Source organism: Vigna unguiculata, chromosome 11 (genome assembly GCF_037176805.1).
Source record: "Vigna unguiculata cultivar grain cowpea cultivar isolate G323 ecotype 2 chromosome 11, ASM3717680v1, whole genome shotgun sequence".
Classification (NCBI taxonomy): Eukaryota; Viridiplantae; Streptophyta; class Magnoliopsida; order Fabales; family Fabaceae; genus Vigna; species Vigna unguiculata.
The window spans coordinates 1690469-1741554 of record NC_140802.1 but is presented as its reverse complement, the minus strand read 5'-3'; the positions used below and the strand labels follow the sequence as shown (position 1 = coordinate 1741554).

The 51086-nt window shown below is 31.0% G+C and overlaps 5 protein-coding genes across 7 annotated transcripts; 2 read left to right on the top strand and 3 right to left on the bottom strand.

Moving 5' to 3' along the window:
* Positions 1-201: 201 nt before the first annotated feature.
* Positions 202-2187, top strand: LOC114169434 (uncharacterized). Its single transcript, XM_028054577.2, has 2 exons — positions 202-956; positions 1322-2187. The coding sequence occupies exons 1-2, from the start codon at positions 357-359 to the stop codon at positions 2042-2044; spliced, it is 1323 nt and encodes a 440-aa protein (XP_027910378.2). The 5' UTR covers positions 202-356; the 3' UTR covers positions 2045-2187.
* Positions 2188-2366: 179 nt separating this feature from the next.
* Positions 2367-17339, bottom strand: LOC114169433 (structural maintenance of chromosomes protein 2-1-like). The gene is made up of 20 exons (XM_028054576.2): positions 16829-17339; positions 11147-11827; positions 10869-11012; positions 10488-10778; positions 10208-10393; positions 9964-10128; positions 9812-9871; positions 9519-9581; positions 9271-9362; positions 8946-9042; positions 6876-6992; positions 6513-6731; positions 5437-5577; positions 5194-5361; positions 4932-5116; positions 4730-4823; positions 4565-4653; positions 3981-4206; positions 3115-3189; positions 2367-2796 (listed from the first exon to the last, which is right to left on the bottom strand). Exons 1-20 carry the CDS (start codon positions 17144-17146, stop codon positions 2677-2679), a joined length of 3531 nt encoding a protein of 1176 aa, XP_027910377.2. The 5' UTR covers positions 17147-17339; the 3' UTR covers positions 2367-2676.
* Positions 17340-21718: 4379 nt separating this feature from the next.
* On the top strand, positions 21719-27510 carry CCD1 (carotenoid cleavage dioxygenase 1). Its single transcript, XM_028056104.2, has 14 exons — positions 21719-22072; positions 23059-23129; positions 23366-23380; positions 23856-23967; positions 24064-24163; positions 24540-24602; positions 24852-24962; positions 25044-25228; positions 25342-25480; positions 25693-25810; positions 25902-26003; positions 26197-26448; positions 26842-26953; positions 27374-27510. Exons 1-14 carry the CDS (start codon positions 21851-21853, stop codon positions 27401-27403), a joined length of 1632 nt encoding a protein of 543 aa, XP_027911905.2. The 5' UTR covers positions 21719-21850; the 3' UTR covers positions 27404-27510.
* A 1492-nt stretch (positions 27511-29002) lies between these two features.
* Positions 29003-33502, bottom strand: LOC114168407 (nuclear transcription factor Y subunit A-9-like). 3 transcript variants are annotated; one of them, XM_028053202.2, is made up of 8 exons: positions 33304-33455; positions 32947-33031; positions 32560-32721; positions 31930-32036; positions 31676-31744; positions 30502-30666; positions 29970-30356; positions 29003-29370 (listed from the first exon to the last, which is right to left on the bottom strand). In XM_028053202.2, exons 3-7 carry the CDS (start codon positions 32702-32704, stop codon positions 30000-30002), a joined length of 843 nt encoding a protein of 280 aa, XP_027909003.2. In that variant the 5' UTR covers positions 32705-32721; positions 32947-33031; positions 33304-33455; the 3' UTR covers positions 29003-29370; positions 29970-29999. The 3 variants fall into 3 exon arrangements, with proteins under 3 accessions (XP_027909003.2, XP_027909002.2, XP_085524753.1); XM_028053201.2 differs by lacking the exon at positions 32947-33031 and having other exon boundaries at positions 33304-33502; XM_085668627.1 differs by lacking the exon at positions 32947-33031 and having other exon boundaries at positions 29975-30356; positions 33304-33502.
* A 4527-nt stretch (positions 33503-38029) lies between these two features.
* Positions 38030-45378, bottom strand: LOC114168279 (folate-sensitive fragile site protein). The gene is made up of 11 exons (XM_028053032.2): positions 45205-45378; positions 45029-45096; positions 43647-43728; positions 42974-43057; positions 42290-42329; positions 41586-41631; positions 40232-40290; positions 39246-39313; positions 38995-39078; positions 38846-38910; positions 38030-38369 (listed from the first exon to the last, which is right to left on the bottom strand). The coding sequence occupies exons 1-11, from the start codon at positions 45258-45260 to the stop codon at positions 38272-38274; spliced, it is 750 nt and encodes a 249-aa protein (XP_027908833.2). The 5' UTR covers positions 45261-45378; the 3' UTR covers positions 38030-38271.
* Positions 45379-51086: the final 5708 nt, after the last annotated feature.

The following is a 51086-nucleotide window of genomic DNA, read 5'->3' as shown; positions in this document are numbered from 1 at the left end:
TTTTAATATATAAAGAAATCAATATATTTTGTTTGAAGACAGTAAGAAAATATCACCAAAGAATTTGAAATATATGTGTTGTAAATTCTTATAAAATTAAATTAGGTTGTTGACTTTTCTTGCTAGCATAGTCTGTTTTTTAATACTAAATTATATAATTTTTGTATCACTTTCTAGGAAATTCGTTGGCACAACCTAGCCCTGCAAACATTGCTTTGAAGTAATTAAGACTCTGGTTCTTAGAAACTTCATGTTCAAGTGTATAATCATGTGTGTATAAGTAAACTCTTCTTCCTCTAGTGTTTCCAAATACATGTATTATCCAATCAAAGATTCAAAAGATCAATTTCACAAAAATGAGCAATGTTGAAGGAAATGATACACTGAATACTCTTTATGAGGTTTCATTGAGAGGTAGTGTTTCTGAGTTAGAAACTCTTATTGGAAGAGACCCTCTTCTCCTTCACAGAATTTCCTTAACATCATTCACTGAAACTCCTTTGCACATATCAGCTTTACTTGGCCACCTTGATTTCACAAACTCCCTTCTCACTCAAAAACCTCAACTTGCTCTTGAGACTGACCATTGCAGTCGCACCCCTCTTCATCTGGCTTCTGCAGAAGGCCATGTAGAGATTGTTCATGTTTTGCTGCAGACATGTGAAGATGCATGCTTGATGAGTGACCAAGATGGAAGAATCCCTCTTCATTATGCAGCTATGAGAGGAAGAACAGAGGTTGCAAGACAGTTGATTAGTGGAGCAAAGTCAGAATCTGTGATGGTGTTTGATGGATCAGGAAAAACTGTGTTTCACCTTTGTGTTGAGCACAATCACTTGGAGACCTTGAAGACACTGGTGCAAGTTGGAAATGTCAGAGAGGATTTTCTGAACTCTGGAGACTTTCATCATGGAAATACCATTCTCCATTTGGCTGTTATGTTCAAGCAGATTGAGGTATGTTATTCCCCTTTTCTTTTATCAGCTAAGTTATCTGAGTTTTATAATTCATCAGGGTTTTTTATTTGGCCCTTTGTCTTCAAATTTCCATCATTTGTTCCTTTAAATATAATACTTGTTTTCAAGGTTTGGAACACCATTTTAAGTTATCATTTGAATGATTAAAGAAGTGAAACTAGTCTCACTACATTGAAATTCAACTCATGTTTAACAAAGATGACATGAACATGGTAAGATTTGCATGGAAAATAGTCCCTAAAGCAATAATGGAATAGTTGTCTTGCCTTTACTTGATTTGATTTTTCATCACACTGCATAATCTTATGTAATAAACTTAATTAATGTTCGGTGTATGTTCTTAGAGTGTAAGGTACTTGCTCTCAATATCCAAAATAAAAGAAGAAGCAAATATTCAAAACAAGATGGGTTACACTGCTTTGGACATGTTAGATCAGGTTCCAAAAGACATGAGAAGTCTTCAAATAAAACTAATGCTGGTGGATGCTGGATTCAAGAACAATGAAAATAACCAAGTACATCATCCACCATCTGCATCAATCATAGATGTTCCTTCATCAAGAACACAGAATCCAAATGAAAAGTTTTGGAGTAACTCTTTGAAGCGTGTGAACAAGCTCTTACAGCTTAAGAGTGGTAGGTTGGAAGAAATGAGAGGGATGTTGAGTTTGGTGTCTACAATGATCTCAACCGTGACCTTTGGTGTTGTGATGAATCCACCAGGTGGTGATTTAAGTATACACCCGTTGTTACAAATGCAATATCGAGAAATGTTCGCAAGTTTCTTAACGATGAACACTATCTCTTTCATTGCATCACTTGGTGTCACTCTCTTACTTATAAGTGGAGTTCCCTTAAGGAATGAAGTCACAATGGGGCTCTTATCAGTAGGCACAGGTGTCTGTCTAACATTTCTTGTGCTTACTTATATATATGCTGTGCCTTTGAACAAAAATCTGCATTTTGGGGAAACATTTTCTGTGTTGTTTTCTTGGCTTGGACTTGTTGGGGCAATAGTTGTGTTTACCATAATTCGTGTAATTTCTAAGCTAGCGAAAGTTTTGTAGCATGGAACTAAAGGTGGTTGAAACCTTGTCTAGAACATATTGTTTACAGTTTCTCTCTCCTTTGTTTCTATTTTTGTTCTGTTTCTACCTTTAAGAAATATTTAACACTTTGAAGAATCATAAATATAGTTTTTTTTTCTTCATTTTTCTACTTTCAGTCTGGTCCAATTCATTAAGAGGAAAAAAAAAATCAGAAAACAATAAACAATTTTATAATTAAAAAAAGAAACGTATAAATAAAGTGATCTCCATGCCAAAACCCAACTCATTAATTTCTGTATACTTCCTCTCTTGCAAAAAATTAGATCAAGATTCAAACACATCCATGTTACCCCAATCTTCATTGTTAAATAGTTAATTACATCAGGAGTATCATTAGTTATTTATATTTAAATCACATCTAGACCCTACTCTGATGATCAAATTACATAAGCATTTAAATTACATGTATTACCTACATTTCTGCTTGCACTGAAGATGAACATGAGTACAACACTTATAACAGATGAAGCAAATACATCATTTGCTTACACTGATGTTCAAATTACATAAACACTTAAATTACATATACTACCTACATTTCTGCTTTCCTGTAGATGAACACAAGACTTGTAACAGATGAAGCAAATACATCATTTGCTTTGTTTAGAAGCAACTGTTCGCTGAACAGTTGAAACACCATCTACAAATTTTGTCCGGAAAAGAACATTTGCGTTATTGAACATGCCTTCCTTCAAGGAAACCACAATAAACTGCAAGTACAAATAACCAAAAGAAATGAGGTCAGTGGAAATGAGGAAATAGCTGGAGCATTGAAAATAGTCACGAGTTGTAACAGCTGAAATATTTTCAATTGTTTTTAGTAAAAAAAAGCCTTCTGAAACTAGATGAACTTTATAACATATCATTCATGAAAAATAAAGAAGTTGACAACCAAAAATTCACATGATCAAACATGTTCTCTTAATAATTTTTGTAACCTGAAATAAGAGATTCTTGGCAATTATATTTTGAATTCGAAAGCCAAAATTGCAAGACATCACACGACAATATCAACAATTTTACTCTACCTGAGAGTGTGGAAAGTGAGCCTTTATCATTCTCCCTATGTTTTGTGTGTGGCTCAAATCAAGAGCTGCATCAACCTGCAAGAATTAAACAAGAAACATTTGGCCCAACCACAATCATTGCTTGAATTGTATAAAAAAGACAGTTCCCGGTGTAAATGGTAGAGAAATAAGATAATGCGTTTTAATGCATAGAACATAACTAGTACACAGATAATCATCCCGTTCACTCCACTATATGGTCTCAATTATACATTTTTCGATAATGGATTTATCTGTAGTAATCTTACTGTAAGGTTTGGCTTGAGAGGAGTGCTATAATACGATAATATACAAAATTATCCAATCATACCTTCTGATTTTTTTAAGAATTAGCTCTCCTATTTCGTCCTTTTCTCTTGACATCAGTTACCATGTTTTCTGATCGTATCACAATACATTTTCCTAATTACTTGGGATTATGATTAGTAAAGTAAAGGTTAGTGCTCTAGGATGGCATCTCTGAGGTTGACATATTACTGTAAGTTCCAACTGGAACAACATTATCACGGGGAAGGATCAATAGCACTGAATTTTATAGCAAAATACAAACATTAAACAAACATTTTTTTAGTTAAATATATAGGCATGCACAAAATGCATAAAGGAAAAATTGAAAAATAAACAGTTTGTTCGGGATAAGTTATGTGCCAAGCATGCATCAACAACTCAGATCCTAAGGTTTTTTGTAGGACCCCATCAGTGTATATAGAGGCGAACTTATATGATTTCAGTATTTCACTGTAATGAATTCAATGCAGTCTATTTGTAAGTACTTTAACAAATAAGATAACTGGCATTCCACAAAAAAATTACAAAGAAAAACATACCTCGTCAAGGATGTAAAGTGGAGCAGGTTTGAACAGAAGTAGTGCCAGAATCAGAGAAAGTGCAAGCAGTGATCGCTGACCTCCACTTAATTCAGACAACGACTGCTTCCACACACTTCCAAATGCAACACGAACCTCAAGACCGTCAAGGAAGCTGCCTCCTTCTGGAGGTTCTAGCTTAGCCATTGTTCCCGGTAATAGTGTAGAAAAGATAGACCCAAAGTCCCTGGATGAAAAGAATAGAAACGTGATACTCAACCAGTGTATTAAATGGATCATTTTTTTGTGAAACCCATTCTGTTTTTAACAGATTAGATTACATTTATTTCCTTAGGGATATGACTTTCTTTTATATGGCACCGAAGTTGGATTACAGCTTTACTTAGTCTCCGTCCTGTGATCCTATTTTTAATGCGAGTAATGAAAATATCACTGTCCAAAAAATTCTATACTGGATTGACCTCTTGGCTATTTGATCACAACGGATCTGACATCATGTTAACTCACTCAACTATCAAAAAGCTAATATATACAACAAACATAAATAGAGTGGCTCAAATTATACTAAACAATTAATAACTCACTTATTTACTTTGACCCAGGTAACATTTAGTGTCTCCTTCTTCTTCTCATCTAGCTCTTCGATCACCTTCTTGATTTTGGACTTGTCATTCTAGGCCAGAAAAGAAAAGAAGAATAAGCACTTACACAAGAAAGTTAAAAAATTGTGAAAATAGTTTAAAATTCACCTCAATAATATTTTTTTTGGACATCAAATCATTGTACTCGTCCTCTGCCTTCTCAAACATAGCCATCACTTTCTTGTTTACCCTTTTCTCAAGCCTTAAGTATGCAAAACAATAAAATACAAAAGTGTTACTACAATAAATTAGGACACATAATTTTAGTAAGCACATTAGTCAATAATAATAGAGTTTCAAAGCATCAGACCCAGATTGCTCAGCCTGAAGCTTTTCAAGCTGTTCCCTTGATTTACTTGGATCACAGGAAGAAAAATCATAATCTGTCCCACTTCTACCAAACAATTGTTTTTCAGAAGCAATCCAAGCATGCTTCTCAATTAATTTATCTACTCTGACAGAGCAGTCTTTCTGTTCCATCTCCATTCGTTTTACCTGGAATAATAGAATAAAGAGATGATTTTTAAGCACTCAATTTCAAGTGTTACAGGCAAGAGTTGTTAAAATGTTACCTCATTTTCCATCCTCTTCCTCTCTAGATTACTCTCAGTAATTTTATGTTCAAGCTTTTGTTGCTCTTTAATGATAGCACTGATTTCCTTATCACGTTCTTTCATTTTCAGGCGAACTGATTTCAGCTCTGATTGAACTTGATCCAGATTATCCCGTGCAGCAACAACCTATAGCACATAGGGTTGAGAACACAATCGTGCACTACAGAAAGAGATCTAATAAACATAAATACAAATACTTACTTTGGATTTTTGCTCTTCTACATCGGAGGCAAGATTGCTTATTAGTGTTCCCAATGATTCTAACTGATTCTGCAAGGATGCTTGCTCCTGGATAACAGCTTCCATTTCCATTACAAGTCTCTCCTTTTCACTATCATGCCCCTAAAAACCAGAAAGCAACCAATTAACTTTTAAACTGTAATGATTATTTATGGTGCATTTGGTAAGAAAGAATTAGAGGGGGAGGAGACGGAAATTAGTTGGTGTTTGGGAGGGGAGAAATATGTTGTAAATAACTGTAGAAATTGTAGGATTAGTTGCACTATTTCTGACCCAGTTCCATTTATTTATTTCTCTCTCCCCTTGTCTCTTTTCCATTTCTCTTCAACTAAACGCATTTAACTTTCACTTTATTTTCATCTATTTATACTCATATTTTTTTATTTCTATCATCAGTATTTCTTTCTTCTATGCCAATATTACTTGGTTAAACTATTTATGTAGGTTATCATTAATTCTGAGCGCTGAATTTTTTGAAAATGTATCCGCGTTTTTTCTTCAACAAGCTACAAACCGCATTCCCCATCTAAACTTAAGATCGGACACATGATTTCTTTCATTGTAGCTACTAGCTGATTCCACAATCTATATCAATATTGCCCAAGATACTATTTTATTCATTCAAAATTTGTTCAGGCAGATGGGCGTACATCAGGCCAAAAACGCATAGAAGTTCTAGAAATTCGTTTATGGTACTTTCAACAATTATTGAAGGCAGCATTGTCAAATAAGGGAACACATGCAAGCCAATAGAAAAGCATTCTCAAGCGAACGGAATAAGAATGAAAACTACTTTCAGTAAGTGTTAAATATTGGCTCATGAAAAGCTCCATTACATCTACGTTATACTGAAATATCCAGCAGACCATCACAAGAAACCCAACCTTTTGTCCCAACATGATTTTGACTCATTCTAACAACAGGAGTTTTACAGGTACTAACTATTTTGACCCCTCATCCTAGGGTTTTGTCTTTATTGAGTTGTACTAAATCAGTTAAAGGAATCATATGATTTAAAAAATAATTTTCAAACATACCTTCAGATCTTTTAAAGATGACTGCATTTGAGATTTTATAGATTTTATCTTTTTCTCCAATCCTTTTAGTCTACTTTCTCTGTTTTTGTCATGGTCTTTTATTGAATTCTCAAGAGATGAAACAGTTTTGACGCAGTCCTCATACAAAAGTTGCTTGTCATTGATTGTCGATTTTGCTTCATTTAGCTCCTGCTCAATCTTCTTCACCAATTCTCCAAGCTACAAAGAAAAATGAGAAGGTGATTAGGGGTGAAAAGGAGCAGACAAAAGGGGTGAATAACACAGAAAAATATAACTAAAATTACATGGAACTGCAATGTTTGTTCATAGATCAATTTTTGAGAAAGAAAAAGAAATAAAAACCTTATGATGCTCATTTTGCTCAGCTCTGCTCTGAAACAGTGTAAGGTCGTACGACTTCAGTTCTAATTGTGCTTTGAGATCTAAAAATTTTTTCTGAAGCGGAAGAAGCTTTGAGATCTGGATATCATGATAAAAGACAAACCAAAGATTTATGAGATTAAAATTACGTGAAAAATCTGAAAAAATGATCTCATACAAAAAAATGGGCTTAGAAAAATGACTAAGCTTCAAGATTATCAAAAGTAATAAATACCAGAAACAAATGCGTGCTAAAAACTATGAAGTCAAAAGAAAATCATATTGTGTTCAGATCCATTCATAAACGCACCACGTATTTTGCTTTCTAACTCTTTAAACATGGTCAAAATACTCCTAATAAGGCTTGGGGAACCATCCTCCCACGATGTAACTTTTGAGGTTATCTTGGATCAATTCCATTTCTAACAGATGCTAAGCAGAAACGATGTCAGACGAACTAGCATGTATTCTTATCCCCACTAAAATCCTTTTTCCTCTCACCACACCATTTCTCATATGAGCAATGAAGCTCCCAATCCAAAAATATTCGAAGCACGGACATAGCTCTTCGATGACATATCCGACATCAACATGTGTCAAACACTTTGCCGAAGAGTTGAATTAGAGAGAAAAAATTGTGACTTCCAAGAAGGTCCAACACAGCATTAAAAGTGGAAAAGTCCGAAACTTGTTCTGTAAGTTTCTATTTCTCCTTTAAACAAACGAAGTGTCTATTTCTCTTTACCTTGTATTGAGTTTCCACTTTTTTTTTTTAAATTTGCTTTTAGATGAACCTGAGCTACAGAGTGTCTTTTTCAATAATGATGATCAATAAGAGGAGGAATGTTTTAAATGAATTAGATTCTCTTTTAACTTTTTGGATTTCAGATGAATGGATTACATCCTTTTTTGTACTAAGCAACAATATGTTCAGATTGTTATATTTGAGTAACTTTTGTATACATGATTTTGAATATAAAAATCTCCACTGTGGATTTAAATAATTATTGATGATGCATGCAGATTATAGGTATTTAAGTGCCCGTGTCATGTCTGTGTTTCATAGCTTAAAATTCTTCCATTTCTTGAAATTTTCTTCATGTTGAAATTGAAACTTTACTTATTACGAAACTTTATAATTGAAAGCTCTCTAAAGAGCTATTTTCTCTTTTCCCATAGCCCACAAACTTTCGATTCCACTGGATAATATTATTGTATTGGCCCATTTTTAAGTCCACCAATTCTCCTGGTGTTGGCTTGCTGATCTATTTTAGAAAGTCAAAGTTCCCAACAACATGAAATCTCTTAGTTGGACCACCGTACATAACAAAACTAATAAACAATATCTAGCAAATACCCACAATAATACCCTAGAAAATAGTTTCATGTTTGTGTTTTATGCTCTTCTGGTTGTGAAAAAATTAACAATTTATTTTGTATATTCAACCCTAGCTAGATACTTTTAGTTCAGACGTTTATGAAGTCTTGAGGAAAACTGAATCTCTAAAGAGAGCAAGTTATCATATGCTTTAAGGCCAAATAAGGCCAAAACCTAAAATACCCTTTCTTTTGAATAAAACAATGTTGTACTTTTTTGAGGTCCTGACCTAGTACTAGTAACCATTTTAGAAGTGATTTTAATAGACATATGGTGAATTTAATTAATTAATGCCTTGTTTTTTCGTATTTTCTTTCTAAAGGAGGATTTGTTTCACCCCTGCTTCTTTATTTGTATTTTTCTCTACTCTGGTGATTTTTCTAAGAAAAAATAAACATGATAATGCATACTATCATTATATAGAGAATCTTCACTACCCACCATTAATTATAACAAATAGGCGGCTTTCAATGCAACAAAAGGGAAACCTACCTGCATCTTTACTTCAAGTAATTGACCCCCTACCCAAATAAATTATAGGCTAATCATTCCTATATTTAAACTTGCAAATGCAGTAGCAGAAAAATAAAACAAATATAAAAATACAATGTAAAATCGCATATGTTTTCAAAGTTTCCATATAATTCTGGAAAAAGAAGGTCTTCGGAGTCTACCTTTGCCTCGATCTCTGACAACCTTCTTTGATGCACTGAGAGTTTTGACTCAGCCTCAGCCAAAGCATGAAGTCGTCCCAACAAATCACCACTTCCCCTGTTACAACAAACCCGTTACAAAATGTACAGAAGTATACTGAATTGCTTAAAATGACATCAGATACAAACATTGAATAACTAAGTGGCTGCATCAACTACTAGAAACATAACTCCTTTAAAGTAAAGTATATAAACTCTTTAACGTTGTAAAAAACTCTATTCTATTATGCTTTACTGATCAGTGTATTGGACAGAAAACAATGTGTATTCTGGTATAGGACCATACTTCCTGCTTCCACCAGTCAGAAGACCCCTTGGTTGAAATATATCTCCTTCAAGAGTGACACTTGTTGTGTAAATGTCCCTATTAAATGCCACCTATTAGACATCCAACAAAAAAAAGAAAGGGAATAAGACTTAGATGATCATGTGGCAGATTAGAAGAGTATGATTGTAAAAGGCATAATATCAATACACATCATAAATCTAATGCCAATTGTAACTGAACATTAAAAAAGGTCCATCACTCGTTACCTCCTTTGCAGCATCAATGGTTTTGCAAACAAAGGTTGAACCAAATACATATTCCATTGCACTCTAGCAACAAACATAAAATTAAGTTAGAAAATATGTAGTTTAAAAAAATGAATCAAAACCGGAGCACCAAAATTTCCTGATCACTGATCAAGACAACCGACAAGATAATATGCAAAAACAAAAATAGAGAACATTATTAGAAACTTCAAGTGGTATGAAAAATGCTCAGTAACGATGTAGTGGGTACCACAGCATGATTAAAAAAATAAATTGCAATTCAAGAAGCAAACCTTTAATTCTTCTTCATAACCAACCAAAGAAAGGGCTACTTCAGCATTCCCCTTGCCCACCTTAAATGGAAGTGGAAAATTTCTTCAGCTTCTACTGACGAAAAGTTAAGTACATAAAGTAATTTAAAAAGTAAAAAGTTCCAGTGACCAACCAGTCTAACAGCAGCTTGTTGAACTCTTGAGGGAACGGGATGGGATTGTATTTTGTTCAGAGGTATAATTGTCACTCTTCTTCTAAGATTTCCATTTTGTAGTAGCTGCTTTCCAGTATTTTCTGTGTCAACAACAACATTATACAACTTTCCACCAGCTGTAACCTGAAAATGGTAAAAATTCAGGGCTTAACCTAAGAATTTTCATTCATAAATTTAGGTACAAGTTATCACGATATCCAACCTCTAGGGCAGTCATTGTGGAACTATCCTTTACTTTGATGAGTTTTGCAACAACACCTTTCACCTTTGACCTCTCAAAGTTCTTGACAGGATCACGGTAAGTAAATTCAACATTGGCCAGGTAAGCTGAAAGATTGCGTATCTCATCCTTCCACTTTTGCACACAGTCCATCTCAATCGTACGCTCCTGTAAGTTATTTTACAAGAGCATTTACTTAAACAAGACTTGTATAAACATTTTTAAATTGGAAAGAAACTAGCAGAAGATCAACCAATCTAACCTTTTGTAAATCCTCCATCTCACCCTCTTTATATGAAAGAGACTCCAACTCAGTTCTTATATTCTCCACATCTTTTTGTCTGGAGTTGAGCTCTCTTACGACAGCATTAGCTTCTTCACGTTTTGACTTTAATTGATTTGTTTTTTCCTTCAGTTCCTTTTCACAATGGCTAATCTTGGCTTTCAGTTGTTTCAATTCAGTCTCAGCACTCCCGACTGCTACCTTTGCATCCCTTAGTTGATCCTCCAAGCACTTCTCCTCATTACCACTGCTTTTGCCGGCTAAAACACCCTGTCAAAATTCGAGCAACAGCATAAAATAAGCACCAAAAGAAATCCCACTGATAGACATCACAGAACCAGACAACTTTAAACCAGTTACCTGGTATTCTTTTTCATGCTCCTCTAGACTCTTTGTAAGCTCGTCAACTGTATTTTTCAGACCTGATGCCCCCTCTTCAGCCTTTTTAACAGCAGACGCCTTGTCGTCTACAGATTGCTTCAGCTCTTCAATGTTTTTAACAATCTTAAAACCCAAACGATTCAAAAACCAAATATTAGCTTCTCAAAATAGAAATAACTCAAAACATTAGTAGCAAAGAATTGGCAACAAAATCTTCAAATTGAGCAAACAGTGAATTTAGAACAGCACTGACATACATTTGCTCTGTTGGCTTCTTCACTCCTCAAAGAGTCTTCTTTGTTATTTAATACAGACGTTTCCCTCACAAGATTCTGGGAAAGCGCATCTACCTTCTCTGAGAGAGATTTCATTTCTCCACCCATGCTAGCTTCCTTTTCAGCAGACAACTGAGCTATTTTGGCCTCCATTTCCTTCAGTTCCACCTGATTTGTTTTGACACCAGCATCAATCTCAGCTATCTTGCCTTTCACTTCTTCCACCTCCAAAGCAGCATTGTCTTTAATCCTCTCCGCTTGAACATAATCATAAGCAATACAGAACCTTCTCAGCCTATCTAAGTCTGCATTGCCATTAGCCCATTGCATGTACTGTGTCTTTTCTTTCCTTAACTTCTCTAGAGCAGGCAGTATTTCTTGATCAAGAAGATTGTTAATCTCGTCAACCTTACTCTGCTTCTTCTCAAGTGTTTTTAGAGCAGCCTCTTTCTTTGTCTCGTACATTCTCGTCCCTGCAGCTTCCTCAAGCATAGACAATATCTCTGGCGGTTTCATATTCAAAACCTTAGTGATCCGCCCTTGCATTATAAGGAAATGTGGATTATTAACATTTAGCTGCACTGAATGAAAAAGGTTCTGAACTTGACTAGGCTGTGCAAGCTTCCCATTGATCAAATATTTGTTCCTTCCCCCGACAACAATCTGCATTGTACCCCAATACATAACACAATAAACAAAACGATAATGCATACAGTTAATCATTGGTAGTTAAAATTTCCTTTTAAAATGGAATGGCCTCTCAACCCAAGAACAAAACAAAACAACTTCAAACTTAAAAGGTAAACGCAGTGAATCAATCGAAGAAGCTTCTAAACTTAAAATCCCCCCAAAACAAGATTAATTTTCCATTTTAAATTATAATTTAATCTTTTTATGGTATTAAACATAAGTTAAATACTATTTCAATAAAAAATTGTTAAGTTGGTCGTACATAACTAAAGCCATCACTATCATAAGAAAAAAAAAAGAAAAATCAAACTATTAAACTGAACCCATAATTCTATCTCGCCAAATAACATAATGATATGTTTGCATAAGAAACAAAAAAAAAAAGAAACGCAGATATTGATACATTCTCATTTTTATTAATTTAGCTAAAGATAAAATTAATAAAAAGGAGAGAAAATTTTATCCTTAGCAACAAAAATTCAATTATTTACTTCCATTCTATTTTCGCATCATTTCAATTGTCAAAATTCCCTCCATCCCCTCACTTTTCTTCCTCTCAAGCAAACAAAGTCTCTAAAAATGGAATTAAGCATAAAACATGAGATAAATAAACCTAAAATGTAGAGACAACTAAAAAAATATGAATTGGAGTTGATGGATTTCAAAAATTAGTACGGGGCCCTATATTCTAACCAATGTTGTGGAAACCAGTCCAGAATCAATGATCATTTGGTCATCTATTAACCGGTTTACATTAAAGAAGATTATATATAATTTGATAAATCTATTATAACGTTAAAAATATTTATCATAATAAAGAACTAATATATGAAATAACAAAAGAAATTAACACAATATAATTCTACAATTCAAATTTTAAAACATCAACACCGTAAAGTACATAATATCCAAAATCAAATTCTTAACAACAATAAAAATTCTTCCAAAAAACAGTAGTGTATAAATAGTTAATATATCTAGGCAATCATTGTCACTTCTTAAGATTTTGATTACTTACTGAGTTGATTATTGATTTCGTGTAAAAAGGATGTGAAGATGCATAACAATTCAAAACGATCTTTCATAAGATAAACTCAAGTACATCTTGAAAATTCATCGACAAAAGTAACAAAATACCTAAAACCCAAAAGACGAATAGGTCCCCAAATATCAGAATGGATGATAGAAAAACTAGATTTACATTGTAATTGAGACATTTTAGGAAAGGCAGATCTAACATGTTTGTCTAGTTGACATGACTCACATTCTAAGGTTTGGAAACCACTAAGTTCAAGACACATTTATTTTAACTTGGACAGATGAGGGTGACCAAGCCGATCATGTAACATTGGCAGACATGTAGTATTTCTTGGTTTCAGGAGAGTAACACCGATGCCATTTTTGGAGTCAGGAATAGCCCAAGAAGACACATTTGAGAGCACGAGAAGAAAGCTTTTCGAGACCTGGAAACATGTCGTGAACAAAACATACACAACCAAAAACCCGAGGAGAAATGTGAAAGAGAGGGGTATCTGGAAACAAGATGGAGAAAGGGACTTTATGATTCAGAGATGCAAGTTGTTCATGTACTTAGAACTTGAGATGACTGTGTCAAGCTGTTGGACTTGAGGCATAGGTAGTTTCAGCCTGAGAGACATTGGCAGTTTTGGAGGAAAACCATGTAAAGAGTAACAGTTTTCCTGAGTGTGACACATCCTTTTGCAATACGTGCATTGAGAATGCTCGCGACCTTCACATTCACCTCCTCTAGGTCCACATCCTCCTCTTCTTTGAGTTACGGTCATAACAAATGGTTCTACTCGAATAGGAGATTCTAGAGTTTCATATGAAGCGTCGACTTCTAGAAACATCCGCAGGTCAACCATGACATGATCTCCTTCACGAATGAAGCACAATCAGTCGTGGAAGACCTACAAATGTTTCTAGAAGTCTACACTTCATGAAATGAAGAGGCTGGATAAATACTCTATGGTGATGATTCTTCGTGCCATTCATCCAGACTTCAATCACATGAAAGATCAACTTCCGACCTCTCATGAGGTCCCTTCCATGGACACCTTGATCCAACGCATGATTTGTTTCCCAAAAGTCCCAACATACGAAACTCTAGAATCTCCTGTTCGAGTAGAACTAACTGTTATGGCCGCAACTCGAAGAGGACGTGGACCTAGAGGAGGTGAATGTGGAGGTCGCGAGCATTCTCAATGCACGTATTGCAAAAGGATGTGTCACACTCAGGAAAACTGTTACTCTTTACATGGTTTTCCTCCAAAACTGCCAATGTCTCTCAGGCTGAAACTACCTATGTCTCAAGTTCAACAGCTTGACACAGTCATCTCAAGTTCTAAGTACATGAACAACTTGCATCTCTGAATCATAAAGTCCCTTTCTCCATCTTGTTTCCAGATACCCCTCTCTTTCACATTTCTCCTCGGGTTTTTGGTTGTGTATGTTTTGTTCACGACATGTTTCCAGGTCTCGAAAAGTTTTCTTCTCGTGCTCTCAAATGTGTCTTCTTGGGCTATTCCTGACTCCAAAAATGGCACCGGTGTTACTCTCTTGAAACCAAGAAATACTGCATGTCTGCCAATGTTACATGATCGGCTTGGTCACCCTCATCTGTCCAAGTTAAAATAAATGTGTCCTGAACTTAGTGGTTTTCAAACCTTAGAATGTGAGTCATGTCAACTAGACAAACATGTTAGATTTGCCTTTCCTAAAAGGTCTCAATTACAATGTAAATCTAGTTTTTCTATCATCCATTCCGATATTTGGGGACCTAGTTGTATTTCGTCTTTTGGGTTTTAGGTATTTTGTTACTTTTGTCGATGAATTTTCAAAATGTACTTGAGTTTACTTATGAAAGATCGTTTTGAATTGTCATGCATCTTCACATCCTTTTTACACGAAATCAAGAATCAATTCAGTAAGTAATCAAAATCTTAAGAAGGGACAATGATTGCCTAGATATACTAACTATTTATACACTACTGTTTTTTGGAAGAATTTTTATTGTTGTTAAGAATTTGATTTTGGATATTATGTACTTTACGGTGTTGATGTTTTAAAATTTGAATTGTAGAATTATATTGTGTTAATTTCTTTTGTTATTTCATATATTAGTTTGCTTGAAAGGGTTCAAGTCATATGCGACACACACCGTGGTTCCGGGCTTCGGCCCGTTCTTCAACGCCATCACCGGCTCAGTTCAGGAAAATCGAACGTATTGGAGGTTGCGACCGTCCTCAATGCACATATTGCAAAAGGATGGGTCACACTCAGGAAAACTGTTACTCCTTACATAGTTTTCCTTCCAAAACTGTCAATGTCTCTCAAGCTAAAACTACTGAGTCCAAGTTCATGTTCACTGAGGACGAGTATCAAGAGTACCTACGCCTCAAGTCCATCAGCTTGACACAGTCATCTCAAGTTCCAAGTACATCAACAGCTTGCATCTCTCAATCCATGGAAAGTCACAATTTATGGGTAATTGATCTCGGTGCTTCTGACCACATCTCTAGTAATACCTCCTTGTTCTCAACCATTTCATTTCAAGACAAACCTCATTTTATAACCCTGACAAATGGCTCTAAAACTTCCTCAAAGGGAGTCGGTTGAGTCATCTTGTCTCCCTCCTTAAATCTAAAATTTGTCTTTTTTGACCCTAATTGTCCCTTCAATTTAATTTCCTTAAGCCAGTTAACCAAAAATGTTAAATTGTTCAACAACCTTCGATAACAAATCTTTTGTCATACAGGAGTGTGGTTCAGGAATACAGATTGGAGAAGGATATGAAGCAGGAGGATTATATCATTTTGGATCTCGCTCGAGTGTCATGTGTTGCAGCCCCTAGTCCTAAAACATACACATAATGATTGTCTAGATATACTAACTATTTCTGCAAGTAGAACTTCAGAAATAAATTCAATATATATATATACACACACATACACACAATTTATAATCTATAATTTTATAGCAATAATTCTCTCCTCCCATTTTATATTTCTGTTTACATAAAAAATAGAAATAAATTATGTTAAAACTAACTCTACTCTGATTTTAAGAGCCTAACAAATTACTTATCATCCACTCACTATTTTTTTATGTGACAACCTTTATTAGTATTTTCTCTTTACGAAATCATTCACAATTTTTTATTTTTTATGCAACCATCTTTACTAAAAAAATAAATCTTTAAAGTATATAGAGGACAAAATATCAATTTCTCACTCTTTACCCAATATGTCCGAATTTCGTAACACCGAGTGTAACTTCCAAGCCATCATTATCCAAAAATAAATAAAAAGATTAAGAATTAAAATAGTTAACGTCTAAAAAAAATTATATTGACTTCCTCTATCCCTTTAATTAAAACACATAAATTCAGAAAAACAGCTACAAAACGTACAACTAAACCAAACACAGCAAACAAAGCCTACTATACTAGGGAAGGATTTTAGAAATTTCTAGTTAATTAATTGCTATAAAGATGAACTCATTTTCTCTTTACTTCCATCATCTCCTAATTTCAAATGTCAAAATCCCAAAAACAGCCTCAATGAGAGAGAAAAGCATCATAGGCAAATAAACCCAAAAGAAAGAGACCTATAAATACACCGGGTAAGCCCCGTCAGTGAGTGACTTGAGTAAATTACCAGAGAATTTGGTTCAAACTTAGTAGACTTCCTTGTACTCCCTCAAGACTTAAACATAAGCCAAAAGAATAGTATGCATAAGAGACTTCAACATAACCAAATCTATCTAATCTAAGCCTTATTTAATAGTATAATTCCTAAAACATACTTCATCTAACAGTAATTCTATTTCCAACGACTAGTTTTTATTCATAATGTGATACTTTACCCCAGAAAAAAAACATATGCTTTTTAACTGAAAACAGTGAAATTAAAACAAGAATTGGGAACAAGAAGAAGAAGAAAAAGTGGGAACCTGTCTTGTGACTGTTATCTCGTGATGGCCTTCGTACCCGAGAGGGCTTCGCGACCGGTCGGAGTTGTCGAAGACGATGGAGACGGTGGCTTTGGTGATTCCGGCCTGGCCCTGCTTGTAGACGAGTTCCTGGAGGTTGGAAGCCCTAACCTGCTGCAAATTGGTGATGCCAAGAACGAAGCAGATGGAATCGAGAATGTTCGATTTTCCTGAACCGTTCAAGCCGGTGATGGCGTTGAAGAACGGGTCGAAGCCCGGAACCACGGTGCGCGTCGCGTATGACTTGAACCCTTCCAAGCAAACCTCCTTGATGTGCATGGCGAAAAGGGTTCGCAAAACGAAACGCGAAACGGCGGCGTTCGGTTGAAGGAGGACGAGAGAGTGTGAAGAGAATGAAAATTTTGAATTGGAATAATAAAAATGAGTTCTTTTGGGGGATTTTGCTTTGCTTTCTCTGGTGGGGTGTTGAAGTTGAGAAAGGGAATCGCAAATCAAAGGCGGGAAAATTTAGGGAAATTCAAAATGAGGCTCCATCTCGCTATTCTAGGTTTTCTTAATTGCTGATGGTGATAATGAGATCAATTTAATTTTTATTTATTAATTAACAAATTTAAATTGTGGCAAATATTTATTTATTAATTATCAATTCAAATTTACTTTATAGTGATTATTTTTATATTCGTGTGTGAAATTAATGTTCTTAAATTATATATTTATATCATTCATTATCTCCAATTGGCTTATCTTTTTAAATTTCTCAATAAACCCTCTTTCAATTCTTTAATTTTCATATTTATGTTCATTTTTTTATGCATATTTAAAAACATCTTCATATTTTTATACTCCTTTGTTATATTCTCTTGACTTTTTCGGGATAGAATAGTTAGTTATTTTTGGTAAAGAAAAATATTAGATGGTGACTTTGGTGATTTAATAACCACTTCATCATGATTGATATGAGTAAAGATACTAAGATGGGTAAGGTCTCATAGAGAACGTTTAATATGAGTCTTCCAAAAAAATGTAGATCAACATTTTTTCCTAAGTGTCATTATGTTGCATGCAATTTTTTTTTTTGTGTGTGTTATAATTATTGAATTGTTTGAGATTAACTCGTAACGTTATTCTTTAAATTCGATTGGAGGTTAAAATATTATAATTACTGTAAAAGTGTTTTTGTATTCATTTCTCTTTTCAAATATATCACATTTTTTTTTAATATATTACAACAATAAGAGATGGTTATTTTAAGGACATGAATTCAAGAATAATGGTAGTTTGAATGATGACATTTCATTATTTTATTCATACGAAATTAAATCGTAAATATATTTTTTTCAATCGAGTTTTATTTATAACAATCATCGTCTTTCTATTATTTTTTTTCTAAACTTTTTAGTTATTTTCTTTTTAATCTGTAATTAAATATTTAGTAGAATAAGTTTATCTTTTGTCTTTTTTTTTAAGTCCTGATATAAAATGTGTTGCATGTGATGATAAAGGGGCTCAATGCAAATTTCTATTCGGTTACGATTATAATGGTGTATTCTAATAATTTAGGTAAAGCAACCTGTGTGGATAGACCATGTGGGAAGTATCTTTGAAGTATAGGAAAGTTTATCAAAGTAAAGGGAGGTAGTAATAATTTTATATGTGCTCATATATATTTTAACTTATGTATTGGGTTCAATTAAGATGATATTATTATTTCATTGGAAACCAATTTGTGATCAGTAATGCAGAGTGTTTGTAAAATCAATGGTATAAATTGACTTGTCAAAAAATTTATATTGTTTGAGTATAATGATGATATTGAATTGTGTACTTATTTGTTTGGGCCATTATTTTGGGGTTGTTCAAGTATTGTTGTCTTTGGGGCTAAATTGATTTGGCTAAAATTGTCATATTTTATATATTTGATGATTATTTTGAACTAAAATAAGGTGTTGTAATCATTGAATAAGGAACTAAAGTTACATAAATGTCAAATTGGACAACCTAAGTTAAATTGAGTTTAAATTTTGATACAATGTTGAACACATATTCATTGTGCCACTTGCAAAACTCAAACAAGGAGCTTTAGTGGTCTAAAGCTTCGAACGCAACTTTGGGACCGTCCCACACTCACTTAACATGCAACTCCAGAGGTTTAGTGCGTCGGTCGGTCCCCTAATCGCATTAAGCACCCCCTTCACAATGATCACCAGGGTATCTAGCACTAAGATCACCCTCTTTTGGGTTATGGGTAATATTGGTAAAATTTTTTATTTTTTATTTGTTAATCATTGGATTGTATTGGACTTTTGAAATATGGCTATTCATTTTGACTATAAGATGTCCATGGGTCGAGAAATATATTTTACAATTTTGATATACTTAATGAGAATATTGTAACTAAATATCATGTTAATGCAATAAAAATAAATGATGTGTTATTAATATTTCAATTGAAATATTTGATATGTGGTGAGTATGGATGGAAATACGATACATATACATGAGATGGATGAATTACACATGAAAAAAAAGGTATTTGGATGTTTGTGTGAAGTGTATTTGATGTCAATGTTCAAAGTGAAATTATCATGACTCAAATAAGTATTGAACTTAGAGAAAATATTTTTATAATTGTGGTCATGGGATGAATGATAATGGTTATTTTTATAATTTTTTGAATAAAATATATTTTATAACTTCATTTTTTTTTTTTAAGAATAAAAAGAGATGGACACACATGCGTAGCCATCTGTTTCTACTTTTCTATATAAAGATAAATTAAAACTGTATCCTAATAATAAATATAACCAAACTCAATCTTAACTATTTGATTTAATTATTATTGTTTTCAACTTATATTCATTTATTTCAGTTAAGCATCACATTAATAAAATTATACCTAGGTTCATTAGTTACTATATTAATCCAAATACACATATATAATAAACATAATTAGTGTAATTGATATAATTACGTGTTTTTTATCAAAGTACAACAAATCATAATCACATTTAATCGTTATATCAATACACACGTTGTATAATAAATATAGTAAATTACCTTAATTGTGCATACTATTATATAGTTACATCAATTAAAAACTCCTACAACATTTAATAAAACAAATTAAATCATACATTCAACAATACATTAATTATTTAATAATTACATCAATAACTTCAGATACAAATAAACAAGTTAGGAGATAAACATAAAACAAAAGTTTTTAAATGAATGATAATAATTTTATAAGAATAGTTTTGATTATTTCAAAAAATTTAACAAAAAAAAATCATGTTGTATCAATTTTTTAAAAATTGGATTAAATAGAAACTTTAAAATAAAAACTTTAAAAGAATGAAGGACTGTAATATTTTCTATGAAATCAAAATCAAAAGAATAATTAAATCTTAAAATACGTTTAATCGATCTACTTTTAAAGTAACTCAACATTTAAAACCATTACACGTTATTATTCTCAATTTCTTTAAGAGACATGGTTTTCTTTTTTTCATGATTGTTCACTTATTTATTTAAATTTACATGAAAACATTTTATACAAAAATTGTGTGTGGAGTTACTTTTAATACCATAAATTTTATATACGAGGTTATTCTCCTCGAGTGTATATTTTACTTTTATACATCTTAAGTTGTTTATTTTTCCACGTTATTTTCTTAGTAACCAATGACTTTAAATTATTTTCTTATATTTAAATATGTTAAATAATATGTGAAGTTTAAATAATATATATATATATATATATATATATATATATATATATTTGAAAGATTATATTTAAATTATTATGAAATAATTTTTGTTTGGATAAACTAAAATAACATAATAACAATGACACACGTTAATACATTAATGTTTGTGTTTATACCAGTATGTTTTATTCTTTTAGTATTTTTGTTTGTAGTTTCTTTTTTTTTTGTTTTGTTTTGATTTTCAAGTCTTATTGTCATATTTTTTTTATCGGAATTTGGACTAATAATCAAAATTAATGTTATATGGTTTTACTATCTTAGCAGTGAAATTTGCATTTATCTTTTATTTTAAATTTTTTAAATTTTGAGAAATTTTAATTCTTAATTTTTAAAAAATAATAAATATAATTATTTTAATTTAATAATATTAATTTTTGATGTGTTAAATAATGATTTATATTGACATTTGAAGATATAAACAATTAACTTCAAGAAATTTCATGTAATTGAATTAGAAGATTATATTTATTTATTTATAAAATTTAAAGATTCAAATATATAAAAAGTTATATTTACATTTAATTTTATAAACTAAAAATATATTTAACCCTTAAAATTAAATATATTATATAAGACTAACATAAACACAGGCGCGATAGCATGTGTGTACGCATTTTTTGAATTATATTAATAATTAATGATATTATAATGTTATTAAGTTAATAAACAATTAAAAGTATATTTATAAAAAATAAAGTGAAATGTATGGAAAAAATATAAAAAAATATCTGTTGATGAATAGTAGGAGAAGAAAGAACAAGGAAATAAATAAATAATTTTATAAAAATTTGTAAAAATAACCGTTAATTTTTAAATATTTAATAAATAATTAAATTGTAAAGGGTAAAGTTGAAATTATAAAATCTGGAAAAAAAAATCCTTTTATATATAATTATAGATTATAGATATAAGGATATTTTAAACTAAATATATCACTTATTAGTAATATTAATGGTTGAAATATTTTGTAATAATAATGGGAAAGTCTGAAAAGAGAAATGAGGATAAAATAAAATGTAAGATCTGTATTTGTCTCCCACACGATTCAGAATCATAGAGACTGTGATTGTGACAAAACGTGGCAATTGCTGGGCCAAACAAGGCACTAACAACAGTGAACCATTGGAAGATCAGCCACATCAGACCAAAGCCATCATTGAAATAGTGACACCTTCACTCACCAATTTCCACCAATTTCCACACCCTTTTGCGTAAAGCTCAAAGCTTTGTGTCAATTTGATCATTCTGTGAAATGGGGGATGATGGAAAGAAGAACGGTGGAGAGGGGGAGCTGGTGAAGGTGGAGCCAAAACCCAGCAATGGCTTCACCTCAAAAGTGATTGATTTGTTGGAGAAGCTGGTGGTGAAGTTCTTGTATGATTCTTCACTGCCCCATCACTACCTCACTGGTAATTTTGCTCCTGTCACTGAGACCCCTCCCACCAAGGACCTTCCTGTCAAAGGGCACCTCCCGGTTTGTACTTGTGCCTCTTGCTTTTTGTTGAATTTTTTATTTATTCAATTCAATTGAAGTGTGTTCATGCTGTATAGAGTGTTTGACAGTGTTTAGTGTTGTCCAATCATAGATTTTGTCATGTAGGGGAAGACTGTTGTTTATTGTTATTTGAAAAATCCATTTTTACTTTGACAGTGTGTGAAAATTAAACTTGTATTGTTGTATTGTTGTCCATCTGAGGAACATGTAGTGTTGTCATGTTTCTTGAACTTCTGGTAAATAGTTGACAAATGCGGTTTCAATTTTAGTCACACGCAGTCCAAAAAGCTTGAGAATGCAGCTGAAATCACAGTTCTGGATTGTTTTTTAAAGAGTCGGTGTTATTGTATTTCATTTTATCTGTTTTGGTGTTATGGCCTTTTATTTTCCTTCTGAATTTGAAGTAGAATACTTAGACAGGGAAATTAAAGAATCTGGATGAACAGAGAAGAGAGGAAAGAAAATGGAACAATTTTGGTTCTCTAACTTGGTGTGAAGTTCTTTAACAAACATCAAATCATGCCATGTTTTATACATCATTTTCAAAGTTGAATGTTGGTTGTTTTATTGATGCAGATCTCGTTATTGTAAGAATTACAGTATCTAGATTTTCCTAATCTTTTATCACCGTGGAAGTAGTCCATGTCCGTCTTTCTGGCAGTTATTTGGTTTTTTATAATTCACAAGTATAATGCTGCTTTATGCCTCTGTTAAAATGCAAGACCTTGTTGTGCTACTGGTCATGAAAAATGTGTGGTATATCTTTGGCTTTCTGATTAGTTTTTTGAAAAATGTGTGGTATATCTTTGGCTTTCTGATTAGTTTTTTGAAAAATGTTACCACGCTATTCAATGATATATAATCAAAATATTCTAATGTAATACACTCTTTCTCCAAAGGTCTAGAATCTAGAGCAAATATCTGGTCGTGCCACTCATTGTCTAATGTTTATAACTGTCTTTCAGGATTGCTTGAATGGGGAGTTTGTCAGAGTTGGACCTAATCCAAAGTTTTCTCCTGTTGCTGGATATCACTGGTAAAGTTTTATTTATTTGTATATTTTTGAACTCTATCTTATGGGTTATTGCACAAATCCTGGCAAAGATTCATTTTTTGATGTAGCTTACAAGTATATTGATTTTCTTTTACCCATATTTACTTATTATGCAAAAAGGTTTGGTCTTATTATTCAAAAATTAGTCTGTATTAAAAAATGCTGTTTTAAAGTGGAATTTGAGGCTTATACCGTGCTTTTTCTCACTGGTTTTGCAGGTTTGATGGAGATGGGTGTGTGCTTCTGTTCCTATATGCAATCATATATTTCTTTCAAGTTTATTTTAAATGAGTTGTTGTGTGAATATACTGGCCATATTTTCTGGATCTATTGGAATTTGGAATTCTTGGGGATATTGTTTAGCATCAAACTCCAATCAAAATCTCAACACTTTTTTTTTTTTTGCAGAATCCCTTTTTTACAAATGATTGAGTAAATGGACAAATTGAAACTATAGATACTGAACTGAACATAGAGTAAATGTATAAGGTCCACAATCTTAACTAAGCCTAAAAAATGTAGTATTCTAGATAACAAAGCACCTCATATACAAATTTCAGTTCAATTGTTTCTGAATCAAACACCAGTTCCAATTACACATTCACTTCTGATTTTCTTAAGTTTTGGGCAGCCAATTTATACAGCACAAAATTCATAGTTCTGGTGTCTATTCCTCTAATTTTTGATTCAAGTATCAATGAATTGCAGAATGATTCATGGTTTGCGCATCAAAGATGGAAAAGCTACATACGTTTCACGTTTTGTGAAAACTTCTCGTCTTAAACAAGAAGAATACTTTGGACGGGCCAAATTTATGAAGGTATAAAAAGAAAGTGAAAATTTTAGTAATCTTAGAATTTAGAAATAATTTCTTTTAGATCCCCTAGACAAACGTAGCTTCTTGTGTCACTTTCAGATTGGAGATCTCAAGGGTCTATTTGGACTTTTAATGGTTAACATACATATGCTGAGAACTAAATTGAAAGTGCTGGATCTTTCTTATGGAGGTGGAACAGGTAATTTGTGCTTTATGGTTCTTTTCAAATTTAAGGTCCCAGCAATTTCTTACATTCTGCAATTTCAAATTGAAATAGTACTTTGTGTGTCCCATTCCAAGATTCCACTCTCGTGGCATTGTGTTTGGGCTTCTTTTACATTGCATCGTACAATGCTCGTATAAATTTTGATAAATGCATCCATATACACATACACACTCGTACACATTTCATTACTAAATGATTGGAGAATGCACTACCTGGTACTTTGTTTCGCTGATTACCGATACACAATTTTGGTGAATTCTCGTGGTGGTTTTTGACTGGGAATATTAAGCTCTTGTGTATCACTGAAATTGTTGAAACTAACTTGTGTTCATATTCCAATTTCTACCAGCCAATACTGCTCTCGTCTATCACCACGGGAAGCTTCTAGCTCTCTCAGAAGCAGATAAACCCTGTAAGTACTATTTGTGTCTACTTTTTTCTTTTCATGAATGATATAAACTTGTTGATGATATCTGAAATGCATGGACTGTATAGAACAAAGGGAATGAAAAGATTCATCAAGGTATGATCTTAAGCGGCCAGGGTTCTTTCCTTTCTCATGGAGGAAGTAACTGCAGTCCAATTAGTGACTTGCTAGTTATAGTTGTTTTTACCTCTTCTAGTCTTCAGGACTGAAGTAGTTTCATTTTGAATTTTGCAGATGCTATTAAAGTTTTTGAAGATGGTGATTTGCAGACACTTGGAATGCTAGATTATGATAAAAGATTGGGTCACTCCTTCACTGCTCATCCAAAAGTTGACCCATTTACCGGTGAAGCCATCTTTAAATGAGTGATTAAATTGTCTGATTTAATGGAATATTTGTTCCAACAAATATATATTCTGTATGTAGGGGAGATGTTTACATTTGGCTATGCACATACACCACCGTATATCACATACAGAGTAATTTCAAAAGATGGTTATATGCATGATCCTGTACCCATAACAGTATCAGATCCCATCATGATGCATGACTTTGCCATCACAGAGAATTATGCAATATTCTTGGATCTTCCTCTGATTTTTAGGCCAAAGGTATTGCAGGTTTATCTGTTCTTATATTCTGGAAAAAAACATACATTTTGATTTTGTACATCAATTGGTGACAGTTAATGAATTTGACACTGTGGATTGAAACCCTTTTTCAGGAAATGGTGAAGAATAATACATTGATATTCTCATTTGATTCAACCAGGAAAGCCCGTTTTGGTGTGCTACCTCGGTATGCTAAGGATGAAAAGCTTATCAGATGGTTTGAGCTACCAAACTGCTTCATATTCCACAATGGTATGTTTGTTTATTTTGTTTCTCCTTTATATTATATGTTCCTTGATATTCCACAATGATACGTTAATACTATTTAGTGATATATCTTTGTACTAATTCAGTAGTAACATACTTAAAATGTTTGAATTCTAAACCAGGTTCAGTTTATGCTTTGAATTCTCTATTTCTACAGATTTCTCCGTAGTAAAATTTCATGTAATTTTTTTTTTCAGCCAATGCTTGGGAGGAGGAAGATGAAGTTGTTCTGATCACATGCCGCCTTCAGAATCCAAAGTTGGACAACGTCGGTGGGGCTGTCCAGGAAAAGCATGAAAATTTCTCAAATGAGCTGTAAAGGATTCATTCTTACATATAAGTTTTGGAGAAAAAAAGAGTTTGCTGCATAATTGTTCTTTATTCATGATAACTGAACTCTTTCCAGGTATGAAATGAGATTTAACATGAAAACTGGTGAAGCTTCTCAAAAGAAACTGTCAGCTCCTGCTGTAGATTTTCCCAGAGTCAATGAAAGCTACACTGGCAGGTAAGCTCATTCTCTCCATGTTGAGAAAATTTAGGGAAGTTAAAGTACTCACTAACTTGTGAACAAGTCTATCTCAATCATCTGTCAACTTGATAATTTTAATCCAAATAAGATCATATTAGACATCACTATGAACTTTGACATTTCAGTTATACTGATCCTCATGGTTTCATTTAATCTTTCATTTCATCAGGAAGCAGCGATATGTTTATGGTACCACATTAGACAACATTGCAAAAGTTACCGGAATCATCAAATTTGATTTGCATGCCGAACCAGATCATGGAAAAGAAAAGCTTGAAGTTGGAGGAAATGTTCAGGGTCTCTATGAGTTGGGACCAGGAAAGTTTGGCTCGGAAGCTGTTTATATCCCTCGTGTCCCTGGAACAGAGTCTGAAGAAGATGATGGATACTTGGTCTTGTTTGTACATGATGAAAATGCAGGGTAACCTTTCTCTACACACTTGAAGGAGTCACTTTTGTGAACTTATTTTTACAATTAAGCACCCTTTTGTCCATACTAATATACTAATTATAACTTCTAGTTCTTACACCTTTTTGGTTTGTGATCCTTGTGATATTCAAACCTTCCATTTTTCCTCTTTCTGCCACTGAAACACTTATCCTTACATATATAGGAAGAAGGAAGTAATTACAGAAAGATAGTGCTTTGGACTGATTATGCACATGCACACATATTGTATACCTTTACGTTTTACAAATTGAAATTGCCTTCTATAGTACTAAGATATGACATCCTCATGAAAATTGTCTATCAAGCTTCTGTAATTTGCATTACAATTGCTTACTAACAGAATTCAAATCACAAAAACTGCAGAAAATCATTTGTGCATGTCATTGATGCAAAAACAATGTCAGCAGATCCTGTTGCGGTTGTGGAATTGCCCAATAGAGTTCCATATGGTTTCCATGCCTTCTTTGTGACTGAGGTTTGTGTTGCCTTTCTTCTTCTCTTTCTTTCCTCCACATTACTCATAATGTTTATTAAGCAACCATTTTCTTCTGGGTCTATTCGGTAGAGAGGGAATGAAAAAATGGTGAATGAAATAGGTGAAAGTTAGAAGTGTTTGGTTGAAGAAAATTAGTAAAGAAATACACAAAAAATTATATATAGATGAATGAGAATCTGCAGGAAAGTAAAGTAAAAAATTGTTCCCTTTTTCCTTTCAACCATTCAACCAACACTGATAAAAATTCACTTTTTTTGTAAAGAAGTACCCAATAGTTCTTCATTTATTGCTTACCTTTTGTTGTGTTGAAAAATGCTTATACTGCAAAACATTACCCTCATTTCTTCTTCCACTTTAAGAGAATGCTACTGATTATTGTTATTGTTTCTTTTTGGGCAGGAACAATTGCAAGAACAAGCAAAACTGTGATAATGGTTGCAGCCTCACTTTGTTGTTCTGCTTCAATATTTGTATACATTTTGCTACAAATAACGGAATGTATTTTATAGTATCAAGGATCGGCTTTTTTACATGCATTTGGTTTGGTTCCAATATTTTTTTTCTTCGTTTTTTTTTTAATAAACATAAAATATTTTGTTTTTTTTTTCTTTTTAATGAATTTTCATGTATGATGAATAAATGAAAAATAGAGATGACAAAGTACTGTTACTCTTTAACATGAGTTTTATATAAAAGAAAATATCACAGCAAACCAATGTTTACAAAATTAATTTTAAGATTATAATATATTAAGCAATATTAAAAAATAACGGAATGTTTATATGATTATAATTTTATTAAAAATATTCAATTATTCACATTATTTTTGAAATGGCTCATGCCTAAAAAATTATCTGAAATTGAGCCATCCCAGTTTAACTTTTGTCCAATGAAATTTAACTTTTATAATTTTATATTAAACTTAAATTACCTTGAAATTGAGGCATCCCAAGTTACATTTCTATTTCATTTGATCCTCTTTAATTACCTTGAAAAACATAGTATCTTAAAATTTAAAAAATAACAGAAAAAATATTCTTTAAGAACAAGAGTAATACATAACTCATTTTAAACCTAAACAAAATGTAAATACACAATTTATGTTAAAAGCCTTAAACACTGTATAAATGGTTAGAGGGAATAGGCATTACAATTTTTCTAAAAAAAATAATAAGAATTGGTGTTGGCAATTTACATTGTAATACTCTTTTTTTTTTTAATTTTTCTCACATAAATTACATTTTTTTAATAATTTTTCCTCACAAACTACGTCAATAAGCAATTAAGTGAAATAAATATAATATATTTATTAAAAAAAGATGAAAATATTTCAATAAAACAACTTCATAAAAACTTATACATTTATTATTATTCTTAATCTATGTACACAAATCATGAATGATACACTTGGGACGAAAGTAATATAATTTAAACTCAATTTTTGATCGAATAACATTTTATTTTTATTTTTATTTCCCAAACCATGCTTTTCTATTTAAAGTTGATGACAACTTCTTTTCGAACCCATGCTTCTATTATATGCACCACTATTAACATTAAAATCCCCACTTCACCCCTCAATTTATACTTTTTTTAGAACTAAGTTTTGAATTACATAATTTAATATATTGACTTTTACATGTATGAAATCAATATTATATCTCATATTATATAATTCAGACTATTTATAAAAAATAATTTTCAAATTGTGCAAAAATATACTTCTGATCAAGTTGCACAAAATAAAAGTACTTTTTTTCTCTAAAAAAGTTGACTTCCTAATGTAATTTAGAATTATTTTTCAGATTACACAATACAATGTAGAAAATTGTTAAGCTAGAATCCAAATATTTCTAGATTACTTTATTTGATTTTTTTTATGCAATAAATCCCCTTTTTGATTGGATAATCCAAACTCCTGAAATAAATTACAACAACAAAAAGAAGTGGAACCACAAGGGGGTGACATCAATGGGGACAGTTTTGTCTTTTACACACCCCATGGAGGTGAAGGGAGAAAACCGGGGGTGCAAAACGAAATAGCCGAACCTGATTCCCATTCAGCACTTTAAGCATAACAATGTCAAAGAAAATATAGGACAAAACAGATCAAGTTTTTAAGGTTTTGTGCAGCATATATGTCTTAAATCACTTCACAGTTTAATCAACTGTCACATAGTTTGAAGCATAAAACAGTTCTGAAACCAAAGTGATTTTTTTCTTTTTCTTTGTCATCCCATTAACAAATGGAGATGCAAAGAGAAAACAAAAGCAAAGGGAGAGACCAAACAAGGAATAGAGTACACCATGACACTGGTCTCACCACTTAACTGAGCCAAGAATGATTTGCCTTCAACACAGCATCATAAGTTGGATGAGATTAAGCCCTTCTTCACCTGCAAAATATCAAACCTCGCATGAGACATCAGAAGAATTCAACAAACAAAACTTTTCTATAACCACTTTTGGGACTAAAAAAGATTGAAACCAGTTTCTCCATAAGCTAAAATTATCATGCATAAACTAATCTCGGTTAAAGACCAAAGTTTCAACTAAACCTGTCCCAAAACTTAGATGTTCAATTGAAATTCGTCTGTCTCAAACTTTAATATATTTTTAATATATTTTGGTCATAAACTTTAAAAATGAATAGATATAATTCTCTTAACCAAATATTATTATTTTTTTACGTGTTAAACGACATCTTTGCCTGACATTTAAGCTGGTATGTGTCAAGCAACCGACATATTTGCCTGACATTTAACCTAGTGTGTGTCAAACAACGTAAACAACTCAAATGTTAACATAAAAAGTCATTGGACATGTCAAAAAGTTTAGCACATTAGGTTAGAAAGACTATATCTATTCATTATTAACATTTCGGGACCAAACTATATCAAAATTTAAGACAGACAAATCTTAATTTTATGTCAAAGTTTAGAGACGGTAAACATATTTAACCCATATATATATTGTTTTATTTTTTTTCTGGTACCTAACTGTTGCTGTATGGCAGAGGGAAGTGCTATTTGAAAGCCCCAAGAGGGTCTCTCTCTTTACCAAAGTAGTCTCCTCCCTCCTTTTTTCCATTCACTTGTGAAAGGTATAGTGCTGTAAGACCATTTCCATTATGGTAACCATTGTTCAAACTCTGCACTCTGTGCATGTCCTGAACCATGTTTGATGAGCCTAGATTCTCATTGTTGGTGAGCCTATGCAGAGTGTTAAACGAGTTTGCTGACGGGTTTGCACCACTATTATTGCCTTTCTCAGAACTGACACTAGAACTCTTATTTTCAAGCTTCTTTGTGTTCAGAAATCGACCACCATTGCCTCTTGCCCTTCTCATGGCGTGTAGATGACGTGATTCATGCAGGTATGGCTGCAAGAAATGAATGAAACACCTATGAGGCCATTGAAAATGACCAATTCTACAACAATGGCAAGAACTTGAGATAAAACTATATGAATGAATACAGAACATTCACAAGCACCTTACCAGTAAATAAGTTGAATATGAAGCATACCTTTCTGTTTCTGATTACTTTCTTTTCGAGCTCGGCCTTAGCACGTGACTGTCTTCGCCGCAAAATACCATGATACTGCTTTGCATTGACATAAACAGGTTCCTCTTCCATTTCAAGTGGCAAAGGCATTCTAGCTTGATGCATTCCATACAATGGAGGGTTTATCTAGCAGCATACCAGTATCTGTTAGGACTAGCAATGAAGTAGCATTGCAATTACTTGGTTCAACAAGAATATTATTAGAAGTCTCAGGAAAAAGAGTGGAAGGAAAGGGAGGTTGAACTTAGATTTAGATGCAAAAGTGATGTTCTTTAATGGCACACAATCATGAAAAGATGTGCAAATAATTTGTTTATAAAAAGTTCATAACAAAGAGAAAATGAATTAGATTAAATTGCATGATCAATTTATAAAACCAATAGCTAATATAGGGTTAAATATGTTTCAGTTCCTAACCTTGGACACAAAATTAAAATTCGTCCTTATCCCAAACTTTGATACATTTTGGTTCTTAAACTTAAAAAACTAAATGAATATAGTCGATGTAACCTAAATGCGTCAACTTTTTTTGACGTGTTAAATGGTGTTCCAGGCTAGCATTTTAGCATTTTACACCATTTGGCACGTTTCAGCTTAAATGTTAGTTTAGAATATCGTTTAACACATTCCAACTTAAATGTCAGTCTAAAACACCGTTTAACACGTAAAAAAAAAGTTGACGTTGTTAGGTTAAAATGACTATATTCATTTACTTTTTAAATTTGAGAACAAAAATGTATCAAGGTTCACAATAAGACAAATTTCAATTTCTAAAAGCGTACTTAATCTAGTGATATATGATTACTTAAATACTTATAAACCATATTAAGAACAAAAGAAAAGAAAAACTACTTACAAGTGGTAATATCAATTCAACTACAGCTAGAGAGACACAAAATCATTAAAAAAATCCAAAAAAAAATATTCTTTTTACTGAAAAAATCCTTTTTTCTTTAACAAACCTAATAATGTTCTAAGTTATAAATAAGCTTGTTACGCAAAAATATAGGTGCACAAAATATCCACCCCCTTGACACCAAAAACATTAATAAACATGTTCACTTTTCACAGGAGCAAAGGATAAAATAGATGGGATTTTCTCAAATACTGTACAGAAAATTGCAGCTTATCATACCATAACTTGTTGGCCATAAGTTGTCAATATTTGACCATACTGTGCATCTGAATAAGGAGATGTTAAAACCTGCATCACATATTGAGGAAGCTTATAATCTTAACTTTTAAGCCCTTAAAGATGCAAAAGAAATTGCATAATATGTGAGAGATTAAGGAGCTATAAACTCAACTGTGAGTGAAAGGTTCATGCAGTGTGTGACAAAAGTTCTCTGTGCCTAACTATCTTACAAAAAGTAATTTTAAAGGCCTTACAACTGAGTGACCAACAAATTCTGTGTGAGGAGTGGGAGCAAGGTATTTGTCCATGGTAAATGAGATTGAAGTCAAGTCATGTTTGATGTTTTGGTACTCTTTACCACCTGATGCCAACAAGAAACTTATCAGTATAACACCAGTATAACACGTATTTGATATGTGTATCGAATATAACGTATTTGATATGTGTATCGGATATAAAAGGTATATGAAGGATATGTGTATCGGATATATCAGGTATCGGAATGATATGTGTATCGGATATAACAGGTATCGGAATGATATGTGTATAGGATATAACAGGTATCTGAATGATATGTTTATCGGATATAACAAGTATCTGAATGATATGTTTATCGGATATAACAAGTATTTGAATGATATGTGTAGTGCATCGGATATAACAGGTATAACATGTATCTAAATGATATGTGTAGTGCATCGGATATAGGTATGATATGTGTATCGGATATAGCAGGTATCTGAATGATATGTGTATCAGATATAGCAGGTATCTGAATGATATGTGTATTGAATAACATGTATCTGAATGATATGGAATATGTGTGAAATATATACACGGATATGTGACACAAATTGAAATTTAAATGCATCATAGAGAGGTACCAGTCTTATCAGTTCCAGGCAGTGAAGGAGAACCATTTAACTGAGCATCTGAAGATGATTTGGAGGCATTTTCCCCAACTGCGCGCCACCAAGGATGAAACTGGATCTGCTCACCGTAATCATCAGTGTCAGGTTTTCCTGGCATCTTAGAACAAATTTTCCCTGGAACCACACAAAGATACAACAAAATTCAAAAACCGTGGATGCACAAGAACACAATCAAATTGAAAAAAAACATGCCATAAAAGAAAAAAAGATACTCAGGATCAAATAAATCTCAATCTGTTAACTCCATTACAGAGCTGGAAAAGATTAATGATGTTGAGACTAAAGTGCATGCTGTGAAAATGAATCTATAACTGAATTGAAACAACTTTGAAGATTTACCCTCCTCTCAAAATCCAGAAAGACTTGAGCTTTATCAAGTTCTGTTGTTCTTGATTAGGGATTGTACCTAGCATGGAATCCTATACTGTAAAAGGAAAAACAAAAAGTAATGCTATTGACTACCCCTTTTCATTGAAAACTCAAAAATCAAAATTTCCTTCCCCATGGTTTCTTCCCAACCTAACACACGCTGAAAACAAAATTTTCCAAACATCAATCATGAAGAAAACGAAAACAAACAAACCAGCAAAACAGAGAAACACCCTCAGGAAAGTTGTTAAAGTCAACTTTGAATTAAAAAATAGAGATACTGTGACTTGAGAGAATAAAGGTTGGAACTTCAGAAGAAGAACTTACTATGAAAAGCTTCAGTTTTCAGAATCCGAATTGCATTAAGATGAGACCCATTCTCTCTTTTTTCTTTGTCTAAGTCTGCAACCTCATCAGAGACAATGGAGCATGATGCAGTGATGAAAATGAGAATTAACTTTTACGAATAATAAGGAAATAAATAAATAAATAAACAAACAATTTTTTGTTGTTGTCTGAGATGAAAATGTAAGAAATATATTTTATTTCTACTTCACGCAAAGGTCTTTGTCAATGTCTGATGTTTCCCCTTTGGAAGAAAACTAAGAGAAAATGTAATAAAAAATGAAACCTGCATTACCTAATTACTTGAGTGTAATGTAAGAACAATGATGTGTTGACAAAAATTGAACCTTTTCTCAATTATAGAATGAGACTTATGAAGAAACATTGTTGAAAAGTATATCTAGCTTCATCTTCATGTAACCTAGCTCAATATAGAATATGAAATAGTACTTTAAATTTTCATTTTTTTTAATGTTTAAAATACCTATGCTTTATTATTCTTAGCTAATACACAAATCTTATATAACTTTTACTATAATCAATATTAAAAAAAATAATTGTCATTTAGATTTGATTAAGAGTATAGAAAATCTTTGGTTTAATCTTCATATATTATTGTAGTAAAAAGAATATTCCGTAAGAGAATAACATTGTTTATATTATGGTGATAAAATAATAAAATAAAAAAATGATTAAAAAAGAAAGTTGTGAACTGATATTAAAATATATAATAATTAAAGTCTCACCTAACTGTGACACCTGTATATATTCCACAACGTGTTGCAGTCACGAACAACATGCGTGGCCCCACCACGAAGACCCATCCACGTGTCCCCTTCTACCTATACTAAATTTAATTAGGATTAGTATAAAAAGAAAAACCACATCTCATGTTAGGTCATGGTTTAATTACATGTTTTATAATAAATTATTACCATTAATGAATTTTAGTAGTTAAATAATTTCATTAATGAATTATATTTAACTTAGGATGATAATTTGTTGAGTTGTCTATGAATACACAATTATTTATTCTGAACAGTTATATGTTAGATATCCGTCTAAAAGATATTTGTAAAATAATTTATATATATTTTAAAAAATAATTTATAAGTTTTTAAAATAAAACATAAAATTAAATTAAAAAATATAAAATATAATCCAAATTAAATTTATTAAAATATAAATTAAATTGTAATTTTAATTAAATTTAATTTAAAAAATTATAATTTAATTTTAATTTAATTTTATAAATAATGAATATTTGCGAATGTAACATATTTTATCTTCAAATACGAGTAGTTTTTTTTATTTCAATGTTTGATTTTTGAGTTCAAAATACAGGTTTTTCAAATTTTAGTGAAATTTAGACTAGGTTATTTTTTAATTTTTGATAAATTTAGTCATTCACCTTTAAAAATATGTGAATTTGATGTTTCAAACACATTTTATGATAATATTTGAATTATTTACACTGTTTGATATATTTTTTTACTTCAATGTTAACTCAAATATTATTATAAAATATATTTAAAACGTCAAATAAACTTAATACAATATAATAAAAAAACTAAATCTACGTATTTTTTAAAATAAAAAATTAAATTGGTATAAAAAATTTTAAAAAAATTAATTTTAAAATTTCCTTAAAATTAAGAGATAAAAAAAAATAATTAACTAAAAATATATATTAAATATTTGTTTGAATAGTTTGTCTGGAGAGTGAGAGAGACATGCATTTAAATATGATAATGGCAACTACCTGCAGTTGGCATTGCAGAGTTTGGAAATTTGTGAGAATTTTGTTGTTTTGCGGAGAAAATGAAGGAGGGGAAGACACGTGCATGAGGCACGTGTTAGTTGTACTTCTCAACCTCTTCGGTGAGTGTTGTGTTCACTAAACGACAAAGAAACGTGGCACCATCTTAAACTCTCTTAGCTTACTCACTCTTCACTCACAAAAAACCTAAAATTTTATATTTTATATTAAAAAGCCTTCATTTTTTATACCAGGATAACAATAAAACATTATTTATGATTTTTCTAAAATGACCTTTTCACTGTAATCTAATTTATCAATTTTTTTTATCGAGAAAAAATAAATAAATAAAATCATTAATAGAAAAATAAAGCATTTACCTAAATCAATAGCTCTAATCAATTCAACTTTATTGTTGCAATACTAACTTATTATAATTTAGTAGATTATATTTATCATTTAAAGTTTAAGAATTAAATTGTATATGAAGTTTTAATTTTGAATAAAAATTAATAATTAAAAACATATTTAATTTTATAATTAAAATGAAATTAAAAAAAAAACGAATTTGAGACCTTTTATGGGAAGAAAAACACGTTTTATCCTTTGAAAGATGAAATACTATAATAGTTACTTATATGTTGTAGTTATCGTAAAATGCATATGTTAAAATATACGACACTCTTAATACAACACAGTGTGCGACGAAACGGCAGACACTGCATAATATATTATTTCTTTCTTTTTCCCATAAACCAAACAAAACTTTTCTTTAATCTGAATTTGTTTGGTTACATGATACTTAGTAATTTAGTCATGAAGGAATCAAATACTTTATTTTAAAGGGTTTCTATTTTAAGTAAAGACTCACAAAACGATGTTTTATTAGTTTATGGTCCATTCTATCTCACGAATTTCGGAATCTATAAGAGACGTATAGCATAATATTATATTAATAAATGATAATAATATAATGTTATTAAGTTATATATAAAATAATATTATATTTATTAAAAATAAAATAAAATATATCATAAAAGATGAGAAAAAAATGGTTGATAAATTGAAAAAAAGAAATAATAGAGATAAAAGATTTTATACAAAAAAAATTATAAAAATAACTGTAAATTTTTAAAAATTTAATAAATAATTATATTTTAAAAGATAAAATTATTATTTTGAAATATGAAAAAAAAAGGAAATATGTTTATTGTTATAAATTTATATTATTAAACATCTTTTTAATTTAATTTTTTTTTTAATTTTGTTGAAATTATTCAATGATATATTTTATTTTATTTTTGTTTCAATATAGTTTTTCTTTTTCTAAAAGAAGTTAATAGTTTCGTGTGTGATAAATTGATGTCAATATCATCTCAATTGTTATAACGAAACATAATAAATATGTGACATTGTATGACTCCAACTACTTTATGATCATACCATTGTATATAATATGGTCGTATTTTATTTTAAAATTGTGTGAACATCAATTTAACAAACAAAATTATATCGATCATTTTTAACAAAAATGAAAACTATGAGAAGAAAAAACAATTGAAATCATATATTATTTTGTACGGATCAATGAAGAGTTAAGTCAAAACGGATTAGAGTAATCCTTTTTATGATCACAATTTTAATTTTAGATTGATTTATGTTTAATCAAAATAAATATATAAAATTTCCATTTAAATATTTGAGTACATTTTTATAATATGTAAGTTTTTCCTGGTTAATATTACTTTCAGGACATTTATCTATTTGAGTTTAAAAGTAAAGTACACCTAAAAAATATAAATAGGTTTTAATAAGATGTTTTGCATTACGAAGTGTTATAAATTATTTAATGAAAATTTTCATTTTTGAATTTAGATGAGAAGACTTAAAAAAAAGGTTAAATATGTTTTTCTATCTTTAACATTCATTGAATTTTGGAATTAGTCCATTTTGAAACTTTAAACAAATTTAGTCCTCATCTTTCAAAATACGTGGATTTAATCTTTTTAATCAAATTTTGTTAAGTTTATTTGACATATTAAATGCATTTCATAATAATATTTGACTTAATATTAAACAAAAAATGTGTCAATCAATATAAATAACTTAGATACAATTCTAAAATGTTTATAAAATATCAAATAAACCTAACAAAATTTGATCAAAATGACTAAATTCACGTATTTCGAAAGATAAAGGACTAAATTGGTCCAAAATTAAATGAAAGTTAAGGGACCAAAAACATATTTAATCCAAAGAAAAGTCAAATATAAAGGCATTCATTGGCCAAAAGAACATTTCACTCAACAAAAAGAGAAAGTAGAAGAGCTTTCCACAAACAATTCATTGAGAAAATGGGGGAAAAAATGAGCAAATTTAAGTTAGGAAAGGAAATGAAGGAAATTAATTTTCATTCAACAAATGTTAAGTGTTCACTTTGAAGAAAACCCATTTAGTTCAACAAAAATAAAAATATTGAACGACCTTCTTATTTACAAACATCAAAATATTCAAATAAATTCATAAAATAGTTCTGATTGTTGAGAACAAATATCACAGTGGTATCTATTGTTTCTTATGGATGGAATGTAATGTCCTTTTCTTTATAATAAAAAAAGTAAAATAATTGTATATTTAATTTGGGCTGAGAGAATAAAATAAAAGTGTTTTTTTAAAAACAAAAAGTTGAATGTATAAAGAGAGAAAATAAATCAGGAGTTAAGTTTTCTCCCATTTACTTTATATGTGTTCAACATCTTATACCATAATTGCAAAATCTTTAAGCTTTGATGGTTTTATTTAATAAACTTTTTAGCTTAAACTAATTGAGAGGAAAAATCTTAATGAATGAATATCCTAGCGATACAACATCATACACTTCATGCACAAACCATTATAACATGACATACTTCAAATTTTATCATATTTTGAAGTCACATACAAAAACCATAACATCAAAATACGCTGCTGCATGCTCTTTTCATTAAAAATACATCAAACAACAAACTTTTATCCATTATAAATGATTTAGGATTTAGGATTTAGAGTTTAGGATCATGAAACAGATCATTCTGCTAAGCAATTTTCATTATTCAGACACAACACTATACACATGCAACCTATCCTTTTTCTGTTTGCTCAGCTTTGATGCACGGAAGCACTTTTAAGTTGTGACAGTCAATAAGCCAAGATCAAGGAAACATACCCTCAAGAAACTCATCTAAGTTATCATCATCATCATCATCACCATCAATTTTACGATCACTGGATGAAGTCAAAGCCTTTTTGCCTGTAAATACATGGTCAAGAAAGTTTAAGTTTGTAACATACAATTAAATTTAAGGACAAGATTTCTGAAGCATATAAAGGTTTTGCAAACATTTGGATGGAGCAACAGAGAAGCAAGTCGAGCAGACAGTGAGCTTTTATCCATCATGCTTAAACACAGATGAACCAAATTTCCCTAGAATCACCATTCAAATCAGAGGGAAATTATTTCTATTATTTCTCTTTTGGTTGATAGAGGGAAAGAGGCTTAGCATTCTATTATTTCTCTTTTGGTTGAAAGGTGAGCACAGGTGCTTTACACTCTGAAGGAACTGGACTCTGCTATACATATGGGAAAACTCTCTAATCTTTCTCATACAAATGATAAATTATCCAAGTCGATTCTTCAACATTAAGAAATTATAAATCGAAAACACAGATTTTCATGCCAATATGTAAAACTGGCAATAAACTTATAAAGGTAGGTCAAGTTCAAACCTTTTCTCCTTCTCTCGTTGCTTTCTTCGTAATCATCTAGATCATCATCACTCTTTGAACGACTCCTGTAAATAAAAGAACTTAATCTCCACGTCTTCTAGCCAAAAAGTGGAAAAAAGAAGTATGATTTGGGAGAGCATTGTTCTTACCTCTTTCGTCTATCTTGATCCTGTTGCCTTTTTTCTAACTGCTCCTTTTCTTTCTGCCTCTTGTAGTTGAGTTTGCATGCACATCTATTAGAAAATAACCAAGAAAAAAATGAAAGACAAAGTTGATTTTTGCACAACCTTCAATGAGTAAAAAGTCACACAAAGTCCTTAATAGCACAGGTACTAACATTCAGTATGGAAGAAAAACAATGGCATATACACAAAACCAGCATTGGCACACACTGACTCACCGCTCACATGTTACCAATTTAACTAGGGCTTGTTTGTTTTCTCCAGCTTCAAAGTAACAAAAGTTCACCTGTAATATGAAGCAAATAGAAAAAAGGAGTGGAAACACGTGATGAGATATTCACAAATTAATCTCCTTGGCCCTCAAACATAAACAAAGCTGCTAATAGAATAATCAACCAAGAAGTGTGTTGAGAGAGAAAGAAAATATAAGCATACACAGAAAAACACATCTCAACGGATCCAACATTTATACTTATAGAATGTATAGAATAAATCAAACATATAATGTTCATAAGTAGAGGTGTGTTCATAACATACTATCATTGGTTGAAAATTATAAAGAATCACAAAATTATAAGTGGAACTAATGAAATTGGGAGCGGGACACAAATAATTTAATTATTCCCAGTTCGTTTCAACCAATTAAAGAGTGTATCTGAAAGTGAGTTATTAGTGTTTCTCTTCCGGGTTATTATATTAGCATGATACAACGAACTAAGACACTTGCACAAAAACTAGCCATGATGCTGAAAAATGCATATTTTTACTACACCAATGGATTCAACATTTATACTGATATAATGTGTATAATAAAGCAAACATATTATTCCTAATTACAAGAGTGTTTATGAACACATTTCTTTCACACTATCATTGGTTGAAATTTATCAGAACCACTACTGTAAGTAAAACTAAAGAAATTGGGACAGAACCCACAAATGTAATGATCCCCAATAAATTTCAGTCAATGATAAAGAGTTTAGTTGAGAGTGTGTAATTAGTGTTTCTCTTTCTAATTATTTATGATCTTTATACACTGAACCAAAACACTTGCACTGAAACCAAACATAGTAAACAGCATAACACAATCCAAAACAAAGACAAAACAAATGAAATAACAAATCCTTTACCTACTAGGTAGGATCAATTGACGCAATTAGACTACTCAAAGCCAATTGTTTAGTTATCAGCATAAAATGCCTACCTCATAGCTTGCTAAACCATCTTTCTCATTGCAATGTTTGTTACCACATATGAACTGGCCTGCAAAGTTGCATAACCAATCAATTTTAAGGCTGAGAAGGATTCCAAACAGAACAAATGAAAACAACTACTTTTTTATCACTCTATTGTGGACAAAGTTTGAACCCAGATTTAGTAAATATAAAATATTTAGAGCTGTATTGTCCCTTGTCTTGAGTCACCTTTTATCCAGCACTCGGTATATTTAAAAAAAAATTATAAATCTTTTGTGATGTTCTGTTCCTATATTTTTTGCAAAGCTAACTGTCATGGAGGATAGTAAATTCTTTTCAAAGGTTCTTTCCAGTCTTAATGTTTTACCTATGCTATCTCCAATTTTAAGGTTAAACTTGGCACTTTGCTATGAGTGAGCCGGCCGGTTTAAAAGTAAAGAACTGATTTCTTTTTTACCTGTGTGAAGTAGAAAACACAGCTGGTTGTGTGGTTCTAAAACTGTGTTGACTTCGGAGTTACTTAGTGTAATCCTAAAGCTGCTTCTTAATCTTATGGAAGTGGATGGTAATTTACCCTCATCCAGACCTGTTTTGTATTACATTTCCACCTACTATCCTTTGCTTGATGATGAGGTGTGGACACACAGAAGAGACCATTTTGTAAGTTAGGACACAGGAGATCTGTTGCAGGCCCAAGAATGAAGGTGGATTAGGACTTTGAAATTTGATGTCTTAAAAGAAGTTTTTTCTTCCCCAAGTTGTTCTTTTTAAAAATTAAATAGAAAAAAGTTTCTGCAACAATTTAAAGAATTAAAGATGTGGACGCAAAGCCAACAAGTCCGCAAAGAAAGTAATATCATTAATAGAGCATCCTTTAAAAGCCAACAAATTCTACTTCACATTTCAATTTTTTTTTTTTTTTCTGAAAGGGTGTCTGTTTTTCTATTAAATGGGTTCAGTTAAACAATTGGCCACTCTGAAGATTAGTTTATAAAACAAATAACATTTTACAGGCAGGTAAATGTAGGTGAAGTGAAACTAAATTAAACTTAAATAAATTAGACATTAATTAACGAATAACATTTAATTGCCTGTACAAAGTAGGTGAAGTGAAACTAAATTAAACTTAAATAAATTAGACGTTAAAAATTAACCGACAAGTTTCTCTTCTTGCTAGCAGTTTGATAGGATCTTGGGTATTACGGGGTGTCCAAGTCCCACATCAAGCAGTTTTTTAATGCTATAGCCGGTGAAAGAACTTTTAATACCCCTATAGCTAGCTTTTGGAGGTGAGTTCCGCAAGTGTTTGGATACTTACCAAATTTATATTAATGCTATAGCCAGTGAAAGAACTTTTAATACCTTTGCCAGACATGACTTCCTTCTCTGTCCTCCACCTGAGGCCAATCTGAAAAGAAAAATGCAATTTATCAGCATATAATTAATGATGTACTCTGCTTAAAATGTGTTTCTAGACTTCATAAAACCCCTTGATCACCAACACCCCATGAAAAAGATATGAAGAAAACACCTCGTCTTTACCTCAAAATTTTAAGCAGTTAACTTTACAAAGTAATAACACAAAATAGCTTCTGATACTTTTAAAGAAAGATTACAATGCTTTTTAACAGGAATCTTTGAACATAGTTGAGCCAGCAAAATATAAGGTATAATGATTACTGACTACTGGCAGCTCATCAATGTGTTCAGGCAAAAAGATAGAGAAATAGGTCAAAAATTATTGCTCATAGGTACCAGAGTGATTTACCAAAACTAAAATAAAATGATTAAACCATTATTTTATATGTCCAAAGAGAAAGGGTCAGCATCATTCAAGCCCTCAATAGATTGAATCCTTCTGTACACTTTGCTACATCTGGAAAAATACAGAATGGAAATATTAACTTTCAGGAAGTAAACTGACGCAAAAAAATTGTCAGGGGCTCAATTGATACTGACCCTATCTCTTGAAGACCAAACTAGAGTTTCAGTCACAAGAATAAGCACAAAAGATTGCAAAATTTAGCAATCCACGAAGATATATTCTAAAAGTAATGAATAATTACCTTACCACTCTTGTAATGTGACATGTCAGCGAGGCAGTATCTTGAAAGGATTAAGGTACAAGCAAACAAGTACAACAAATTTCAATAGCAGTAAAATTAGTTGGTTAATGCAGAGTTGCAAACCATGATAAAAACAAATAGATAACAGTATTTTCCCATCAACAAACTCCAGGCCAAAACTACTTTTGGATAATATTCACAAATTAAGTCAGCTAAGATTTATCAAATAAAAATTCAGAAAGAGACTGCAGATTTTGTTTTAGGAAAAAAACAAAAAGAAAACAAAATTTACACTAGAGAACAAGATTAAAATATACAGGAAACAATGCAGGTAAGTACTTAGACTGCAGTCCACAACTGTAATTCTGATATTGGAATGAGTCAGAAGCAATGCCAATCATAAACTTCTTACTCCTTTCATATAAGTTATTTTATATAAAATGCTCTATGGAAAAGGGACCAAGTTGATAAATTGGATGCAAAATCTAATCTATAGAAATCTCTAAATCTCTTACATGTGCTTTGTTCTCTTACATGTGCATTGTTCGCATTCCAAAACCAACTAATTTCATCAAACTTCAAATTAAAACCAAATGCTAATATTACATAAATAAATAGAAGAAACCATCACTCCTACCGTATAAATAGTACTACTAAAATAATGGACATGTTTGCAAAGGATACTCCTTAAAAAGCTTGTCATAATAACGCTTGACTAGCCTTTGTTCCCACGATGGATTCATGTCATCTTCCTCTGACCGGATGAATCTTGCAATATTTGGATTAGCAACATTAAAATTCTGACACAGAGATAAACAAATTGAGAGAAGAGATGATAATGCAGGAAGGTAAATTCGTTCCCAATAATAAAAAAGAAATTCATCTTCACAAGGAAAGGTTCGGAAGTATCTTATGTAGGGTAAAAAATTCAGATTCACAATAATTTCAATGGAGTTGAACACACATAAAATGACAGAAACCCATTACGCTTTTGTTAAGAAAAGGCTGAGTTCATACGAGGGTTAAATATAAGTAAGGCCTCCCGTACTCCACTGATCATGATTTCACTCGCATAGCTAGATAAGATCACATAAAAGTTTTAAGAAAGCACATGGAAATGTTGTAGATTCTATCATAAAAGATATTCCAAAGATAAAAGGGATAGCCATTACATGTGAAAAAGAAGAGTAAGGAAAATAATTTAAATTTAACTGGAAAAAATAAGGAGGGCAGGCTGATTTCTTATTGTAAAACAAGAGAAGAAAAACTAAGCCAAGGCAACAGTTTCAAGCGATATAACAAAAGGAAAGAAACTCCCACCAGCTTTAGCTTAAATAAGACAATATAACAAGCTTACCTGTATCCTTCTCTTAATGTATCTTGATCTGTTTTAATAGGCAACTTCAAGTTTGAAGGTCGTTCTTTTCCATAAAAATTAACTGTAGTAGTCACAAAAAGAGAAAATCTAAGAAGAAATTCTAGATGGGAAAGAGTAAGGTTAAACCAAAGAAAAAAAAAAACTAAGCTGAAATTTCACAAAAAAACAGAAGTATTCTCTAGCAGGACCTAGATGATAAATAACTACAAGCAGATAAACAGAAAATAATTCAGTACACTACGTAATGATAACATCCATCGGGGCAACAATGGCAACAATGGCAACAGTAATAGCATAAGCCCTATTCTTATTACTTTGGCATTAGTTACCCCAATTAAACAATGTCGTTGTAGTTTTCTAGAAAATTAAATTATCCAAAAGGCAATTCCGATCAAGGTATCGTTTTATTGGTTATTTATCACTAAATCAAATTTCCAACAGGTCCCAGAAAACAAACAAAACAAAGCTGCCAACACATTCTGATTACCAAAACAAGGAACAAAGAAGAATACAAACAAACTTGTCTGTAGATTCCTGACCGCTTCTCTTTTTGCTCTGAATTAGCAGAACTTGCTAGTAAGAAAAGAAAAATCAGTGGTACGGGTAAAGATGGGTATTTTTAAAGATACAGATCCTCTGAAGTGACCAAGTTATAGTAATCTAATGATAAAAATGAACTGTTAGTACATTCACACATTCATGATTTCTTATGCATGTGAGCCATAACAAGTATACCAACAGTTGATTTCCTCATCAACAATCGAGATTACTTTGCTCACATTTCACTTTAGAGAAATGAGATCCATATTTGAATAAGAGTGTCAGGATGATTGTAGCCTCCTTCCAACTCGGTGGAGGAAACTGTTCATCATCCATTCGCTATAGGACATTATTATGATGAACCAACCAAATAAGCAACTATAAATTTGTTCAGTTCCTTACAGTCCATCAACCCTAAACAAAACCATTTATATCACGAAACAGAAAATTCTTAAAAGGAACTTTAATTTAATCTTTAAGAGAGGTAATATAAGTATTCAATAATAAATGATTAAAGCTTTCATAACATAATTAAACATGTGTAAGGATGACTGTAGCCTCCTTTCATCTCAGTGGAGGAAACTGTTCATCACCCATTTGATATAGGACATTGTTCTAAGGAACCAACCACATCAACAGCCATAAATATGTTCAGGTCCTTATTGTCCATTAAGGCTAAACAAAACTACAATTGTTATACCAAACCGAAAAAACATTCATCACGAAACAGGCCATTTTTCAAAAGCACGTAATTTACAAAAAAAAAAAATGATAATAATAATTACAATAAATGATTAAAGATTTTGTTGCAGAAACATTACCATAATCATTGATGAATTTCTTGTGACGATCGAATGCATTAAGGCCCCGAATATGCCACTGATATTGCCTGCGATTCCGATTAGGATACAGTTAGGTTTTCAAAAATAGAATTCGATTAAATCCAAATGAATCAAACAATTGAAAAAAAAAAAAAAAAAAAAAAAACAGTGCTCACTGTTTCCTCTCTTCTTTGTCGAAAATGGTGGATTTGAGGGACCCAAACGATGCCATGGTTATGACAACAAGCAAAGCAATCGAAATTTTTTCCCTTTGCTTTGCCCTTTCCCTGGGAAGGCAAAACAACCTTAAACTGTGTTTCCTCACTTCTTGAGCCCTTAACTCCAATAACCCTTTCATACAAATTTAATAGAAATTTAAGGTAACATTAATAAAAAATATATAATTATTTTTAAAATAATTGTTAAATTTTAAATATAAAAAAATATATATCTATATATATATAATTATATATATATATATATAACAATATATAAAGGGAATTCTTCTTTTTGTATCCACATTTCAAAATATCAATTTTACCCTTTAAATATAATAATTTCTTAAATTTTTATATCATTATTTTTACAAGCTTTTTATAAAATCGGCTATCTCTACTTATTCTCTTCTTCTTTATTTATCAATAGTTATTCTTTCATCTGTTTTAATATATTTCACTTTATTTTTAATAAATATAATTTTAATTTATATATTAACTTAATAACATTACAATATTATCACCTACTAATATAATATTATACATATTTAAAAAATTCATACACATAGACGTGATAGCACCTGTATTTATGCTAGTATATATTTATAACAATATATAAAAATGATTTTAAAATATAATATAATATTATTAAGTTAATATATAAAATAAATTATTTATTAAAAATAAAATGAAATATATAAAAAAATGAGAGAATAAATATCAATGAATAAAAAAGAAGAAAATAATAAAAATAGATAATTTTATAGAAAAATTCATAAAATAATGATTAATTTTCAAAAATTAAATTAATATTTTTTTAAAAATAAAATTAATATTTTAAAATATGAACAGAATAGAAAAAATTATCTTTATATATTGATATAGGTAATAATTTCTTTCATGACACCACGAAATTTTCTCAGAAGAATACAAAAGAAATTAACATAAACATACAACTTTTTTAAGAGAAAACACACTTGAATGAAAACTTCAGAAAGAAAAAAACACTTTCTTATATCTCCATAAATCCCTCCTGCACAGTAATATATAAAAAAAAATCGATTTCTTTTTTTTAACTATATAATTTGGAAAAAAAATATAACTATAATAAGTTGAATAACATTAAGAAAAAAATAGATTAAATTATACAATTTGAAAGGTTTTTTAAAACAAAAAAATGTGTATATTTTGTAAATTGTACAATTTATATATTATTTTTGTCTTTTAAATTAGATAATTTAGAATTCACATTTTATTTATGAATTGCATAATTCCAAAATAGTTTTTCTTTCTAAAAAAAAAAAAAATCGGAATTGTACCATGTTAAAACAGAAGTTTCTTGTATATGGGTGTAAAGAGAAATTTATAGAAGTGGAGAAGAAAAGCTAAAGGTAAGTTGGGTCACACCCACACACAAGTCCAAATATGCATAGCAAAAAGATAATCATAATAGATAGAACATGCAAGCTGGTGAAAGTTGAAAATATTTGTTTACAATTATCAAATGATAACATTTAACTATATGATCTAAATTAAATTTTGATATACTTTTAAAAATAATTCATCTGTTTTTACCGATCTAAATCTATTCATTTGTATTTATAAACACTATATTCTTTTAAATATTTTTTTATGATATTTGATCTTTTCAAGGTGGCTAAGATGAATAACTATTATCGTATTAGTGATGAAAGAAATATATAATTGTTTATAAATGTCCTGTTGAAGACAAAATGCCTATTTATTTTTTATAATAACAAAAATTAAAAAAGTATTCTTATAAAAGTATAAATTGTTATGAATTAATGATTGTCCATTGATTTGATACATTTACTCATATGATTCATTACTCTTTATGGTAAATATTTGTATTAACTAAGTTGATTTGTTTTCTTTATGGATTACATATTGTATCTATAAATAGGAATCTTCCTATCAATAATAATAGACAGATGAGTTGCTCCCTATTCTCTCATTCTCTATTCTCTCTTCTCTCTTGTTTTTTCTCTTCTCTATTATCTGTCGTCATTCTCTATGTTATTCACTTTATTTCATAACACGTTATCAGCACGATGCTCCAACCAATTGAGGACTAGTGAAAGCTTTTTCTCTATAATGACAGTGTTATGCGTGTCTTAATCCAGGCTCTTTCTAATCCTTTCTCAAATTATAATTTCACCTTATATTCTTCCTCTTGCATTAAGAATTATTTAACTTTATCAATTTTCATCTTCGTCTTATTATTTTTATTTTTATTTTGACGGTGATTATTATTATTATTATTATTAATATAATTATTTTATGTGCTAGTTCTAAACACACGAAATGTTGCAAAATTTGGATTTGTGACCCTTGATAAGAAGAATTCCTTATATTAGATTTTAACTGTTGAAATATATTTAGATGCAATGGATATTGGGATACCATTAAATAAAGAAATAAAGCATCTAAGCAACATGACAAAAATATTGTGAAAAGAGATTTCACAAATATTGTGAATTTATTTCATACCTATGTATGGCTGGCTGGACAAAGCAATAAAGCTTTTGATGAAAAATCATAAGATCCGCCTAATATGCTCCATTCCCAGAAGTGAATGAAGCAATCAATATTATGAATTTCTTTCATGCCTTTGTATGGCTGAACAAAGCAATGAGCTTTTGATAAAAAATCATGAAACCTGTCCAAATTGGTTTTGCTCCATTTCCAGAAGTGAATGCAGCAACATTTTATTTATATTTTCATGATCGATCATGATCTTGATTTTGGACATGATTATAAAGAAAATTTCAAAGACACATTTTGTCACCAGAAGTGGCACGATAATGTGAAAAAAAGAAAAGGAAAATGTGAAAATATTGACAAAAAGATGAAGGTATATATTATTGTACACCAGAGCATCTTACAAATAATGAGAAGAACATACAAAGGCATTTTGCTTATGAAGATGGTGATTCTGATTATGGCCATATGGATGCTACTCATCTTAATATTGTTATTTTCTTTGCTAAAGCAAATGAAAGCATTGATCACCTAATTGATTATGAGAGTGTTGAAAAAAAAAATCTCATATTGATATTTACGTTTATATGAAAAACGAATGTTTTGCACTAGTACCAAAAGATATGCGTCTTATTGATAGTACAACAACTTATACAATTCTCAAGAGTAATAAATTTTTCTCTTGTTTGATAATGTGAGACATCGATGTTAGTATTATTTATAGTACTACAAATATATTTGAAGACTCTAAAAGAGCTACTATACTTCTACCAAGAAGTTGAATAGAAACTTATTAAGTTTCAATGATATTTGTCTGAATGGATATTATATTGAGACAAACAATTAAAAAGATATGAAATATCTTTATATCTCTATGATTGAGTTGAAAAAGAAAGTGTATTGGAGAAATTATCAACATTCTCTTATAGTTTGTACTATAAGTTTATTAGTACAATTTAAATGCATGTCATGGTAAACCAGAAGTTTACAAATCAAAATGATTGCCTTGTTTGACATGATCATTTATTATGATGCAAAAAAAAAAAGGTTGAAAAACTCATGTGAACACGTTTGAAGCGTGGTAGACCTATTGGTTCCAAAGATAAAAACTCTTGAATGAGAAAGGGGGCTAATATGCAAAATAACCTAATCGAAAAGGTTGAAATCCCAAAAGATTCATTTGACATAATTAATGGTTCGGTTCAAGAAGAACCTCAGGTACCTGAAATGGTTGAAAATGATGAGATCTCAATAAATTATGTCATGAATCATATAATATGGAACCAAAATAAAGTTAACATTGACGAAACTTTTACTTATAACATAGCGATGAATGTTATGAATGACAATGAGGATCAATAAGCAATGATCATTGAAGATTATCGGCAAAGAAAAGATTGGCCAAAATGAAAATATGCAAAGAAGCATAATTATATTTGTTTGCTAAACGAAAGGTTTTTGGACGTATAGTTCGCACTTCTGAAGTTGTGAAACCCATTGGGTACATATGGATTTTTGCGCAAAAATCAAATTAAAAATGATGAAATTGTTAGATACAAAGCATAATTGGTTGCTCAAGGTTATTCACAAAACCTTGTATTGATTAGTGAAAAAACATGTTCACTAGTATTGGATGCAACAACATTGCAATATTCGATTATCCTAGTTGCACAACAAGGTTTGCATTTACATCTAATGGATGATGTTACAACCTATTCGTACGGTTCTTTTGAGAATCATATTTATATGAAAATCCCTGAAGGATTTTATTTGCCCAACAAGACAAATTCTAAAAAGGGTTATTCAATAAAATTGAACATGCTTTTTTATTGATTAAAGCAAGGATGTGTGTGGTATAACCATCTTATTGAGTTCTTATTAAAATAAGGATATGGAAATGATCCTTTTTGTCCTTGTATTTATATGAAAATATTAGAAAATCAATTTTTCATAATTATTGTTTATGTAAATGACATAAACATCGTTGAAACTACTAATGAGCTCACAAGGCAATTGAAAGAATTTGAGATGAATGATCTTTGAAGGGCAAAGTCTTGTTTGAAATTAGAAATTGAGTATTTAAATAAAAGTATTTTTATACATCAAGAGGCTTATATGATTAAGGTGCTTAAAATGTTCTAAATGGACAAGTCATGTCCATTATGCACTCCAATAGTTGTGAGGTCGTTAGATGTTGATAAAGACTCTTCTTAGACCTCAAGAAAATGATGAAGATCTTCTTGGTCTAGAAGCACCATATCTTAGTGTCATAGAAACACTAATGTATCTTGCGAATTATACTCGATCTAATATTGCATTTGCTATAAATTTGTTAAGCAAGATATAGTTCTTCAACTACAAGAAGAGAATGGTTTGGAGTAAAACATATAATTCGTTACTTTAAGGGTACTACGAATATGAACTTATTCCATCCAAATGATTCAGATTCAGACCAATGGGTTATGGATATGCATGTTATTTTACATATTCTTACAATGTCACAATGGTTGATCACAAACAAGATGTTTGTTCACATGTGGTAGCACAATGGTTTCATGAAGGTATATGAAACAGACCATAGTAGCAACATCGTCTAATCATACAAAATTACGAGGAAAGTTGTGAATATGCTTGGTTAAGGTTTATAATTCAACATGTGCAAGAAACTTGTGACTATCCCCGAGAAAGATGGAATCAACAACCATATATGAAGACAATAATGTATTGTTCAATTGAAAGGATGATATAGATATCCAAAAATTCATTCATGTGAAAATATGACAAGTCTATTTGTAAAGTTTTTGCCAAGAAAAACTTTTGAGCAAATGACTCACAAATTCGGACTCTGTCACCTTAATGATGTAAATTTACATGAGGGGGAGAAATAGAATATGTGATGAACAATATTGTATTAAAGAATACAGAATGTTGTACTCTTTTTCCTTCACTAGGTTTTTTATCCCAATGGGTTTTTCCTAGTAAGGTTTTAACGAGGCACATTCTTTATCAATGGACACTCAAGGGGGAGTGTTATGAATTAATGATTGTCCATTGATTTGATACATTTACTCATATGATTCATTACTCTTTATGGTAAATATTTGTATTAACTAAGTTGATTTGTTTTCTTTATGGATTACATATTGTATCTATAAATAGGAATCTTCCTATCAATAATAATAGACAGATGAGTTGCTCCCTATTCTCTCATTCTCTATTCTCTCTTCTCTCTTGTTTTTTCTCTTCTCTATTATCTGTCGTCATTCTCTATGTTATTCACTTTATTTCATAACATAAATAATTTAATAAATAATATTATTATATTATTTTTTATAAAACAA

What these genes read in the sequence shown, in the direction of transcription:
- LOC114169434 (XM_028054577.2), top strand. Translation starts at nt 357, where the DNA reads ATGAGCAATGTTGAAGGAAATGATACACTGAATACTCTTTATGAGGTT. An exon ending in TTATGTTCAAGCAGATTGAG is followed by an intron (nt 957 to 1,321) that starts GTATGTTATTCC and finishes GTATGTTCTTAG; the next exon opens with AGTGTAAGGTACTTGCTCTC.
- LOC114169433 (XM_028054576.2), bottom strand. Translation starts at nt 17,146, where the DNA reads ATGCACATCAAGGAGGTTTGCTTGGAAGGGTTCAAGTCATACGCGACG. An exon ending in AAGAAGCCAACAGAGCAAAT is followed by an intron (nt 11,013 to 11,146) that starts GTATGTCAGTGC and finishes TTGGGTTTTAAG; the next exon opens with ATTGTTAAAAACATTGAAGA. An exon ending in ACCTGGGTCAAAGTAAATAA is followed by an intron (nt 4,207 to 4,564) that starts GTGAGTTATTAA and finishes CTTTTCATCCAG; the next exon opens with GGACTTTGGGTCTATCTTTT.
- LOC114168407 (XM_028053201.2), bottom strand. Translation starts at nt 32,704, where the DNA reads ATGCCAGGAAAACCTGACACTGATGATTACGGTGAGCAGATCCAGTTT. An exon ending in GCCTGGAACTGATAAGACTG is followed by an intron (nt 32,037 to 32,559) that starts GTACCTCTCTAT and finishes TGTTGGCATCAG; the next exon opens with GTGGTAAAGAGTACCAAAAC. An exon ending in CTTATGGCCAACAAGTTATG is followed by an intron (nt 30,667 to 31,675) that starts GTATGATAAGCT and finishes GTATGCTGCTAG; the next exon opens with ATAAACCCTCCATTGTATGG.
- CCD1 (XM_028056104.2), top strand. Translation starts at nt 21,851, where the DNA reads ATGGGGGATGATGGAAAGAAGAACGGTGGAGAGGGGGAGCTGGTGAAG. An exon ending in CTGTCAAAGGGCACCTCCCG is followed by an intron (nt 22,073 to 23,058) that starts GTTTGTACTTGT and finishes ACTGTCTTTCAG; the next exon opens with GATTGCTTGAATGGGGAGTT. An exon ending in GTACATGATGAAAATGCAGG is followed by an intron (nt 26,449 to 26,841) that starts GTAACCTTTCTC and finishes CAAAAACTGCAG; the next exon opens with AAAATCATTTGTGCATGTCA.
- LOC114168279 (XM_028053032.2), bottom strand. Translation starts at nt 45,260, where the DNA reads ATGGCATCGTTTGGGTCCCTCAAATCCACCATTTTCGACAAAGAAGAG. An exon ending in TATGACAAGCTTTTTAAGGA is followed by an intron (nt 42,330 to 42,973) that starts GTATCCTTTGCA and finishes AATCCTTTCAAG; the next exon opens with ATACTGCCTCGCTGACATGT. An exon ending in GGAAGTCATGTCTGGCAAAG is followed by an intron (nt 40,291 to 41,585) that starts GTATTAAAAGTT and finishes GCAACTTTGCAG; the next exon opens with GCCAGTTCATATGTGGTAAC.